Source organism: Lithobates pipiens, unplaced genomic scaffold, assembly GCF_037356315.1.
Source record: "Lithobates pipiens isolate NorthernLeopardFrog02 unplaced genomic scaffold, aLitPip1_a1.2 Scaffold_18, whole genome shotgun sequence".
Lineage (NCBI taxonomy): Eukaryota > Metazoa > Chordata > Amphibia > Anura > Ranidae > Lithobates > Lithobates pipiens.
This window is the reverse complement of record NW_027507758.1, coordinates 437,640,614-437,712,702: the sequence shown is the minus strand read 5'-3', so window position 1 is coordinate 437,712,702 and position 72,089 is coordinate 437,640,614. Positions and strand designations below refer to the sequence as shown.

At 44.9% G+C, this 72,089-nt stretch overlaps 1 protein-coding gene across 1 annotated transcript; it reads right to left on the bottom strand.

Annotated features, from left to right (window-relative positions):
• Window positions 1-14,081: 14,081 nt before the first annotated feature.
• SUCNR1 (succinate receptor 1) lies at window positions 14,082-49,583 on the bottom strand. Its single transcript, XM_077488130.1, has 2 exons — window positions 49,537-49,583; window positions 14,082-15,897 (listed from the first exon to the last, which is right to left on the bottom strand). The coding sequence occupies exons 1-2, from the start codon at window positions 49,537-49,539 to the stop codon at window positions 14,911-14,913; spliced, it is 990 nt and encodes a 329-aa protein (XP_077344256.1). The 5' UTR covers window positions 49,540-49,583; the 3' UTR covers window positions 14,082-14,910.
• Between the last annotated feature and the right edge of the window lie 22,506 nt (window positions 49,584-72,089).

Here is a 72,089-nt window from a genome sequence, read left to right as displayed (position 1 = left end):
ATTTCCAAGTCTAAAAAGCAAGTGATTGCCTGCCGTAGAGAATGTGTACCAATGCAAAAGAGAGTTTGAAAATATTGTACAGCAGGGAGAAGGTCCTCATGTAATGCAGTTTTGAGGGAGACATTGGACAAACACTTTTCTCTCTATCTATATTAGGGGTGGGCTGGATGTTCGAGTCAAACATAAGTTTAACTTGAACATCGGCTGTTCGCTAGCTCATAGAATAAATCAGCAAATGGGGCGCTCCTGGGAAGTTTGCCCACTCTGGAGATTGCAGTGCATTGACGGCTGCTGATTAGCCAAAGCATGCACATGATCTGTACACTTTGGCCAATCACAGTGCAGTGTGCTGTGAGAGCCATGAGTGGCCAAAGGCCGTATATAGTGAATGAATGGAGATTAGCCAGGTAGTTAGTGTAGTGTGCAGTCAGTCAGTGTAGTATACACATTATACAGTTCAGAGTATATAGTGTAGTTCGTGTAATATATATATTATACTGTTCACAGTATATAGTGCAGTTTGTGTAGTATATATAATACAGTTCAGAGTGCATAGTGCAGTCCGTATAGTATATATAATACAGTTCAGAGTATATAGAGCAGTCCGTATAGTATATATAATACAGTTCAAAGTATATAGCACAGTCCGTGTAGTATATATAATACAGTGGAGAATATATATTGCAGTCAGTATAGTATATATAATATAGTGCAGGGTATATAGTGCAGTGCAGTGTATATAACACAGTGTATTGAAGTGCTTAAGGGGAACCCTATGACAGAATAAAGAAAAAAATGGCGTGGGCTCCCCCCCCCCCCCCCCACCATATCAGGCCCTTTGGGTCTGGCATAGATTTTAAGGGAAATTCCATGCCAATTTTTTAAAAAATTGGCGTGGGATCCCCCCAAAATCCATACCAGACCCTTATCCAAGCAAGCAGCCTGCCAGGCCAGGAAAGGGGAGGAGGAGCGAGCGCCCCCCTCCCTCTCCTGAACCATACCAGGCTGCTTGCCCTCATCACGGGGAGGGTGCTTTCTCCCATGATGTCCATCCATGTTCAATCACACCACCTGACGGACCCGAAAAATTGAAAAATGAAAAACACTCCGCATCGATGGGAGGCCGCTCGATGACTGCTGTCTCTTGGCTTTGACAGCTGTTATATAGGCAAGGGCGGGGCCACCCAGTGACATAACCAAGTGACCTTGCCCCGTCATGTGACATCAGAGGGGCCGGGTTCATCCTGTTATGTCAGTGGGTGTCCCCGCCCTTGCCTATATAAGAGCTGCCAAAGCGAAAATACAGAAGTCCCTGGGAGGCCTCCAATGGATGCAGAGTTTTTTTATTGTTTCTATTTTTCGGATTCGTCGGGCAGCATAATTGACGATGGATGTACATCGCAGGACACTTTTTTGTTTTATTCTTTTTTAATAAAGGAATTGTCAAAAAAAACTGTCTCTTGTGGTTTTTGCATTTTGACATTTTTTGGTGAATGGGTAGTTATACAATGTACCCGATACCCATTCACATGGGGGGGCAGGATCAGGGGGGGCCCTTGTTAAAGGGGGCTTCCATATTCTGATAAGCCTCCTGCCCTCAGACCCCAAAAACCAATGTCCAGGGTTGACGGGAAGAGGCTCTTGTCTCAACCCCCCAAATCACCCCCCCCCCCATGTTGGGGGCATGTAGCCTGGTATGGTTCAGGAGGGGAGGCGCTCATCGGAAGTGCCTGGTATGGACTGGGGGGGAACCCCGGCACCATTTCTTTCCTTGATTTTTCATCTATATTGCCAGGAGCTGGAAATACATTACAGCCGCAAGCAAGTTTATATTAAATTTTTTTCCTTTAGAAATGTCATTATTGCTACGGCATATTCTACACATCGCACAGATGTGCCACTTTACAGGCAGACTAATGGAACCCCCCCAGGCATGATATTTAACCGGTTCCCGACCAGCGCACAATGATGTACGTCGACAGAATGGCACGGGCAGGCATATTGGCGTACATGTACGTCCAATATTCAATGCCGCCCTGCCATCGGGAGCGCGCCTCCGGCGGCGCGCTCCCGCACTGGTCGGGACCCCCGTGAGTCCGGGCATCCCCGCGATTGTCTCACGGGATGGCTGAATGGAGGAAATGCCGTGTAAACAGAATTTCTCCATTCTGCCTAGCAACTAGTGACGCTGATCTCTGCTCTATGTGATTGGAGCAGAGATCAGTGTTCACTAAATGAAAGCCCAACCCCCCCACAGTTAGTAACACACCCCTAGGAACACTTAACCCCTACACTGCCACCCACTGGTTAACCCCTTCACTCCCAGTGTCATTTACACAGGAATCACTGCATTTATATAGCAGTGATTACTGTATAAATGACAATGGTCCCAAAAATGTGTCAAAAATGTCCGATGGGTCCCCCACAACGTCGCAGTCACAATAAAAATCGCTGAACGCCGCCATTACTAGTAAAAAAAAAAATAATAAAAAATTATTAATAAAAATGCTATAAAACTATCCCTATTTTGTAAACGCTATAACTTTTGCGCAAACCAATCAAAAATCTCTTATTGCGATTTTTTTTACCAAAAATATGTAGAAGAATACGTATCGGCCTAAAATGAGGGAAAAAAATGTTTTTTTATATATTTTTGGGGGATATTTATTATAACAAAAAGTAAAAAATAATGCGTTTTTTTTCAAAATTGTCGCTCTATTTTTGTTTATAGCGCAAAAAATAAAAACCGCAGGGGTGATCAAATACCACCAAAAGAAAGCTCTATTTGTGGGAAAAAAAGGACGTCAATTTTGTTTGGGAGCCACGTCGCACGACCACGCAATTGTCAGTGAAAGCGACGCAGTGCCGAATCGCAAAAAGTGGTCTGGTCTTTGACCAGCAAAATGGTCCAGTCTGAAAGTGGTTAAAGGAATATTTCATTTTTATTGTTTCACTTGAAGCATTATTAAAATAAATCGCTGCTCCTGAAAAAAAAGATTGTTTTAAAAACTTTTTTTTTTCATTGATACATGTCCCCTAGGGCAGTAGACGGGTCCCCATACACTTTTTTTTGTTTAAAATTTTCATTGAAGTTTTCAATATAACAAGGAAAGTAGGTACAGCATCGAGCTGTTACAGGAATAACACAGTTAGAATGTATACAGTAAAATTTCAATACAATATAAGAAGTTCTTTAATCAATAAACTACACAACTAAGATGAAGTACCAAATCAAAAAAAGGGAACAAATAAAGAAGTCGACATGTATGGTAGGAAGACGTCTCCACTGTTGCTATTGGAGTAGGAAACGAGGTCTTGCATGTGTAGCTTGGTGAGGTTAAAGACACGTATACTTATATATGCTCTCCTGACATCCCAACCCCCCTGATAAGCTCTAACTGTGTCTGGATGGGGGAGCTATGGATCTTGACAGGTGTTGTCGGTAAAAGAGTAGTTTACCTGTACAATAGTTTGTTATATGTTACGCCAGTGGGACAAAATAGTTGGGTGGTTAGCTCCAGAGGGAGTATAACTGGGGAGGCATCTTTGCTACTAAATGACAATACAGTGAAGGGTATAGAATCTTGTAGAGACCCAATGTCAGCAGGACAATAAAGGACTACATCAGGCAGGGGTAGTATGTAAGGGTGGATAGGGGTAAGCAGGATCATATCTCCTTCAAGTGCATAGTAAAGGCATGTAGCGTTTTGTGGAATACCTTGGGCTGAGTAGAAGTGTGTTAGTGTAGAGAATTGTGGTAATCGGCTGATTCTTTAACCACTTGCCGCCCGCCCTATAGCAAATAGACGGCGGCAAAGTGGTTTCATAATCCTGACCGGACGTCATATGATGTGATCAGGATTATGAGCCGCTGCGCGCCCCCGGGGGCACGCATCGCGGCGATCGTTGTTGCGGGGTGTCAGTCTGACACCGGTAACTATGATCTCGGTAAAGAGTCTCCGACGGAGACTCTCTACCACGTGATCAGCCGTGTCCAATCACAGTGTAAATAGGAAAAGCCGGTGATCGGCTTTTCCTCACTCGCGTCTGTCAGACGCGAGTAGAGGAGAGCCGATCGGCTGCTCCTCTGACAGGGGGGGTCTGTGCTGATCGACTATCAGCACAGCCCCCCCGAGGATGCCCACACTGGACCACCAGGGACGCCACCAGACCACCAGGGATGCCAAGGACAAGGTATGCCACCCTAGACCACCAAGGATTCCAGTCAGTGCCACAATGGATGCCAATCAGTGCCCATAATGGATGCCAATCAGTGCCCACAATGGGCATCACTGATTGGCATGCATTATTGATTGGCACTGATTGGCATCCATTAGAACAATATATTATAATACAATGCCGCCTATCAGTTACCATCTGTGCCGCCTATCAGTGCCTACCCATGCCCACCTGTGCCGCCTACCCATGCCCACCTGTGCCACCTACCCATGCCCACCTGTGCCACCTACCCATGCCCACCTGTGCCGCCTACCCATGCCCACCTGTGCCGCCTAACCCATGCCCACCTGTGCCACCTATCCATGCCCATCCATGCCAATCCGTGCCAATTTGTGCCACCTATCAGTGCCCATCCGTGTCGCCCATCAGTGCCACCCATCAGTGCCGCCTATCAGTGCCACATATCGGTGTCCATCAATGCCACCTCATCAGTGCCACTTCATTGGTGCCACCTCATCGGTGCCCATCAGTGCCACCTTATCATTGCCCATCAGTGTAACCCCATCAGTGCCCATCAGTGAAGGAGAAAACTTACTTATTTGCAAAGTTTTGAAACTGAAACAAAAAAAAACATTTTTTTTTTCAAAATTTTCGGTATTTTTTTATTTGTTTAGCAAAAAATAAAAATCGCAGAGGTGATCAAATACCACCAAAAGAAAGCTCTATTTGTGGGAAAAAAATGATAAAAATTTCATTTGGGTACAGTGTAGCATAACCACGCAATTGTCATTCAAAGTGCGACAGCGCTGAAAGCTCAAAATTGGTCTGGGCAGGAAGGTGTTTAAGTGCCCGGTATTGAAGTGGTTAAAGTGTGACCAGCAGGCCCAGGTTTTCTGAAACTTTGTTGGGTTCTCTTTAGCCTGATGAATGAGGGCCTCCATTTCTGCTATTCTTTCTATGCGGCGAAACCAGTGAGAAGTAATTGGGGGGTTGGTCTGTCTCCAAAACACAGGTATGCATTGTTTGGCAGCGTTTATGAGGTGGAGGGTGAGGGATTTTTTGTAGGCTGAGCGGGGTATAGATGTGTGGTGGAGCATGTATTGGGCGGGTGGTAAAATCCAGTGTGTAAGTTATTTAGGCGGTGTACTTCCTTCCAGAAAGGTTGTATGGGTGGGCACTCCCACCATACGTGGAGTAGGGATCCTTGAGTAAAATTGCATCTCCAGCAGAGTGGGGAGATGCTGGGGTGGTATTTATGTATTCTGACCGGGGTCCTGTACCATGTAGAGTATAACTTGTATCTGTTTTCTTGTGCTGATACGTTGATGGCTCCTTTATGAATGTGTTCAAAGATCTGCTCCCATTCAACATTAGAAAGATCTAATGAGGGGTCTTTTTTACCAGCGCTGGCTAATTGCGTTAGACTTGGGGCTGCAGTCTAAGAACAAGAGTGAGTGAACTCATCATTATGGAAGAAGTGTTCTTCTCTAAGCCCCTGTACACACGGTCGGAGATTTCGACAACCAAATCCGTCGGATCTTGTCCGAAACTGTTTCATACACACGGTCGGACTAAGTTGACGAAAAATCCGATCATTCAGAACGTGATGACGTAATTTCGTTATGATGGGACTACGTTCAGGCTAGTAGCCAATAGCTTTGATGTAGGAATTTGATCTGAGAATGCGTGGCACTTGGTCCGATCACAATTCTCTACACATGAGCGGAGTATGTCCGATCGAACAAGTTGGTCGGAAAATATTTCCAACAAGTTGGAAAATTGGGTCCGACGGATATTCCGATGGAATCAGTCCGATGCATACCACACACAGTCGGATTATCCGACAACACGGTCCGATAGGACGCATTCCGACGAATTCTCCGACCGTGTGTACAAGGGCTAAGAGAGGGTAGCCATCATGGGATATCAGTTTTGAATTCCAAGAGGCCAGGAGGGAAGTCAGGATTTTGATCAATAGGTGTCAGGGGTCCAGGCATTTCCTATATGCGATGTGTATCTAGGTGCCGCCCCCCCCTTTTTCCTTCTGGCCGTGACTTTAGCAAGTGTATACATTGATGTGTTGCCGCCCCCACACCCAGGCATTTGGCTTGGGCGCCTGAGGGCGGAGGGGTTGGGTCTGGCAGTCCAAAGCTGTGGGCGGTACTGACTCCACCCGTACTTCCGGTTGCAGCTTGCGCTCCAGCGACTCCTGTGTACGCAGGAGCGGAATCTGACTACAGAAGGCGGCCGGAAGCTTACGCTCAGGCGACCTCGATGTGTGCATGAGCGGAAGCGTCCCATTCGGGGCGGCTGGAAATTGTGGGTGGAACGCATTTCCACCCGCACTTCCTGCTATATGAGGCTGGGTGAGCTCCAGCCACGAATCAAGTGGAGATGAGGGCGAGGTTTACACTAGGTAAGACTTCCCCTTCGTCATGCACCTGGGTTAACGTTGAGACAGCAGCAAGCTTCAGCAGTGTCAAACACTGCTGAAGCTTGCTGCTGTGTATGGTTAACCTGTTCAGACCACCTTTCATACGTTGGAGATACACTCGATTGCTGACTGTCAGAGTTTTTTAGTGCTGTGATGCTGCCATATACCGGTGATAGTGGAATCGTGATGAGATCATAATCTGTCTTGGCTAAATATCATTAAGGCTATTATTTAACCTGCATCTGGTAAGCGCATCAAAATTCTGGTGACGGGCACTCTTTTTGAAGTTTTGTTTGGACTCACCGCGGTGACTTGATAAGCACGGATATATTGGACTTTATTTTCCAGTCCCAGCTTTCTGCAAGCTGCTACATGTTATTTTTACACCTTTCACAATTTCTTGCAGTTGTATTTGTGTAATGTTAATGTAAAATATTTTTTTTTGGGCAACACATTCACTTTTTGTGTGTGCTATTAATTCCTTATTTACATTTCTTTGTGTTTTTTAATATTGAATTGGACCATTGGCGCAGCTTTCCAAATTTTCTAATATACACTAATGTGTGTTATTTTTACCAAAGATATGTAGCAGTATAAATTTTGGTCAAAATGTATGAAGAAAAATTACTAATTAGCAAAAATGTATGACAGAAACAAAGAAAAAGGCATTTTTTTCACAAAATGTTCGTTTTATTTTATTTATAGCACAAAAAATAAAAAACCCACCAGTGATTAACCACTTGCAGACCGGACCATTTTGCTGGTCAAAGACCAGACCACTTTTTGCGATTCGGCACTGCGTCGCTTTAACTGACAATTGCGCGGTCGTGCGACGTGGCTCCCTAACAAAATTGATGCCCTTTTTTTCCCATAAATAGAGCTTTCTTTTGGTGGTATTTGATCACCCCTTTTTTTTTTTTTTTTTGCGCTATAAACAAAAATAGAGCGACAATTTTGAAAAAAACACATAATTTTTTACTTTTTGTTATAATAAATATCCCCCAAAAATATATAAAAAAACATTTTTTTCCCTCAGTTTAGGCCGATACGTATTCTTCTACATATTTTTGGTAAAAAAAAATCGCAATAAGCGATTATTGATTGGTTTGTGCAAAAGTTATAGTGTTTACAAAATAGGGATAGTTTTATAGCATTTTTATTAATCATTTTTTATTATTATTTTTTTACTAGTAATGGAGGCGATCAGCGATTTTTATTATGACTGCGACATTGTGGGGGACCTATCGGACATTTTTGGGACCATTGTCATTTATACAGTAATCACTGCTATATAAATGCAGTGATTCCTGTGTAAATGACACTGGCAGTGAAGGGGTTAACCAGTGGGTGGCAGTGTAGGGGTTAAGTGTTCCTAGGGGTGTGTTACTAACTGTGGGGGGGTTGGGCTTTCATTTAGTGAACACTGATCTCTGCTCCAATCACATGGTGACTAGTTGCTAGGCAGAATGGAGAAATGCTGTTTACACGGCATTTCCTCCATTCGGCCGCTCCGTGAGATGATCGCGGGGATGCCCGCGGCAATCGAGTCCGCGGGTCCCGCGACCGGACTCACGGAGGTCCCGACCAGCGCGCCGGCGGTGGCGCGCTCCCGATGGCAGGGCGGCATTGAATATTGGACGTACCTGTACGCCAATATGCCTGCCTGTGCCATTCTGTCGACGTACATCGTCGTGCGCTGGTCGGGAAGTGGTTAAATACCACTAAAAGAAAGCTCTATTTGTGTGCAAAAAAGGACGCAAGTTTCATATGGGTACAGTGTTGCATGACTGAGTAATTGTCATTCAAACTGTGAGAGCGCTGAAAGCTGAAAATTGGTCTGGTCAGGAAGGGGGTGTAAGTGCACTGAGGTGGTTAATGACAGAAGAAAATATAGTCTCCATAGATAGAATACTATCTCTCTAAAGATTTTGATAGATCCTTGTGACTTGGCTTATGGCAATGAGTACTGTACTAAAAGGCTACTGACTGGCGCTCTTCCCCTGGCATCCCCCTCTTTTCCCTACCCTAACCTCTCCCTCTTTCCTTTTATTTCTCTCTTTATTTACCCTTACTCTAGCTCTCCGCTTGAAATCTTTTGTTTTATGCAGTTTAATCCCTTTCTACCATGACCTGATTGTAAAGGTTAATGATGTACTCTCCACAATACATATCTAAGAGATACTCCCTGATGTGGGATATTCCTCATTAGGTGTCTAGGACAATATGTAGAGGCTAGCAAAGATTTGAGACACTCGTTGTTTGATATTCTAAATAATATATCTATGGTTGTACAATGCCTTGTAATATCTTGTTTATTACATCTTCATCAGGGGATTTCAATGAAAATCTTCCTTCCCCAAATAGATCTATAAATATTGAAACAGAAAAGAAGATTTGCTACACAATGCTGATGTTATTTTACATTTTTGAATCTTATACATTCTGAGATCTCTGCACTTTATTTCCCAGGTTTGCTTTGCACATTTATTGTTCTCCTTACAAAGGGGTCCTAATTTTCAGGTTGGATTATCAATTTACCTTCAAGGAATTTTAAAGTACTGTATATTATTTATCAATATTGTAAGATAGTTATTAAATGAAAAGGAAGCGGTGTTCCTTTACATTACTATATATACATCTATATATACATCTCACATAAAAATATCACAAAGAATCTGAAGGAAGAAGACAAAATTAAAATTAAAAACAAAATATGAAAAATATATGAGTTATTATTATTGTTAATAATAAAAATTAAATAAACGGTAAGAGTATTACTTTTGGCATAAGGTAAAATCTTATGCCCAGAAAAGTGGAAATAGGGATTTCTTAACTCATCCTTCCTACCTTTGTTTTATATTCTAGATCCATCCTATTCTGAAAAAGATGCTCACCCTGTTTCAAATTATTATGCCAATGATATTTTTCTCATTTAGCTAAATAATTGATGTAAACAACAGTCAGCATAATTATCATGTTATCTACTATTAAAGTGGAAGTAAACCCATTGATTTAAACAGTTAAAAAAAAGGCATGCCGGGAATGCTAACTGCACATTGGCTGTGCTCTCAGCCAAACTATCAAACCATCCAATGGCTGGTGTCATAACGAATCACATGTGCAGCACCATAGCAGTTGAAGATTAAACAGAGGCAAAGATGGCAGCTTCCTTGGCTGAAAACGATAGGGGAGTTTACTTCCACTTTAAAAGTACAATTCAAATTTTGTTGAACAAATCTCCTAATGATAACAGTTTTTTTTTGTTTTGTTTTTAATAAAAAACTTACCATGCACTGTTCCAAATTATTACGCACAGTAAGTTTCAAAACACTTTATAGGTTGTAAATAACTGAAAATTGTCATTTGTTGTGTTTGTAGCATATTTACTGAAATCAAAAGCTATTTCAATCAAACTTTGAACAACATTTTAACTCTTTAAACATTTTAACAGGTTTCATTTTAACACCGGACCCCTTATTTGATAGCAGCTTCAAAAGTCTTGCATCCATTGAACTTGTGAGTTTTTGGACAGTTTCTGCTTGAATTTGTTTGCAAGATGTCAGAATAGCCTCTCAGAGCTGCTGTTTGGACGTAAGCTACCTCCACCCTCATAGATCTTTTGCTTGAAGGTGTCCAAAGTTTCCCAATAGGATTGAGGTCAGGGGAGGATGGAGGCCACACCATGACTTTCTCTCCTTTTATCTCCATATCAGCCGTTGATGCAGAGGTATTCTTTGCAGCATGAGATGGTGCATTGTCATGCATGAAGATGATTTTATTATGGAAAGCATAGTTCTTCCTTCTGTACCAGGGAAGGAAGTGGTCAGTCAGGAACTCCACAAACTTTGCAGAAGATATCTTTATACCTTCTGGGACCCTAAAGAGGCCGACCAGCTCTCTTCCCATGATTCCAGCCCAAAACATGACTCCACCACCGCCTTGCTGATATCGCAGCCATGTTGGAACAGGGTGGCCATCCACCAACCATCCAGTACTCCATCCATCTGGACCATCAGAGTTGTACAGCACTCATCAGTGAACAGGACTGTTTGAAAATTAGACTTCACTTATTTTCTGCCCAATGCAGCCATTTCTGCTTGTGAGCATTGGCTAGTGGTGGCCAAATGGAAGGTTTATGCACAGTTGCAAGACTCTGGAGGACTCTACACCTTGATGTCCGTGGGACTCCAGAGGCACCAGCAGCTTCAAATATCCGTTTGCTACTATGTAATGGGGTTTTAGCAGGTGCTCTCTTCATCCCATGCATGGATCTGGCAGAAATCTTCCTCAATGTGCCTTTATCTGCACGAAACCTGTCTGTGCTCTGAATCAGCCACAAATCTCTTAATAGTGCAATGATCATGCTTACGTTTTTGTGAAATATCTAATGTTTTCATACCTCGTCCAAGGCATTGAACTATTTCACTCTTTTCTGCAGCAGAGAGATTCTTTTTCTTCCCCATATTGCTTGAAAATGGTGTTCTGCTTAATAATGGGGAACACCCCCCTTTAGTAGTTTTTCCTTTAATTGGGCTCACTTGGCAATTATCACAGGTGTCTGAGATTGTGTCTCAGGGCTCTTTTGATCACTGAAAACAATGCCATCCATAAGTTAAACTGAAAAACAAAATATTTAATCTTTGTGACACTGAAATAAAATTTGCATAATAATTTGAAACAGGGTGTATCTATTCTCTCCACTTGTAATAATAAATGTTTTATTATTTTAGGATCATACCATTTCTCAGTAAATCATTCCAGCATACTAGTTACCTGCTTTTAAAATCTTCTGTTCACATTCAGTTGTGCTTTAATTTAACACGCTAGCTGTTACTTTTAATAGTAAATTCCCATTTCACCCGGGAAGGTGGCAACTTGATTGTAATATAAAACTGTTCATACCCACCAGCTTATGATAGGTAGTGTTAATGATTTGATCTTACAATATTATGATTGTTAAATCTAAAAAAAAAGAAAAAAAAAAAAAAAAAAGACTGATGAACTTCCTTATCTAGGAATCTTAAAACGAACACTATAAGTGTGATTCATTTAATAGATTACAGGGCACTTTCGCCCCCTTCCTTCCCAGCCCAATTTTCAGCTTTCATCGCTCTAGCGCTTTCAGTGACAATTGCGCGGTCATGCTACACTGTACTCAAATGAAATTATTATCATTTTGTTCGCACAAATAGAGCTTTATTTTGGTGGTATTTATTCACGACTCCGTTTTTTATTTTTTGCGATATAAGCGCAAATTTGGAAAAAAATATATATTTTCTTTTTTCTATTTTAAAAGAAATCCAATAAACTCAAATTTTGTCATAAATTTAAGCCAAAATTTATTCTGCTACATGTTTTTGGTAAAAAAAATTCCGTTAAGTGTATAATAATTGGTTTGTGTGATCACGGACATATGTACGCAAATGATCATGTACATATGTGTGCAGGTGATCACGTACATATGTGTGCAGATAATCATTGGGACATGTGATTTTAGTGGGACATATGTGGGGGACATGTTTTTATTATTAGGGACATGTGTTTTTATTATTTGGGGACATGTATGTTTTGGGGACATGTGTGTTTTGGGGACATGTGTGGGGACATTGTGTTTATACTGTGTGGTGTGTTGTGTGTTTACACTAGACTGGTGATCAGTGAGTAAAAAGCTGTAAAAAACAGCTCATACTCACTGATCATCAGCCAGCTGCAGCGATCTGCTCTCCTCTCCTCAGCGATGACTTCTGTGTGAGGAGAGGAGGAGCCGATTGCCTAGCAACCGGCTGTTTGTTTACATCACATGACGGCCGTGATTGGACATGGCCGTCATGTGATCAGGAGGGCCAATCACAGAGCCCTCCTGCCAAATCTGAGATATGCCGTGTCCGTGTGACACGAGCACATCGGGATTGCGCCGCTGTGCGGGCACGCGTGCGCGCGATCCCGCTCCTTCTGAAGGACGTTCCTGAACATCCTATCAGAAGTAGACGGCTCCCACCCGGCCGTATATATGCATTGGCTGGGTGGGAAGTGGTTAACCAACAAAAAATTTGTGAAAAAAATAAGAAGTTCCCGATCCATAACATATACTATATATATATATTCCATAGCAATGTCAAATACAAGGATAGGCAGAACAGAAACAGTTACTTTGTTAAAGTGGTTCTAAAGTAAAAAAAGGCATGGTTTGGGAGTGAGCCTGCATGAGTGCCCCCATAGCAAGTGACAATGGGCAAGGAGGTGGAGAAAGAAGTGCCAGTGAGGAACCCAAGAAGAGGAGGATCGGGGCTTCTCTGTGCAAAACCATTGCACAGAGCAGGTACGTTTGGCATGTTTCTTATTAAAAACAAAATATGGGTTTACAATCATTTTAAAGGGATTGTAAACCCTCATTTTTTTTTATTTTTTTTTTTTAAATAACAAACATGTCATACTTACCTCCACTGTGCAGTTAGTTTTGTACAGAGTGGCCCCAGTCTTCCTCTTCTGGGGTTCCCCGGCGGTGCAGGTAGCTACTTCCCACATCAAGTGCCTACAATGGAGAAGGCTCTCCTAAGGTGGACACCTGTGTGGGCACGCTCCAGAGTCCTGCCTCTGTGTCCGCCCACACAGAATGCAGGGATCGCCCTGCCTCCCCAACGCCCACGTCATTGGTTTTGATTGACAGCAGTGGGAGCCAATGGCTGTGCTGCTATCGATTTAATACAATCAAGATCCGAGACAAGGGGCAGAGAGGTAGAGCGTGTCTCCATCGTAGGAACGAATGGGCTTAGGTGAGTAAAACGGGGTGCTGGGGGGCTGGTCAGTGTCAGAAGTTTTAGAAGTGTCAGAGTAGGAAAAAAGGTGTCTAGGAAGATGAGCATTTTATTGGTCATATCATTTTAGTCTAGAGAAAATCAAAAGAAAACCCTCTAGTCAACTGTTGCCAATTTTTTCAGACAGGAGGAAAAAATTCTCCCTGACCCCCAGGGCAGACAAATCACTTCTCTGGATCAAAAATATTTCAAATTATACTTACATAATTATAACTGTCATTATTTGAAAACCGACTCTGTGATTGATTTGGCCATTATTACCTTCTGAACAAAAGTATTCCACAGCTTATCAAACCTACTATGAAAAACGTCTTCCTAAACTATTACTAAAATATTTTGCTTCCATACACAACTGATGATCTTTTGTCCTGTTTATACAATTTGTGATAAAAAGTGAAGATATTTGTTGCTGGCACACTAACATTCATTAAATAAATGACATTAAAAAAGTAAGAGAAACAAATAATGTTTTGTGGAATGCAGGGTGTCTGTATGTGATTAATCAATAAGAGTTTATATAATGAACATTAGAGTTCTGAAAACAAGTATGTATTCATGTGTTGGTGGCACAAAGTTTTGCTTTAGCACCCACGCTGATAATAGGGTAAGACGACCTTTAAATTGTTTGCAACCTTGAACCAGTTATTTACAAATTATACAGTAAAATCTATTTTATTTTTTTACTGACCTTGATTACAACGAGTAAGAAGCTTGACAGGATACATTACTAACTAGAATAAAAAAAAAACTTGCTTTGTTTCATACCTTAAAATAAAAAATTATTGGGAAAACAAAGTACAGATCAACCGATTCGTAAAAATTAAAAAAAAATGAGCAGAGGAGAAGGGATGATATCTGAAGTAACTATATATTAACTGTGGTTCATTTATAAAGCAGTGGAGCAAAACATTTTCACATTTTTTTTGTACCCCAAAATCCTTTGGGATAAAAAAATGTACAGTACAGGGAACACATGTAAAAAAGCCAAGACACAAAACTTTCCATAATTTTCTAAGGCTCAATCAACTTATAGAAATACATACAGTGGCATTATAATAATATTTATACACAAGGTAGAATTGAAAGCAAGATTCCATCATCAATCAAGCATAGATAATAATTTCCAATTAATAGAGTTGGTCCTTTGGCATAAAATAGTAGAAATCCTAATACACGCTTTAGTTCTCAAAAGGATGACTTCAAATGTCAGCCTTACAGCCATAACTGGAGTTTGTTGTTTTTTTCAGAATGTAACGTAGTTCTTTGCACATGCTGTTTAGGAATTGTCATGTTATGAATTAAGACTTCAAGTCTTTAATAGATGCTACGCCAGTCATATACTGAATATGTTTAGACATTATTTCCAATTTTAGGAATAAGAAAGCAGCTTATAACATAAATATTTAGCACATAGGAGTTCCGTGTTATGGAAAATACTGAAAATGACTTATAATACTATTGTATATAAACTATGTACACAACCTATTGCTCTGACTCTGTGCTGTAGTCTCTAGCCTCCTGATTACTAGAGCTGAATTTATAGGCACATTGACATTTTATTACCTGAAACATGTTCCGAATCCTTGCCAACAACATTTCCCTAAAATTGTCCCCCATGAGAAAGTAGAACACAGGATTTATTACACTATTTAGAAATGCAATGGGTCGTGTGATGATATAAATGGAATTGATGGTGATCATTGTCTCGTTACTCAGCTTCCATTCCTCCATACGTGAAGCGATCCTTACATTTCTCATGATGTGATATGGGGTGAAAAGGATAAGAAACACTATCACAGCCACACAAACTAAAGTAAGAGGTTTTTCAAGAGAGAAGGATGTCGTAAGTTGCTGATTCCTGTTTCTGAGAAAAGAAACCATTTTTATGTAGAACAAACACATGGTACAGAGAGGGATGAGGAAGCCAGTGACACTAAGACAAACACTGTAGATTAAACTGGATGAGGCCATCCCAGAACTCCCATAGCTGAGACACTGGCTGTTATCTTTCAGTTCTATGAATAATAGAATTGGAGAGATCTCTAACAAAACCACAATCCAAATTCCAACAGATATGGTGACTGCTATAGGTTTCTTCTGCATTATGTGGTCTTTAAAAGGGAACTTGATAAGAAGGTACCGGTCAATACTGATGAAGGTGAGGAAGAGGATGCTAGTGTACAGGTTGGCATGAAGCAAATACCGGTTGCTGTAGCACAAGAGATTATTAAAGACCCAGTGTCCACTGGAATAACTTTCAATCAGTAGAGGGAGCGTGCAGAGGAAGGTGAAGTCTGACAAACACAGATTAAAGAGGTAGATGCTTCCGCTGGTCCATTTCTTCATACAAAAGATATAGCCAAACATTACAACGCCATTCCCAAGAATGCCAAGCATAAACTCTAGTGAGTACACAGTCGATAGGTAGTATTTCTCAAGGAGACAGTCAACCGATGAACAGTTAGGCTTCTAAAAGTAAGTGACAATTATACAATTAATAAAATGTTAACCTTGTACTATTTGAACACACAGTTTGGAAATGTTTATCTTTTGTCAGAAATTTGTGAATGTCTCTGCATCATGCTTAAAGTGTTACTAAACTGAGTAATATGACAATAGTTAATCCCCCCCCCCCCCAGTGATCAAAGCTTATAAATCTTATTTTTACATTAAAATATTGCCAATATATACCTTTCTAGCTGATCTGTATATCACAGTCAGTGATAAACGTCACAGTTTCTCCAGTGCTGAGAGTTCAAGTAGGAGGAGATTTCCACTTCAGCCTGTATACACGCCCACACGTGTGATGCCAATATCATGTGACCTGGCTAGCTCTGAGAACAAGTAATTATTCTTTCAAGTATAAAAGTCACAACTGAGCATGTGCAGGTTGGCTATCCTGCCTGTGTTAGCTGATTTTCCCCAGATAGACAGTGCTGGAGGGAAGGATCTAGGCATACAGGATAAAACAACCTTTTTACACAATGCAGAGGATTAACCCCATATGTTCCACTGTCAGTATAACAAGCATGCTATGCTGCATACACAGACAGATTTTACTCTTGTGGGTTTAGTAATACGTTAAAAAACACTCACACGGTAACTACATACATTAACAGTTAGACTAGAGAATGTTGCGCAGGAAGGGGATTCCGTTTTCTATATTTGACCAATAACTGGTAAATGTGTGGCACAAAGAAGGTAGGTGGTAAATATAATGACTGGTATAATAATTTCTGCTAATTTTCTTTTACTTTTTTATTGTAGACATCATTATTTTTAAAGTAATCTTTTAGAGTGGACCTTTAAGCAAACAGCTAAATACTCCACATTTGGTACTGATACTGTATGTTTAATATATTACCTACTAAAATATTTTTTGTCAGCGATTCTTGGAATACAATCACCTATGCTAATTAAGACAATCAAAGTCACTACTTTTCCATTTACTTTTTATATGTTATAGCCAGAACTAAAAAAGTTTTATTTTTATACAGGTAGATATAAAATATTACATACTGTATTCATATTTTGCATTTTCTTAGGCTCAAGGGTAGCGTTTGGTACTTGTGTCTTCTTCATCTTCTACTGCAAACAGCCTGTTTACAGAGCTCGGTGGTTCAAGCTGAAATTTATACACTCAGTAACTCTCCCCCCTCTCACCTCCCTTCAAATGCTTCCATTTAGGATTCCCCCGAAAGACAACTTGCCTGAAAGGAGGTAACTACAGGCATACCCCATTTTTAAGTACGCAACAGGGTTTATTTACAAAAACTGGAAAGTGCAAAATCAAGCTCACTTCTGCATAGAAATCAATGAGCTTCTAACTTCAGCTTGTTAAATTTAAGCTTTGGTAATAAAACCTGGAAGTTTCTATGCAGAAGTGAGCCTGATTTTGCACTTTCCAGCTTTAGTAAATAAACCCCATTGTGTACTTAAAAGTGAGGTATGCCTGTACTGCTAAAAAACAGATATAAAACATCTGTTTAGAAATTCAGATAAAACTGAACCCACGCCATCCTAGTTCACCTTTTACAGCAGTATTTTAGTGAAGACAAATAAAAGACTGACACTCATGATCTCTTTTTCTGAAAATTCCAATTCACATGCTTTCATGTTGATCCACTGATTTAGACCAAGCATGTAGATAAAGAGTTCCAACTTTCTCTGCATATTATTCTAGGCAAGTCATTATCTCAGAGTAATCTACCATTTCTTTTTGGCTAAATACCAGCTGGATAATCACATTTTAATGCGCTGCACCTAAACTTCACATAAAACACACAGGTGTGAACAGGGCCTTACATTCTAGAATTTATTACACTTCATTTTAAACCTTTAAAGTGTTACTAAACCCAGGACCCGGCATTCAGTATATCTGATCTCCCACAGTACGCAGCACATGGAAATGCAATTATTTTAGTAAATATAAATTGCTAAATACCTTTTCTCATCAGCAGTACATAGCAGTCTTGTGACTTCTGTCAGTGTCTTGTTAAAGCTTGTAGGAGGAGTGTTCATTCTACTCTGAATGTTCTATGAGGCTACAGGACCCCTAACCCTCTGTCTGGATAGTGATAATCACATTCACCCTTCTGAGGAAAAAGAACACCTCTCTTGCAATACACACCAAACTGAGCATGTGCAGAGTGACTCCAAAAGCTCTGTCTTATCAGGAGATGGTTTGGAGACAGTGGAAGAGGGGAAGAATCAGAGAAGACAAGATAAAACAGTCTTTTTACACGTGTTCAGGATTGACCCCTTAGGCCCCACAGTGAGTATAATGCCCCATACACACTATCAGTTTTTTCTTCAGATTTACGAAAACCATGTAATATGAGGTCCAACCTTAGGAGTTTCAATTTGTATGCAATCAATCAGACTCTTCTACTACATGGTTTTGGTAAACCTGAAGGAAAAACTCAGCAGAAAAACTGATAGTGTGTATGGGGCATAACAAGCATGCTTTACTGCATATACAGACTATTTTTACTGTTGTGGGTTTAGTAGCACTTTAAATGTAACAAGTAATGTCTTTTGCTGCAAAATAAATATTGTAAAAAGAATGTTTGCTTAAAAAGACACTAAACTCTGGTTAAAAAAATGAATCTACAGTATTCAAGTATGCATTCTTATCCCAAAAAGTTTGCTTTCAATTGCACTATTCATTCCAACTCCAAACAAACAGAAGCAAAGGGGAAAAGGAAATGTTCAGGAGCTCACGGAAGACATTTATAAGGAGGGAGAAAAGCATAGTAAGAAAAAAATATATACAGTGGTGTGAAAAAGTGTTTGCCCCCTTCCTCATTTCCTGTTCCTTTGCATGTTTGTCACACTTAAGTGTTTCAGAACATCAAACCAATTTAAACAATAGTCAAGGACAACACAAGTAAACACAAAATGCAATTTGTAAATTAAGGTGTTTATTATTAAAGGTGAAAAAAAATCCAAACCATCATGGCCCTGTGTGAAAAAGTGATTGCCCCCTAAACCTAATAACTGGTTGGGCCACCCTTAGCAGCAACAACTGCAACCAAGCTTTTGCAATAACGTGCAATGAGGCTTTTACAGCGTCCTGGAGGAATTTTGGCCCACTCATCTTTGCAGAATTGTCCTAATTCAGTTATATTAGAGGATTTTCGAGCATGAACGGCCTTTTTAAGGTCATACCACAACATCTCAATAGGATTCAGGTCAGGACTTTGGCTAGGCCACTCCAAAGTCTTCATTTTGTTTTTCTTCAGCCATTCGGTGGTGGACTTGCTGGTGTGTTTAGGATCATTGTCCTGCTGCAGAACCCAAGTTCGTTTCAGCTTGAGTACACGAACAGATGGTCGGAAATTCTCTTTCAGGATCTCTTGGTAGACAGCAGAATTCATAGTTCCTTTTATCACGGCAAGTCTTCCAGGTCCTGAAGCAGCAAAACAGCCCCAGACCATCACACTACCACCACCATATTTTACTGTTGGTATAATGTTCTTTTTATGAAATGCAGTGTTCCTTCTACGCCAGATATACTTGGACACACACCTTCCAAAGAGTTCCACTTTTGTCTCATCGGTCCACAGAATGTTGTCCCAAAAGTCTTGGGGATCATCAAGATGTGTTGTGGAGAAATTGAGACGAGCTTTGATGTTCTTTTTGCTCAGCAGTGGTTTTCTCCTTGGAACTCTGCCATGCAGGCCATTTTTGCCCAGTCTTTTCCTGATGGTGGAGGCATGAACGCTGACCTTAACTGAGGCAAGTGAGGCCTGCAGTTCCTTGGACGTTGTTGTGGGGTCTTTTGTGACCTCTTGGATGAGTCGTCGCTGCGCTCTTGGGGTCATTTTGGGCGGCCGGCCACTCCTGGGAAGGTTCACCACTGTTCCATGTCTTCGCCATTTGTGGATAATGGCTCTCACTGTGGTTCGCTGGATTCCCAAAGCTTTGGAAATGGCTTTATAACCCTTTCCAGACTGATAGATCTCAATTACTTTCTTTCTCAATTGTTCCTGAATTTCTTTGGGTCTCGGCATGATGTGTAGCTTTTAAGGATCTTCTGGTGGACCTTACTGTGTCAAGCAGCTCCTATTTAAGTGATGCCTTGATTGTGAACAGGTGTGGCAATAATCAGGCCTGGGTGTGGCTATAGAAATTGAACTCAGGTGTGGACAACCACAGTTATAGTATGTTTTAACAAGGGGGGCAATCACTTTTTCACACAGGGCCATGATGGTTTGGATTTTTTTTCACCTTTAATAATAAACACCTTCATTTACAAATTGCATTTTGTGTTTACTTGTGTTGTCCTTGACTATTGTTTAAATTGGTTTGATGTTCCGAAACACTTAAGTGTGACAAACATGCAAAGGAACAGGAAATGAGGAAGGGGGCAAACACTTTTTCACACCACTGTACATATAATATATTACAGGGTCAGTTAGTGTCAACTTAAATAGATAGTCATGGCACTGCAGCCTTGTAAGATTTAGGCCTCATACACACGGACGTTATAAAGAATGGACTGTAAAGCTAGTAACAATGCCTGGAAAAAAATCAGCGTTAAAAACTCGATTTTATTAGCATTTTGCTTTGGCGTCAATGCGCGTTTAACGGCATTGTATGCATTAACGCTAAGGGGCTTTTAAAAAAAAAAAAAAAAAACCCTCTGCTATTTTTCATTTCCAAATTTCCCACAATGCCAAGGAAAATGAATAAACAACATGCAATATCATTTAATGGGGCCATGTTGGTTGTAGAGAGAGGAGAGAGAGTCTGTGTAAGTTTGTATTTGTATTGTATTTGTGGAGTTTTTGCTATTTTGTGTGTTTTCCTTGGATTTTTGCATTATGGATCCTGTTGTGCAAAAGATTGATGAAGCAGTCCTGCTTATTATCTTGCTTAGGATTCATAGAAGAAGACAGTTGGAGGAGGATAGAAGCAGTAGACAACATCGCTTCTGGACCATCCGCTGATATCCCAGCAGCTGTCAGTGGGTTTCTTCACCCAGATGTATGCAGAACTGCGCATACACCCGGAAAAGTATTACAACTTTACTAGGCTGTCTGTGACACTGTTTGATGAGCTCTTGGAGAGACTGGAGCCACGATTGACCAGGATGGATACTGTCATGTGTCGCTCTGTGTCACCGGAGGAACGGCTGTTAGTGACACTGAGGTAAGTGAAATAAGTATTCTTATGGGATAGGGTTAGGGGGCAAGGGTTATAGAATAGGAATAGTGGTAGGGTTTATGGGTTATGGGTTATGGGGTAGGGTTGGGGGGTAGGGTTTAAGGAATATTGAGTTGGGTTTAGGGGTAGGGTTTAGACAATAGAAGTTTGGGGTTAGGGGGTAAGGGATTAAGTAGGTTTTAGGGAATAGTGGGTTGAGGTTGGGGGGAGGTAGGACATTTTATTTGTATGCTGTTTTAATTAAATATTTAAAAAATTTTATGTTCGGTTCCTTGCCACTGGAAAAAGTTGTGTGTCCCTTCACCATTATTTCCTCCTTGTTGTCGCAACTGCCTGTAATTACATGCCCCTGCTAAACAAGGGCAGAAAATATGGGCCTTTAGCAGGTGGTGGTGGTGGCACAACACTGTAAAGCCTCACGGATACTTTTGATGAGTGCAGGAACAGACCCTGCTGTGAAATATTTGATCAAAATCTGTAATTACATGCCCCTGTTAAACAGGGGCAGAAAAATAGGGCCTTAGGCGATCAACAGAGGCTGTGGACAGGCGCACTCTGTGATCGGTTACAAAGCCTCCAGCAGCGCTGAATGTGCGCTCAGAAAGTACGCTGGATGCAGGACAGGCCAGTAGCTCAATTACATATTGAGCAAGCTCTGGCCAGTGGTCTATCCTCAAGACCCAGTAACCCAGTGGATGTTCTGGTGGAAAGGTCTCCAAGTCTGATCTTGCCCCTAGATATTCCTATACCATGTAATTCAGATGCTGTTAAGTTCTGCAACCTTACCCTTTGTCAGGGCTGGCTTAGCCCTTCTTCCTCTGGGCTGGGCACTCAGCTGTGGCTAATTGCCAGCTCTCTTCTCTTTCCACAGTTACCAGCCGTTCCCAATGATGCTTGTCTGGCCTGCCTATTTAAAGCCTTCCAGCTCACGCTTTCCTTTGCCTTTGCGTTGGTCACATCACAAGGAACCATCTCCTGCTGTTTGTTTCAAAACTGGCTTGCTGACATCCCTCCTGGCTTCTTATCCTGCTTGCAGTTGCTCTCCTTGGATCCCTGACTTCTGGACTGGCTGATTACCCGATCTGGTTTATGAACTTTGGACTGGCTGACTACCCGATCTGGCTACTGGACTCTGGCTATGCTTGACTACGCTTTTTTTCTATTTACCTTTTTATTTTTATTAATAAACAAGTGTGATTTGATTGTACTTCTGTCTCAGTCTGTTTCATGGTTCCTGACAGTACGTGAAGGCCATGAATTCAGAAGATACAGTCAATCCACATGTTGGTAATATTTTTTCCAGATTGCAAGATCACCGCATGGATCAGTATACCTTGGCGTTACAAACGCTCCTGAATCACACGGCTCACCTGGAATCCCCCACGGTGGCTGCTCCGGTACAACCTGAGTCGTAGGCCATTCCTGCTGCTGCGCCAGTCTCTGTGCAGGCACCCGCCTCGAGTATTACCTCTATAAGAGGTATGTCTGGTTCTGCTCCGCTTCCCCAGCGATTTGGGGGCAATCCAGTTCAATGCAGAGGGTTTCTCAATCAGGTTGAGATATATTTCGAAATGCTGCCTCAGGCGTTTCCCACGTACAGAAGCAAAGTAGGTTTCGTGATATCTTTGCTTTCTGAGAGAGCCTTGGCCTAGGCTAACCCTCTATGGGAGACGCAAAAACCTGTGGTCTTGAGTTACCCTCAGTTTGTGGCCTCCTTTAAAAGGGTTTTTGACGTTCCCGCACGCTCCGCTTCCGCTGCCAAGTGCCTCATGTCCATCAAACAGAGTACGAGAACTGTTGCCGACTACGCCATTGAATTCCGTACTCTGGCAGCAGAGGTTGCTTGGAACAATGAGGCCCTGGTGACTGCTTTTTCTCATGGTCTCTCAGATTCCATCAAGGATGAGATAGCAGCCCGAAGATATACCCACTGAGCTGGAGAGCTTGATCTAGTTTGCCATCCTCATTGACTCCAGACTCAGAGAAAGACTTTCTCTTAAGGAGAGCTTGCGGAAGCTTCCTGTATGTTTGCCTCCGAGCTTTGTAGTCCCACCCATGCCTCCTGGTACCGAGTTGGTCAGTGAAGATGAACCCATGCACCTGGGCTTTACGCATCTCTCTGCGGATGAGAGAGCCTTTAGGAGAAGGGAGAGATTTTGCCTTTATTGTGGCCAGGCAGGTCACTTTTTGAAGTCTTGTCCTACCCGTCCAGGGAACACCGGAACCTTGAGGTCCTGTCATGGACAGACCTTAGGTGGCGTTGTTTCGTCCCCAGTTATCCAGAAGGATAAGCCCCTTGTTTTGGTCACCCTTTCTTGGGCTGAGTCATCCATCGAGATGCAGGCTCTAATCGACTCTGGGGCTGCAGGCCTGTTCATTGATGCTGCATTTGTTTCGCAGCTCTCGATTCCGCTGCAGCTGCGTGACAATCCACTTGCCATTGAGGCTCTTGACGGGAGACCTTTACAGCCTGTCCATGTGACTCATGAGACGGTTCCGTTGTCCATGGTCGTAGGGGCTCTTCACCATGAGATAATCCAATTCCAAGTTATTTCCTCACCCAGATTTCTGCTGGTTATTGGTTATCCTTGGTTACAGAGGCACAACCCCTCTTTTGACTGGCTCCATGCTGAGGTTCTCTCCTGATCACCACAATGCAGTGAGACATGCTTCCTGAAGGTATCCAAGGTCCTGTGCACCGCTTCACTCCCCTCCCTGCCGGAGGAGCACCGTGATTTTGGCGATGTCTTTGATAAAGGTCAAGCTGGTAGTTTGCCTCCACACCGGCCTTATGATTGCGCAATTGACCTTCAACCTGGTGCCATACCTCCTCATGGCCGGGTTTACCCTTTGTCGGTCTTGGAGGATAAGGCCATGGAGGAGTATGTTGCTGACGCACTTTCTCAAGGTTTCATCCGCAAGTCCTCATCTCCTGCTGGTGCTGGTTTCTTCTTTGTGAAAAAGAAGAGCGGTGAACTGAGACCTTGTATAGATTATAGGGGTCTCAATCGTGTCACGATTAAGAATGCCTATCCAATTCCATTGATTACAGAGTTATTTGACCGCCTCAAGGGAGCAACGGTTTTCCCAAAGCTTGACCTGAGAGGTGCATACAATCTCCTGCGCATTAAGGAGGGCGACGAGTACATGCCCCTGTCCTCTGACGTACATGCCCCTGTCCTCCTCCGCGAGTTCCATAGATGGTTTCCCCTCAAGCCCGGTGGCCCTCTGAGGGAGAGGGGTCATTGGGGGGGTACTGTCAGGGCTGGCTTAGCCCTTCCTCCTCTGGGCTGGCCGTTCAGTTGTCGGCTAATTGCCAGCTCTTCTCTCTTTCCACAGTTACCAGCTGTTCCCGATGATGCTCGTCTGATCTGCATATTTAAAGCCTTCCAGCTCACTATTTCCTTTGCCTTCGCGTTGATCACATCACAAGGAACCATCTTCTGCTGTTTGTTTCAAGACTGGCTTGCTGACATCCCTCCTGGCTTCTTATCCTGCTTGGAGTTGCTCTCCTTGGATCCTTGCATCCCTGACTTCTGACTACCCGAACTGGCTACTGGACTCTGGCTATGCTTGACTACGCTTTTTTCTATTTACCTTTTTATTTTTATTAATAAACAAGTGTGATTTGATTGTACTTATGTCTCAGTCTGTTTCATGGTTCCTGAAACCCTTGTAACCTGGATCAAGAAGAGTTGCCAGCCAGTAATGATCTCTCTCCTTGATACCACGAATCCTAGGGTCCTTTTGCAGGCTTTGCAGGATTAGGGAGGCCATGCAGCGTAGGTTTGCAGAGGCATTCAATCCTGAGTCCTCTGGGTCACTAAGGATCACATAATCCTCAACCACTTCTTCCCAGCCACGTACAACTCCATGGGTTTCTGCGGACTGAAAACGATCCCTTGAAGACTGCTGCTGATGCGTGTTATCCTCCACCTCCATGTTGACACAATCCTCCTCCTCTTCTTCTTCCTGTGAGATCAGCCTGCCTGCAGGAATACTAGTATCTAGATAAAAGGGGCCTTGAAAGGTGAGTAAGTCCTCTTCCTCCTGCTGTTCTGCCTCAAGTGCCCAGTCCATTATTCCACGAAGCGTGTGCTCCAACAGGAAGACAAGAAGGACAGTATCACTGATGCATGCACTGTCACTTCTCACCATCCTCGTGGCCTCCTAAAATGGTGACAGGACAGTGCATGCATCCTTGATCAGTAGACACTGGCGTGGCGAAAAAAAGCCAAGCTCCCCTGACCATGTCCTGGTGCCATACTCATACAGGTACTCGTTGATGGCCCTCTGCTGCATGTGCAGCTGCTACAGCATTGCCAAAGTTTAGTTCCACCTGGTGGGCATGCCACAAGTGAGGCGGTTCTTGGGCAGGCTGCATTCTCTTTGAATGTCAGTCACCCGAGCACTGGCATTACATGACTGGCGGAAATGACCACAGACTTTCCTGGGCTGCCTCAGGACATCCTGTAAGCCCGGGTACCTGCTCAAGAACCGCTGCACCACCAAATTCAGGACATGAGCCAAATAGCGAACATGGGTCAAGTGTCCCATTCGGAGGGCGGAGAGGAGGTTGGTGCCATTGTCGCATACAACCATTCCTGGCTGAAGCTGGCATGGCATCAACCACCTCTGAACTTGCCCCTGCAGACCTGACAGAATCTCTGCCCTAGAGTGACTCCTGTCCCCTAAGCAGACCAACCATCAAGCACTGCATGGCATCTTTTTGCCTGAGTGCTTGCGTAGCCCCTTGAACGCCTATGGAGTACCGCTGGTTCAGAGGAGAAATCTGCACAGGAAGAGGCCATAGAGGAAGAAGAAGAGGAAGGGGTGGAGGAAAGAGTTGTGGCAGAATCATCACTAGCATTTTGGAGGCGTGGTGGTGGAACAAGCTCCAACAATACTGAACCCTGTCCTGCATCCTTCCCAGCTGCCAGCAGAGTTACCCAGTGCACCGTGAAAGACGGGTAACATACCTGTCCATGTCTGCTGGACCATGAGTCTGCAGTAATATGCACCTTACTGCTGACTGCCCTGTTCAACAAGGCCAAGACATTGCCTTCCACATGCTGGTGGAGAGCCGGAATGGCCTTCCGTGAAAAGAAATGTAATTTGGGAAACTGTCACTGAGGTACGTACTTTCCACAAATTCATGAAAGGGGGCAGAGTCTACCAACGGAAAAGGCAGCAGTTGCAGTGCCAGCAAATTGGCAAAGCTAGCATTCAGATGCTGAGCATGTGGATGGCTGCAACCAAATTTCTTTTGACGGTTTAGCAATTGGGATAGGGAAATTTGCCTGATAAAATCAGATGGAGGTGTACTGATAGCAGATTGGCTGCACGTACTTGGGACACCTATTGCTATACCTTAATTCCTCTCAGTGCAGGTTTCTGAGAGGACTGGAGGTATAGTGGGATTGGAGAACCCAGCTGATGAGGAGTAAGGAGAGGTCCACCTTGTTCTTTGATGTGGGTCTTTTAAGTGCTGTTGCCAATGGACTGCATGGGAGGTCGTCATATGTCTGGTCAAGCATGTGGTGCCCAAGCTGCTGCTGTTTTGGCCACGCTTGATACGCTTCAGACATATGTTGCAAACAGCAATGGTGCGATCTGTTGCACACGTGTCAAAAAAGCCCACACCAAAGAACTTTTCAAAATATATGGGGAGTCAGCAGTTCCCTGCACCTGCTTAGCTCTGCGATGTGATGCAATAGGGTGCCCTTAAGCTGCCCCCTGGACATCCTACCTCATCCTACCTCATTGTGCCTCCTCCTCCTCTCTTCTATCAGGCACCAAAGTTGAGTCCGTGACCTCATCATCCCCTCCCTCCTTGTCACTGGAGCAATCGTGGCAGTATGCTGCAGCTGGGGGAACATGACTGCCAGTTTCTTGACCTTCTTGGGCACCCCTTCTCTCTAGGCTGACGTTACTCCCTTCCTCAACCTGGGTACCATCATCGGAGCCTTCAAATCCCTGCGCATCCTCCTGCAGCATGTACCCATCACTGTGGTTGAATAGTTCGGGGGACTCCTCGGTGTATCATAGTGGGGCTAGGGAAGGACTGACTGTTGACATGGAGCCGATGGAATAGGCAGCTGCATTGGCAGGCAAACTACTCTGAGCCTGGGTGACAGAGGATGAGGAGGATGAGGATGGCTTTGTTATCCATTCCACCAACTCTTCTGCATGTTGTGGCTCAATAACACGACCAGCTGCAGGAAAAAGGGACAACCGTGCCCCACGGCCATGTGCTGAGGATGCACCGTGTCCACGACCAGCACTGTCGACTACAGACCCAGAGCCTGCTTTCCCTCTTTTAGTGGCCTGTGATCATCTGCCTCTCCTTCATGGCCTTCCGGACATGCTGTAAATTTTGTTTATCAGAAATACACTACACTGTATTGTGTACTGTGTACACCACCAGAAAAGTAGTAGCAACTGCACTAGGGTTGCACAGTACCATGTACACCAACAGAAGTGTGATAACAACTATGAGTGTACTGTATTGACCACCAGAAAAGTATGAGCAACTGCACTATGGGCACACAGCACTGTATACTGTGTACACTGCCTGAAGTATATTAGAAACATTACACCAGGAATAGCCTGCAGTCAGACATAGCTAAACTGGATACAGTGGATATATATATTTATATATATATATATATATATATATATATATATATATATATATATATATATATATATATATATATATATATATATATATATATATATATATATACACACACACACAAGAGTTGTGTATATATATATATATATATATATATATATATATATATATATATATATATATATATACATATTAAATACACTGCAGCCAACTGAATCACCTGCCTGCCATAAGTATATTAGAAACAGTACACCAGGAACGGACTGCTGTCAGATCTAGCCAAACTGGATACAGTGTGTGTGTGTATATACATATATATATATATATGAGACTGTCTGTATATATATATATATATATATATATATTAAATACACTGCAGCTACAGTAACTGAATAATCTGCCCCTGCCTGCTCAATCTAAATGGCACTCTCCACGCCAATGACACACTACTACACAAGGCCGACGTGCAGGTGGCCTTACGTAGAGTGGGGCATGGAATTAGTCCCCCTGAGCCATGATTGGCAAAAGAGGATGCTGTGATTGGCCAAAACGTGAAGGTCATGGTGCATGCTCTGGCCAATCATCATTCACCAATGCACTGTGCTCCCGCAGTGCATTATAGGCCATTACGTGCCACTCGAAAATGGAACATAATGTTCCATTTTCGACGAACAGGTGAGCAGTCAATGTTCGAGTCGACCTGAACAGAAAGCTCATCCCGATTGCTGAACCCAAAGGGCATATAATTGAACTTTAAGAAATTGCATCTGTGCCCAAGATGGTTGTAGAGAAAAAGAAATAAAAAATTCAAAAAGAAAACAATGTGGGGGTTCCCCCCCATCGGGTCTGGTATGGATTTTAAGGGGAACCTCCACACCATTTTTTTTTTAATGGTGTGAGGTCTCCTCCAAAATCAATACCAGGCCCTTAGGTCTGGCATTGGTTTTCAGAGGAACCCCACACTAAAAAATAAATAAAAAAGGCCCCAAAATCCATACTAGACCCTTATCCGAGCATGCAGCTCCTGATCCATACCAGGCCACATGCCCTCACCATTGGGGGTGCTTTGGGGTAGGGGGTTCCCCCCTCAAAGCACCTTGTCCCCAGATCCATCCCCCCAGTCCATGTGAATTAATATGGGGTATATCGTACCCCATACTGATTCACCAAAAATGTATCATAAATAAAAAAGAACACAAATACAAGTAAATCCAGTGTCAATCACAAAGCTGCTGCCAACCCGAAAAAAAAGAGCTCTGCCCCCAATACTGGTTCCCACCTTCTGACTCCACTTCATAGCTGCCACTAAATACATGCCCCCTTGTGACATCATAGACCACAACATGCTGCTTTTTATTGCAGAGCACTGTACAGAATTGAATGGCACTGTACAGCAGAGTAGCATATCGACTCAAATGAAGTGTACCTTTGTATTAACGTATTATTTTCATTATTAATAGTAGTAGTATACTATAATATAAGTAGTAGCAGTGGTAGTAGTATGAGTAGTAGTATTGGTAGTAGTATCAATGATGGCTTCAATCATAAATGCACAAAGACAGGATAAGAAAAAAATAGAGTCCTGTCTAACACGTTTACATGCACGTTGTTTTTAGGTTCTTTGGGTTCTGGAGTTAAGCCATTCAAAATGTATTGATGTTACAGGAAACTTGCGCAACTGTGAATGATCTATGGTTTTATGAATAATGCCTTTTATTACTCACATTCTTCAGAATTATTACCTAAGACTTTGTTGCACTAAACAAATAAAAGACTTAGGGTTTGCTATATAATAGCTGTATAAGAATAATAGCTGCTATTCAACAGCTCTAATGCCGCGTACACACGAGCAGACTGTATGACGTACTTAGTCTGGCGTACTTTCCGCCAGACTGTCCGTTGGACTTTCCGAACGGGCTACTTGCCCACACACGGCACTTTTTGAGCGGACTAATACGGCGTACTAAGTCCGCCGTACTATCCGCCCTACTTTTGAAATGAACGGACTCGCCCACACACGCGGAGGAAAGTCCGCTCATTTCGAGCACGTCTCCAGGTAGGCGGGGCCCGCGAAGGAGACGTCGCTTGCCCCACCGCCTGGTATGGACTTAAAGGGGAACCCCAACGCTGAAAAAAAATCGGCGTGGGGGTCCCCCCAAGTCCACAACAGACCCTTGTCCGAGCACGCTACCCGGCCGGCCAGGAAAGGGGGGCGAGCGAGCGCCCCCCCCCCCTCCTGAGCCGTACCAGGCCGCGTGCCCTCAACATTGGGGGTGCCTTGGGGAAGGGGGGGCCGCGCGGCCCCCCCACCCCAAAGCACCTTGTCCCCATGTTGATGAGGACAAGGGCCTCTTCCCGACAACCCTGGCCGTTGGTTGTCGGGGTCTGCGGGCGGGGGGCTTATAGGAATCCGGGAGCCCCCTTTAATAAGGGGGCCCCCGGATACTGGCCCCCCACCCTATGTGAATGAGTATGGGGTACAATGTACCCCTACCCATTCACCTGTAAAATAAAAGTACAAAAAAAACACAACACACGAGATAAAATACTTTATTGCACAGCTCCGGGGGTCTTCCGTCTTCGGGGGTCTTCTCGCCGGACTCCTCCGCTATCTTCTTGTAGCTCTTTTGCTAGCGGAGGAGTCTGGCTTTCTTCCTCGCCGCCGGCCTCTTCTCCCGACTTCGGGGGTCTTGTCCCCCTCTTCGGTTCTTCTGCCGGGCCACCGCGCCTTCTTCTAGCTCTTTTACAGGCGGTGGCCCGGTCTTCTGTCGCCGCCGCCGCCTTCCGTTCTTCTTCTTCTTCTCCTTCTTCTCCAGGAGATGTTGACTCGACGGTCTCTCCGGCCACAATGCCAGGGCCGTGCTGCGCGGCCACTTATATAGGGACAAGGGGCGGTGTAACATGGCTTTATGTCACATGGGTTGGTGTCACATGGTGATCCCGCCCCCTTACGATGTCATAGTCCCCATGTGACATCAACCCATGTGACCAACCCCCATGTGACATAAAGCCATGTGACACCGCCCCTTGTCCCTATATAAGTGGCCGCGCAGCACGGCCCTGGCATTGTGGCCGGAGAGAGCGTTGAGTCAACATCTCCTGGAGAAGAAGGAGAAGAAGAAGAACGGAAGGCGGCGGCGACAGAAAACCGGGCCACCGCCTATAAAAGAGCTAGAAGAAGGCGCGGTGGCCCGGCAGAAGAACCGAAGAGGGGGACAAGACCCCCAAAGTCGGGAGAAGAGGCCGGCGGCGAGGAAGAAAGCCGGACTCCTCCGCTAGCAAAAGAGCTACAAGAAGATAGCGGAGGAGTCCGGCGAGAAGACCCCCGAAGACGGAAGACCCCCGGAGCTGTGCAATAAAGTATTTTATCTCGTGTGTTGTGGTTTTTTTTTGTACTTTTATTTTACAGGTGAATGGGTAGGGGTACATTGTACCCCATACTTATTCACATAGGGTGGGGGGCCGGTATCCGGGGGCCCCCTTATTAAAGGGGGCTCCCGGATTTCGATAAGCCCCCCGCCCGCAGACCCCGACAACCAACGGCCAGGGTTGTCGGGAAGAGGCCCTTGTCCTCATCAACATGGGAACAAGGTGCTTTGGGGTGGGGGGGCCACGCGGCCCCCCCTTCCCCAAGGCACCCCCCCATGTTGAGGGCACGCGGCCTGGTACGGCTCAGGAGGGGGGGCGCTCGCTCGCCCCCCTTTCCTGGCCGGCCGGGTAGCGTGCTCAGACAAGGGTCTGTTGTGGACTTGGGGGGGAACCCCCACGCCGATTTTTTTCGGCGTTGGGGTTCCCCTTTAAGTCCATACCAGGCGGTGGGGCCAGCGACGTCTCCTTCGCAGGCCCCACCTACCTGGATAGCCGCTCGAAATGAGCGGACTTTTCTCCGGGCGGGAAAAGTCCGCTCATTTCAAAAGTACGGCGGACTGGCATACACACGGCCGGATTGTCCGCCGAAATGCGAGTACGGCGGACAGAATTTCGAAAAATCAGAAATTCTTAGTACGCTGGACTGCACGCTGAAAAAGTCAGCTGAAGCCCATACACGAGCGGACTGTCTGCTGAAATGTGTTTCGACGGACTAAGTAGGCCATACAGTCCGCCCGTGTGTACGCAGCATAAGAAGTACTGTGCACCTTAAAGTGGCTGTAACACTTCAATGATTTTTTCTTATAATTAATAGATTTTTACTTACCTGCTCTGTGCAATGGAATTGCACAGAGCGGCCCGAACCTCCCCTTTCTCGGGTCCCGCCGGCACTCCTGTTTCCTCCCCTCTGCCCAGTGTCTCCATAGAAAACTACTCTCTATGGGGCACTCATGCAGGCTCACTCCTAAACCTTGCTATCTGCGTCTATCGACACAGACAGTGGGAAGTGGCCTCATGGCTCCCCCTGCCTCAGCAAAGCCAGAGAGATCATAAAGTGAGGGGAGAGAAGAGCCGCAGACGTGCACAGAGCTGGAGTGAATGAGGGCTCAGGTAAGCAGGGCAGTCATCAGAAGTTTTTGGGCCCCTTACACAGCTTTTGCCCCCCCCCCCCAGCCTGACCACCAACATTCCCGGGGCATGCCTCTGGGCCATCCCCCCCGAATCCACACACCGGCCACTTTCCACCACCTGTATGCAAGCAGCCTCCCCTCAATCCTGTATATATGTCAACCCCCCTCACACCTGTATATATGTCAGCCTCCCCTCAGACCTGTATACATGTCAGCCCCCTCACAACTCTATATATTTTATAGCCCAGGATATAAACAAAAAAGTCAGTGCTACTACCCATACATCACATAGAAAGCAGAGCTCCCAGGTGCTCGATCCACAGTCGTTGGCTGAGTAGAGAAATGAGGAAAAAGATGATCCGCACTCCGGTGATTTCTCTTAAAAGTAATGGTGGTTATGACTAAGGCCTTTTGGGCTAAAACGCATCAACCTTTCTCATTTGCGTTTGGTCACTGTGGCTTGTTAATACTACATTTTTTAAGAGAAATCACCGGAGTGTGGATTATCTTTTCCTCTTATATGTAAGCCCCCCCCCCCTCACTCCTGTATATATGTCAGCCCCTCTCACACCTTTATATATGTCAGCCCCCCTCTCTCACACCTGTATATATGTCACCCCTAGTGGCTATATGCCACCGTCTTTACAGGACTAAACAACAATTCATTATAATACCATCAAGCTATTTAGTGGTACATTATCTCAGGGTCTTCAAGGGTACAGCCAATTTCATTGAATACCCCCGTTTATACCCCAGATGGGGGTCTTTTTGAGCAGTAATGTCTGCTGATTATACCAATGATTGGTGATACTGACTGGAACTCGTGAGATAACCATCAGTCTTTTTGCACTGTATTAGGGAACTCTATAGTGGATATTTGATGTACATATTAGATGAATGTGATGTAGCTGTTTTTATATTAGACAAGGTTGCCTTTATTTTTTAAATGAGCCAGGGTGTTGGAGATGGGTATCTAGTGTGTGTAACCTGTACAATACATTTTCTCTGTGCAATACATTTATACCTTTTTCAAGCAGCTTGGTCTGCCCATAGCTCCTTTTAGAGGATTTTCTTACCTCTGCTTTTTTCTTATGTTTAAGATTAGGGATGAGCTCGGTGTTCGACTCAAACACATGTTCGACTCTAACACAGGCCGTTCACCTGTTCGGTGAATTCAGAATGTTGTGGACCATTTGCATCATATTCGTGTGGCACGAACGGCCCACAATGCACTACGCCATCGCAGTGCATTGCTGGCTCATGATGACCCCGCATGCTTGACCAATCACAGCGCCGGCAGCGAGGAGAGACATAATTGGGCAATTATAGCTCAGGGGGGTTTATTACATGTCCCACACTATATAAGGCCGCCAACACGGCGGCCTTGTGTAGTGTGTTGCGGCAGTAAGGGAAAGAGCACAATAGGCAGGGACAGTGTCTTTATTGCTTGGGAACCTAGCACTTGTTCAGTGGGTGTTGTGTGCCTCCTGCACAGTATACACCTAAAGCTACCCTTTATTACTGGTGTTCGGTTTCTGTAATGCAGGCATCTGCAGCAGTTAAACTGGGTGTTGTGTGCCTCCTGCACAGTATACACCTGAAGCTACCCTTTATTACTGGTGTTCTGTTTATATAATATAGGCATCTGCAGAAGTTAGAGTGGGTGGTGTGTGCCTCCTGCACAGTATACACCTGAGGCTACCCTTTATTACTGGTGTAATGTTTCTGTAATACAGGCATCTGCAGAAGTTAGAGTGGGTGTTGTGTGCCTCCTGAACAGTATACACTTGAAGATACTCCTTATTGCTGGTGTTCTGTTTCTGTAATACAAGCATCTGCAGCAGTTAAACTGGGTGTTGTGTGCCTCCTGCACAGTATACACCTGAAGCTACCCTTTATTACTGGTGTTCTGTTTCTGTAATACAGGCATCTGCAGAGGTTTAGAGTGGGTGTTGTGTGCCTCTTGCAGAGTATATACCTGAAGATACCCCTTATTGCTGGTGTTCTGTTTCTGTAATACAGGCATCTGCAGCAGTTAAACTGGGTGTTGTGTGCCTCCTGCACAGTATACACCTGAAGCTACCCTTTATTACTGGTGTTTTGTTTCTGTAATATAGGCATCTGCAGAAGTTAGAGTGGGTGTTGTGTGCCTCCTGCACAGTAAACACCTGAAGCTACCCTTTATTACTGGTGTTCTGTTTGTGTACTACAGGCATCTGCAGAAGTTAGAATGGGTGTTGTGTGCCTCCTGCACAGTATACACCTGAAGCTACCCTTTATTACTGGTGTCCAGTTTCTGTAATACAGGTATCTGCAGACGTTAGAGTGGGTGGTCTGCGCCTCCTGCACAGTATACACCTGAAGCTACCCTTTATTACTGGTGTTCTGTTTCTGTAATACAGGCATCTGCAGAAGTTAGAGTGGGTGTTGTGTGTCTCCTGCACAGTTTACACCTGAAGATACCCCTTATTGCTGGTGTTCTGTTTCTGTAATACAGGCATCTGCATCAGTTAAAGTGGGTGTTGTGTGCCTCCTGCACAGCATACACCTGAAGCTATCCCTTATTGCTGATGTTGTTCTGTTTCTGTAACACAGGCAGGCAGCTGCAGTAATTACAGTCGGTGTACTGTGTCATCTGCTCAGTGTACACCTAAAGCTACCCCAATTGCTGGTTTTCCCATCTCCCTGCAGGCCATTACTATGTCTGGAAGGCCAACAAGGAGAGGCAGACAGTCACGAGCCAATAAAATAGGGCAAGCAGGCTCTGTGTGTAGAGACAACAGTGTTGGTCGTGGATGCGGTGCATGGTCATCAGCAAGTGGCCATGGGACACGCTTGTCCTTATTTTCGGCAGCTGGACATATGCATCATGCCTGGAGACTTTTAGAGTGGGTGACCAAGCCCTCCTCATCCTCTCTCACCCAGGCTCAGGGTACTAGCAAAGCAGCTGCCAATGCGTCCTCTTCCCTCGTCTCAATGTCCCCAGTCACTCCTTCCCTAGACCCACCATGTCCTCCTGAGGAGTCCCCCGAACTGCTTGAGCACAGTGTTGGGTACATGCACCAGGAGGATGCCCAGCATTTTTAAGGCTCTGAAGATGATACCCAGCTAGAGGAAGGCAGTATTGTGAGAGCAGAGTGAGGGGATGCTCAAGAAGGAGAGCAATCTGGCAGTCGTGTTCCATCAGCTGCAGCATACTGCCAGGTTTGGTCCAGTGATGAAGAGGGAGGGGATGATGAGGTCACTAACTCCATGTGGGTGCCTGATAGGAGAGAGAAGGAGGAGGAGGAACATCTCCAATGAGGCAGGATGCCCTACGAGGGCCAGCTTAATGGCTGCACACCGACTGGATCACACCGCAAAGCTCTGCCTGTGCAGGGCGCTGCCTCTTCTTGTTATTCCAAAAGTTCTTTGGTGTGGGCCCTTTTTGAGACGAGTGCATCAGATCGCACCACTGCTATCTGCAACATATGTCTCAAGCGTATCTTGCGTGGCCAAAATATCAGCCACTTGGGCATCACATGCTTGACCAGACATATGTTGACCTGCCATGGAGCTCGTTGGCAAGTGTACCTTAAAGACCCACACCAAAGAACAAAGCGGACCTCTTCTTGCTACTCATCAGCTGGGATATCCAACCCCACTAGACCTTCAGTCCTCTCTGAAACCTGCACTGAGAGGAATGAAGGTGTAGAATTAGGTGTGTCACAGCCAAGTGCTTGCGGGCACTTTGCCAGCAGTGCACCAACGTCCAATTGTAGCAGGCCAATTTCCCTGCCCAAGCTGCTGGACCGTCGAAAGAAGTTCACTCCCAGCCATCCACATGCCCAGCGGTTGAATGCTAGCTTTGCTAAATTGCTAGCACTTCAACTGTTGTCTTTTCAGTTGGTAGACTTGGCCCCCTTCCGTGAGTTTGTGCAATGTGCGGTTCCTCAGTGGCAGGTTCCCAAACGCCACTTTTTCTCACGGAAGACGATTCCGGCTCTCTACCGGCATGTGGAAGGCAATGTCCATGCCTCGCTGGACAGGGCGGTCAGTGGTAAGGTGTATATTACTGCTGAATCATGGTCCAGCAGGCATGGACAGGGACGTTATCTATCTTTTACAGCCCATTGGGTCACTCTCCTGGCAGCTGGGAAGGTTGCAGGACAAGGTGCAGTAGTGTTGTAGGTTGTTCTGCCACCATGCCTCCAAAATGCTACTCCTGGTTTCTCCTCCACTCCCTCTTCTTCTTCTTCCTCCATGGCCCCTTCCAGTACTTTGTCCTTGGAACCAGCGGTGCTCCGTAGGCGTTCAAGGGGGTACGCAAGTACGCAGGCAAAAAGATGCCATGCTGTGCTTGCGCTGGTTTGTTTGGGGGACAGGAGCCACACTGAGGCATATATTTTGTCAGCTCTGCAGGGGCAGGCCAAGAGGTGGTTGATGCCACGCCAGCTTAAGCCATGAATGGTGGTTTGCGACAATGGCACCAACCTCCTCTCCGCCCTCCGACAGGGATAGCTGACCCATGTGCCCTGTCTGGCTCACGTCCTTAACCTGGTGGTACAACGGTTCTTGGGCAGGTACCCGGGCTTACTTATAATGCCAGTGCTCGGCTGGATGAGCTCCAAAAGGAGTTGAACCTGCCCAAGAACTGCCTTATATGGGACATGCCCACCAGGTGGAACTCAACGTTGGCCATGCTGCAGTGGATGCACGCGCAGCAGAGGGCCATCAATGAGTAACTGTGCGACTACGGCACCAGGACAGAGTCAGGGGAGCTCGGTTTTTTTTCACCACGCCAGTGGAGCATGATCAGGGATGCATGCACTGTCCTGTCACCATTTGAGGAGGCCACGAGGATGGTGAGCAGTGACAGTGCATGCATCAGTGACACTACTTCTTGTCCACCTGTTGGAGCATATGCTGCATGGAATAATGGACAGGGCACTTGAGGCAGAACAGAGGCAGGAAGAGAAGGACTTCCTTGCCTCTCAAGGCCCCCTTTATCCAGATAGTGTTCTTGCTGTCCCACCCATCACACAGGAAGAGGACGAGAAGGAGGAGGATTGTTTCAGCATGGAGGTGGAGCCTGGCACTCAGATTCAGCAGCAGCAGTCTTTTAGGGATGATTTACAGACCCAAGAAACCTGTGGACTTGTACGTGGCTGAGAGGAGGTGGCTGCAGATCATGTTGTCCTTAGTGACCCAGAGGACTCCAGGCCGAATGCCTCAGCTAACCTACGCTGCATGGCCTCCCTGATCCTGCAAAGCCTGTGGAAGGATCCTCGTATTCTTCGGATCAAGGAGAGGGACTATTACTGGCTGGCCACTCTCCTTGATCCACGGTACAAAGGTAAGGTTGCGGACCTTATCTTGCTGTCGCAGAGGGAGCAGAGGACGAGACATCTCCGGGAGGCCTTGCAGAAAGGTTTGTGCAATGCGTTCCCAGAGACTGGGAGGTTACAAACTCCTGGTCCTGGACAAGGTGTTGCTGAGGCTTCGGTCAGTCACAGAAGGAGCAGTGAAGAATAATGGCCCCTGACTGATGCGTTCAGAGAATTTTTTAGTCCGCAGCCCCAAGGTATGATCGGTTCCAGCAACCATTGCCAGCGTCTGATTTACATGGTGCAGGAATACCTAGGGGCAAGGTCAGACTTGGACACCTTTCCCACCGAAAATCCTCTGGCTTACTGGGTCTTGAGGATGGATCACTGGCCAGAGCTTGCACAGTATGCAATTGAGCTACTGGCCTGTCCTGCATCCAGCGCTCTTTCAGAACGCACCTTCAGTGTTGCTGGAGGCTTTGTAACCAATCACAGGGTGCGCCTGTCCACCGACTTGGTTGATCGACTGACCTTCATAAAGATGAATCAGTCTTGGATCACCACCAAGCACCTGAAGCTGATGTAAACAAATATTTTTTTTTTAAATGTCACATCCCTTCAAGACTGCCTATACTGATGCTGAGTGACTGTCCTGTTATGTTGACTGACTATCCTCTTCCTCCTCAATGATCCTGCTGATAGCTTGGAAGAACATTTTTGGTTCTGGGTTAGCCACCAGTGGCTAAGGCCCAACTTTTCAGCCCCTGTTTAACAGGGGCATGTAAATACAATTCTTGATATAATATTGCACAGCAGGGCCCGTTCCTGCACCCACCGAGAGTAACTGTGAGGACTTATAGTGTTGTGGCACCAGCACCACCACCACAACCACCAAAGGCCCAATTTTTCTACCACTGTTCAACAATGGCATATAATTACAATTCTTGATATAATCGTTCACAGCAGGGCGCTCCAGCGCCCACCAAGAGTCACTTTGAACTCTTACAGTGTTGTGGCAACACCTTGACCTTAGGCCCACATTTCTGCAGAGCACATAGGGCAGGCCCCTACTTTCAAACATCCAACTTACAAATGTCTCCTACTTGCAAACGGAAGGAGACAACAGGAAGGGAGATGAAAAAAGACAGACGACAAAAAAAATTATACAGGAGTGATAAGCCTTCCCTATGTTTTCCAAAAAGCTTAAAAATAGATTTTTTGACTGGAGCTACACTTGTACCAGTTCAAAATTACAAGCATATTCTACTTAACACAACAAACCTACACAGTCCCTGTTTTGTTTGCACCTACTGTATACTAGACATGTGCAGAGTAAAATATTTCGTTTTGGAAATTCGTTTTCGTCTGAAAACTTAATTTATTTAGTTACTCCCGAAATTCGTTTTTATTTATTTCGTTTTTCGTTCAAAAATTGCATTCGTCTGAAAATCCACATGAATTACGGTCGAATCTGTCTTTGAAGGCTTATGGTGTCTGTCGAATGTATAAAGAAGATTCGACGGAGCTAGTATATAGCATACTTTAAAACCCTATTAAAGTCTATGGGACTCCAACATTCAAAATCTAAAGTGCTAATTTTAAAGACTAATTTGCAAGTTACTGTCCTAAAAAGTGTTTGGGGACCCGGGTCCTGCCCCAGGGAACATGTATCAATGCAAAAAAAAGTTTTAAAAACGGACGTTTTTTCAGGAGCAGTGATTTTAATAATGATTAAAGTGAAACAATAAAAGTGTAATATTCCTTTAAATCTCGTAGGGGGGGGGGGGGGGGGTTGTCTATAGTATGCCTGTGAAGGGGTGCATGTTTCTGGTGCTTAGAACTGTCCCTGCACAAAGTGTCATTTATGCAGGAAAAAAAGTCCTTTAAAATCACTCGCAGCTATTATGAATTGTCGGCTCCCGTAATACAGAGAACACTCATTGAAAGTCATTGATAAAAAAATAAATAAATACATTTTAAAAAAAGCGTGGGGGTCCCCCAAATTCAATTAACAGGCCCTTCAGGTCTGGTATGGATATTAAGGGGAACCCTGCCTCCAATTTAAGAAAAAAATTGATGTGGGGTTCCCCCTAAATATCCATAACCAGACCCTTCAGGTCTGGTATGGATATTAAGGGGAACCCCGCGTCAAATTAAAAAAAAAATTGACGTGGGGTCCCCCTAAAAATCCATACCAGACCCTTTATCCAAGCACGCAACCTGGCAGGCCGCAGGAAAAGAGGGGGGACGAGAGAGCGGCCCCCCCTCCCTCCTGAACCGTACCAGGCCACATGCCCTCAACATTGGGAGGATGCTTTGGGGGTCTGTGACCCCTCAAAGCACCTTGTCCCCATGTTGATGAGGACAAGGGCCTCATCCCCACAACCGTGGCCGGTGGTTGTGGAGGTCTGCGGGCGGGGGGCTTATCAGAATCTGGAAGCCCCCTTTAACAAGGGGACCCCCAGATCCCGGCCCCCCTGTTTGAAATGGTAAGGGGGTACAAAAGTACCCCTACCATTTCACAAAGAAAGTGTAAAAAATAGTTAAATAAGACAAACACACTTTTGAAAAATATCTTTATTAAAAATAAAAAAAATAAAAAAAAGATTCCAGCGGTGGTAATCCACTCTTGCTATCCAGCGACGGACGGTCATCTCTCCAGCGATGGCTCATCTCATCCAGCGCAGCGAATACATCCTTCTTCTGTCTCCGCAGAGGAGACACTGCAAGGATTCCGGCGGCCTGACGTTTCTTATATACGGAGGGCGGGGCCATCCGTCACCTGACCCCGCCCCCCTCTGACGCAAGGGGAAACCCGGGGTTCCCTGTGACGTATGGGTGACCCCGCCCCCCTCTGATGTAACGGAAACCTGCCTGTGTTACATCAGATGGGTGCGGGGGTCACCCATACGTCACAGGGAACCCCGGGTTTCCCCTTGCGTCAGAGGGGGGTGGGGTCAGGTGACGGGTGGCCCCGCCCTCCGTATATAAGAAACGTCAGGCCGCCGGAATCCTTGCAGTGTCTCCACAGTGGAGACAGAAGAAGGATGTATTCACTGCGCTGGATGAGATGAGACATCGCTGGAGAGATGACCGTCCGTTGCTGGATAGCAAGAGCTGGAATCTTTTTTTTATTTTTTTTTATTTTTAATAAAGATATTTTTCAAAAGTGTGTTTGTCTTATTTAACTATTTTTTACACTTTCTTTGTGAAATGGTAGGGGTACTTTTGTACCCCCTTACCATTTCAAACAGGGGGGGCCGGGATCTGGGGGTCCCCTTGTTAAAGGGGGCTTCCAGATTCTGATAAGCCCCCCGCCCGCAGACCTCCACAACCACCGGCCACGGTTGTGGGGATGAGGCCCTTGTCCTCATCAACATGGGGACAAGGTGCTTTGAGGGGTCACAGACCCCCAAAGCATCCTCCCAATGTTGAGGGCATGTGGCCTGGTACGGTTCAGGAGGGAGGGGGGGCGCTCTCTCGTCCCCCCCTCTTTTCCTGCGGCCTGCCAGGTTGCGTGCTCGGATAAAGGGTCTGGTATGGATTTTTAGGGGGACCCCCACGTCAATTTTTTCTTTAATTTGACGCGGGGTTCCCCTTAATATCCATACCAGACCTGAAGGGTCTGGTTATGGATATTTAGGGGGAACCCCGCGTCAATTTCTTAAATTTGAGGCAGGGTTCCCCTTAATATCCATACCAGACCTGAAGGGCCTGTTAATTGAATTTGGGGGACCCCCACGCTTTTTTTAAAATGTATTTATTTATTTTTTTATCAATGACTTTCAATGAGTGTTCTCTGTATTACGGAGCCGACAATTCATAATAGCTGCGAGTGATTTTAAAGGACTTTTTTTCCTGCATAAATGACACTTTGTGCAGGGACAGTTCTAAGCACCAGAAACATGAGCCCCTTCACAGGCATACTATAGACAACCCCCCCTACGAAATTTAAAGGAATATTACACTTTTATTGTTTCACTTTAATCATTATTAAAATCACTGCTCCCGAAAAAACGGCCGTTTTTAAAACTTTTTTTTGCATTGATCCATGTCCCCTGGGGCAGGACCCGGGTCCCCAAACACTTTTTAGGACAGTAACTTGCAGAATCTTTTCTCTCTGTCAAATCTTTTTTCTCTGTCGAATATTTTCTCTATATAATCTTAGACTAATAGAGGTTAGGCACATTCGACCACAGGTTCTATAGACAGATTGTTATTGTCAGAGTCATGTCGAATCTCCTATTCTATATCGAACTGTTGTAACAATGAAAACAAAAATAAAGCATTTATTTATGTCGGATCTTTCGTTTTTCGGATTTTGTGCTTTCGTTATCGTTTGTCAAAACGAAAACGAAAATAGCTGAAATTCGGACGAAAATGCATTCGGACGAAAACGAATGCACATGTCTACTGTATACTGCTGTTATGAGTATATAGGGCCTGGGGGCCCCATGCCTTTACTTTTTTGAATTTGGGTACTTAATATCCGTACAAGACCCAAAGGGCTGGTAATGGGCAGGGGAGGCTACCCATGCCATTTTTCACAATGATTTTCTACTGTATTGCCGGAACCAGACATTAAATTAAAACCGCAAGCAGTTTTAAATTACTTTTTTCCGTTAAATGTAATTTTGTGCAGGGACTGTTAAACTCTAAACACGGGAAACACGTGCCACAGGCATACTATATATTTTTTTCTTTTTAATCGTCATTAAAATCAGTGTTCCCGAAAAAAGTCAGTTTTTAAGAAAAATTTAGGCATTGATCCATGTCCCCTGGTGCAGGAGTCGGGTCCCCAAACCCTTTTTAGGACCATATCTTGCATATTAGCCTTTAAAATGAGCACTTTTGATTTTGAACGTTCGAGTCCCATAGACTTTAATGGGGTTCTAACGTTTGTGCGAATTTCCAGTTTGTTCGAAGCTTCTGGTGTGAACCAAACCCGGGGGGTGTTCGGCTCATCCCTATTTAAGATATAGCTTATGGAAACCACACTTATGCCCTGTACACACGACAGGATTTTCTGACAACAATATTCTGGATTTATTTCTGACAGATGTTGGCTCAAACTTGTCTTGCATACACACGGTCATGCAAATGATGTTGGAAATTCCGAACGTCAAGAATGCAGTGATATACAACATGTACAATGAGCCGAGAAAAATTAAGTTCAATAGCTTCTCTTCTGCTTGATTCCGCGCATGCGTGGAATTTTGTGCTTCGGAATTGTGTACACAAGATCGGAATTTCCGACAACGCAAATACGTGTAAATACGGGGCAAAAGACGGTGGGCTCTGCTCTGTTTTTGCACTGCTGGCTGGACCACTCAAGCACAGAGGAGCTTGGTGGAGGCACAGAGGGTCACTGTATGTGTAGGTATCCCCTTGTTAAGGATACCAGCCAGTTCTGGCTCCTTAACAATCACCTGCTGGTGTCCTTAAACAATCAGTTGTCGGTTGCTAAGGAGCCAACACCTGACGGCGTCCTTATCAACCAGCTTTTCACTGCTATTCACCGCTTATGGGCTGCTTGTGCTCTGCTAATGCATTTTAGAAGCGCTGCCGTGTGAAAATAGATATGCTGCAGTGTGAAAGGGCCCTTTGTATTTCATTTGTGACAGGATCACTTTAAATAGGTAAACATATGTATCATAGTGATGAGATGAACTGTTAAACAATAAAAACAAAAACAAAAACAAACAAAAAATGCAGCCACCACATCTAAGAACTGGTAAGATTAAAAATAATAAAATTCTGTTTTGGGGTTTAGATATTCTTTAAAAACATTAGGGATATGTGAAATAACTTTTCTGACTACATTATATTCAGCATAGGGCACAGTTCTAAAATGTATGTGCTATATGTTAGGTGTTAAAGTCTAACTCCAGGCAAAAACTCCCTTCAGTTGTGTGTGCCTTAAACAATTCCCGATATGGTGTTTCTTTACTTTCCTGAAATTTAGATTACTTAAGTAATTTTGTTTCACTTTACTTACTGCAATTTCCTGCATATGAGAAATCATGCTGACAATGAAAGTGCCAGTGTGAGCCAATCTAACTCTACAAAATGATGCAACGCTCTCATCTAAACTTGTTCTTAGGAACTGAAAGCTAAAATAGGAGATGTTTAGCCAAGCTTGCAGGAAAGAAAAATGCTAGGAAAACCTCATTAGTGGTCTTATGCTCATTCAAAGTCAATTGGACAGGCTGGAGGTGACCCAGGAAGATACAAAGCTGCCAACTATGAACAGTGATGTGACCCTCTATCTGTACAGGAGGGTAGGAAGGCATGAGAAGGCATTCTATCGCCGCGTACACACGATCGACAGTACGACGGACAATTTGATCATGTGTGGGCTCCAGCGGACTTTTTCATCGTAAAAGTCCGGAGGACTTAGAAAGTAGTTTTGACTCAAAATTTGTCTGCCGGACTTGGCTTTCAGCGGACAATCCATTCATCAGTGTGCTAGTCCGACGGACTATGAATGACGCATGCTCTGAAGCAAGTATGAGAAGGAAGCTATTGGCTACTGGCTATTGAACTTCCTTTTTCTAGTCCCGTTGTACATGCTGTATGTCATCGCGTTACAAATCGCCGGACTTTTGGAGTGTCCGTGTGTGGCCAAGTCCGTTCGTTATAAAGTCCGGCGGATTGTTTGCCGGACCAAGTCCGCTGGACAATTCGATCGTGTGTACGCGGCATTAGACACACCAGGGTGGCATATTCTATATAATGCAGATGGTCTGCCACACTTTTACATTAGATTTAGGGAGTTAGAGTTTTGACCCACAGTGGTGGTTATCTAATAAAGTGGAGTTGGCTAGTCCACATGGCAGGATCCTACTTATATTTCCTCACATTAGTTTATTTATTATTCCTCTCCCTTCTCTGTGACCATATTTTGACTTTGGGCCATCTAATACAATTGGCAACAGTCATGGATCCTGAAGAATTGATTTAATTACCCAGTTAAGGACCAGCCACCGCAGTTGTACTCAGGGCTGGACTGGGACAAAAATTTAGCCCTGGACTTCATCCAGACCAAAACACTATATATATATATATATATATATATATATATATATATATATATATATATATATATATATATATATATATATATATATATATATAGTTGGGAGGGGGGGACATTACTTTGACAGGCTGCCACTCAAACCGGCCCACTGAGCCATCGGCCCACCGGAAAACTCCCGGTAGTCCTGATGGCCAGTACATGCCTGGTTGTACTGCGGCAGGTTGGCTCACCTGGGCAAATTGCTGTCATGTATGTCGGCCACTTTAAGACTACTAGGGGATGCATGCAAGCCCGTGGTGCAATTCCGGAGCCATTGAACCTGGTGGTGGCCACAAAGTCCACAGGCCACCCGCGATCGCTCCTGAGAGAGACAGAACAGGGATCTGTCAAACTAAATAGACAGATCCCCATTCTGTGAGGGGAGGATAGACAGATCTGCTGTTCCTAGTGATTAAGAACAGCAATCTCTCTCCTCCCCCAGTAACTACACTGCCCCCCACAGTTATAAACACCTCCCTAGGGAACGCTTAACCCCTCGATCGCCCCCTAGTGTTAACCCCTTCCCTGGCAGTGACATTTATACAGTAATCAGTGGCTATTTTTACTACTGACCGCTGTAAAAATGTCAGTGGCCCCAAAAAAGTGTCAAAAGTGTCCGATCTGTCTGCCGCAATATCGCAGTCCCACTCAAAATCGTTGATCACTGCTATTACTAGTAAAAAAAAATTATAATAAAAATGCCATAAATCTATCCCCTGTTTTGGAGACACTATAACTTTTATGCAAACCAATCAATATCATTTTATTGTGATTTTTTTTATTTTTTTTACTAAAAATATGTAGAAGAATACAGGTCAGCATAAACTGATGAAGAAATTATTTTTTTTACATTTTTTGGGGGGGATATTTATTATAGCAAAAAGTAAAAAGTATTGTTTTTTTTTCAAAATTGCCAGTCTTTAAAAAAAAAAAAAAATGCAGAGGTGATCAATTACAACCAAAAGAAAGCTCTATTTGTGGGAAAAAAAGGATGTCAATTTTGTTTGTGTACAACATTGCACGACCGCACAATTGTCAGTTAAAGTGACGCAGTGGCACATCCCAAAAAATGGCCTGGTCATTAAGGGGGCAAATCCTTCCGGTCCTTAAGTGGTAAATGTGTTAATTATAGATGCCATTCTAAGGACAGGTGTCTATATTTATTCTATTTACACTTTCACACACTATTTGGGATACAGCTGCTTATACCAAATAATGTTTATATTCAATTTAAACCAAAATTTACAGATGGCCATATGTTAATCTATTGCATAGAATGGTTTTAAGTCTGTGCAATAAAGACATTGTTGGAGGGACCAGGGAGACTGAGCTGTTGAGAGAAAGACTTGAATAACCTCTATGCTTCTGCTATAAACTTTGAGGATGAATTGATCCACAGTACCTTCATCTACAGAGGTTAGTGAGGGCTTGTTTTAAAGCAAATTTTGTGTTTTTTGAAGTGTTATGAAACCCTTTTTATAAAAAATTTATGTTTTTTTGAATGTATATCCTAATCACTTGTGTTGTTGTTGCTCCCTTTATATTTCTAGCATCTCTTTGCAGGACGAAACTGTATCCCATTAAAGTATGCTCAGGAGGTGGCTCCATGGTCTTCTGGGGCTCCCTGGAGACACCCTGATGTGAGCTTCTGGTCAGTATGGCAACACAGAAGAAACCAACAGAAGCTAAATGCTAACAGGCATGCATATGCAAAGGAGTCAGCCACAAGGAATCATGGGACCTGATGCCTTTGCATGGTATGAGCAGTGCTTGCTCCCTGAACAAAAGTTTGAGGAAGCATTGCTGGGAGACATGGAGCTGTATGAATGAAAAGGTGATTCTTCGGGGACCAAATAGGAATTAGCAAGAATTCCTAGTATTGTGTTGCTAAAGGGGAAATGCTTTTCTTCACTTAGAACATAATACAAATACTACCTTAAGTAGTTTTTTATGAGCCATTTTTTTCAATCTGAGAATCTGTTAGGTTAAGTTCAGACATGTCCGGCTGCAGTTTGCAGTCTGGTGTCCGGTGCAGTTTTGTTCACCATTTTTTTACTTGAATTCGCACCTAAACTGAACCCAAAATTGCAAAGGACCCTTTTCAGAAATGGGTCACGGCTGCCCTAGACATAGGTGAACTGGCATCATTGAAAGCCGGTCTGATTTGCATGTTATGCGAATCGGATGCAGTTAAAAATGCATCCAATTCGCATATATGTAAACCGAGCCTTAGAAAGACTTTCGCCATCACAGTGATGGTGAAAAAGCTGTATTGTTGCCTTTCCTTACTCTTTTAAAAAATGAATTTTTATTTCTGTCTGTGTTGCTGTTGCAGATTTTCCCTCAGTTATGGCTAAGGATGAGCTTCAGGCACGTTCGTAACATCAGGTGCCCATGCCCGCCAGGAAGCTGACACTCCGCAGCACTAATCACAGGTAGTGAGACATTTCCCGATATGGGCAGCCATGGATCGGGAAATGTCTCACTGCCTGTGATTAGCGCTACGGAGTGTCAGCTTCCTGGCGGACGTGGACAGTTACAAACATGCCTGAGCTCATCCTTAGTTACGGCCAATAGAACAGAGCCCTAGATAGCAGTAAAAACCTGACAGGGGTTTGTATTCTTCCCCACTATATCCAAGACTATAAAAACAGTTTATTGAACCTTGTAAATACCTAAATGTTTATAGACTGACCATAGAATCACTTTAAGCAATTTCACATTTTTGAATCCACACACATTAATATTTTAATATTGAAATCATAATATTAATATGAAATCACTAGTTACATGCAGATTAGCCACATTATTTCAGTAAAGATGCACATGCAGTTGTGGTCATGATCATATAAGGGCTGGACAAAAACTAGGGAATCCTCCCTAATGTGTTATTGTATTCTGACAGCGTGTACTCCCCTGCTGTCATAATACACTGATCAGTCTGCAGCTGACTTGCTGCTTCTCTGTTCGAACAAAATTTTAACCACAACCCCAAATGTGACCACGAATGGAAATAGCCATACATGGATTGAAATTCAGTGCAGTCCCTGCTGATCTGGCTAAGTTTCGATCCATCTATAGCCAGCTTTGTGCTCATCACATGTTACAATCTAATTGGACAAGCTCCTTTAGATCAACCAACGATTATATAGTGCAAGGACCTGAATGATCGGATACAGCTTGATTGGATAGTTTAAATATGTCCTCATATTACAACACAGATTTGGTAGGTGTGAGTTTCATTGTTTGGAGATTGTATGGTAAGAGTCTAAAAAACAAAGAAGAGAGTAGCGCCATCTAAGTGCAGCGTAATAAAAACATTTTAATATAGGACAGATGATTTTAAACTCACAAGATTGTAGAGATTACAGTGCATGTTAACTGTCCTATAATAAAATGTTTTTAACAAGCAGATTGCGCTGCTCTCTTCTTTGTTTTTTACTGTCTACAGAGCCCCTTCCAGCTTGTTATGAGCCAGCAGCCATCCAGAGTAAGCTCATCTGTGACTACACACCTCTCGCTGCATTTGAACACTCATGCATGGACTCCCCACTATAGAGAGTAGATTAATTGACAATTTCTCTCTATTTGAGCTGACAGAGCACACATGAACATATGTATACAATATTTCTGTGCTTGAAAATATGGTAAGAGTCTAACATATTTGGTGACCTTAAAGCCGTGTACACACAAGCAGACTTTTCATCAGACTAGGTCTTCCCGACGGACTTTCGGTGGAGTTCCGATGGACTTTTAAAAAAATGAACGGACTTGGCCACACACAATCACACCAAAATCCAACGGATTCTAACATGATGATGTACGACCGGAATAGAATAAGGAAGTTCATAGCCAACAGCCAATAGCTGCCCTAGCATCGTTTTTTGTCCATCAGACTAGCAGAATTTCTCTATAGGAACTGGGTCCGGCGGAGTTCCGGCCGAAAAACTTAAAACATGTTTTATTTCTAAAGTCCGTAAGATTTTTGGACAGCAAAGGTCCACCGTCGCCCACACACGATTGAATTGTCTGACGGATTCGTTCCGTCGGACCTTTGCTGTCGAAAAGTCAGATCGTGTGTACGCGGCATTAGACATTGCAGTGATCATCTAAATAATTTATTTTTTATTCCCCACAATAAATCTCACTGATAAAACATGCTGTCAAAACCTTTTGTGTGCCAATATGCATTCTCTGTGTTCCAGCCATATTTGCACCGGTTGTGTTAATTCAGACAAAAGGTAAAGCTCTAATCCAAGTGCACATTCTATAACTGCTAAAAAATTAGCAGAAAATAAATAAATAAATCATTTACTTTAGAAAATGGAATCAGCCCATTTTCAATTATAATTTATGATAGCCTTTATTTAATTGAATTCCTTTCAACTCTACCCTGCCTACCCAATATTGTAATTATCCTAATCAATGTTAGTAAACTTTAAATAACGCTCTGAACACAAAGTAAGCCTTTAATTCGTTGAACGCAGCCTTCATTTACTGAAATTGCCTGAATATTACATTGGAAGATTATTGATTACATTCAAGCAAAATGTCATATTCTAGGAAACCAACTAAACTCAAATTCACAAAGGTCGTGCATGAATATTGTATGTACCACCAGGCTAAATGCTGCGTTTAGATTTGTTCATTATTTTCCCTTAAAATCCTACTTAATACTAAAAAGTGGGAAACAAGTAGTTATAATAAATGGATATAATAAGGAAATGTATTGCAGCCACCTGTAACTTAGAAAAGATCTTCTAATTAACATCTTTTAAATAAACCTGTTGCTTGTGTTATGTCAATTTCCAAAAATATATAATTACCTGCTTTTTTTGTGACGTGTTGGTTATTGTGTGAACTCCGTTTAGCTATTGAGCTTGTTATAAAGTGTAATGTGAAAAGTGCAAAACTTACCATAGTAGCAGAAGATCTGGGTCCTCGCAATCCACCAGCAGCCTGTGGCACTGGGTGCATCACTGTGCCTCCTCTATATTTATCAGGCAGCAGCTGTAAGAGTCTCATTTGCATATCTTGAGTTACACTAGTTAATAATTCAAACACAAGTAACAAGCCTGTGCGGCTAAACTAACATTGTGGTTAGCAACCGCCAGGAAGGAATATAGTTTGGAACATTTATACCCATAAACAACCAGTCATATTTATGAAGATTTATTTTTGAAATTACAGCAAACACAGTAGTAAGAACAGATTACATTAGCATTCCTATTAAGATTTCTTGCTTGCCAGTATTTTTTTTTCTGTCATTAGTGTCTTCAAACAAAGCAATTCTGTATTTGCTAAATGAAGACATTTTATTATATTGTAAAAACACAAAGCTATTACCAGGTGGCAATACTTTCCCAAAAGTAAATATCACATAAATGAGTCATTGTTTTCTTTTATTTTTTTTTATTTTTTTTTCCCTGCACTGTTGATCTGAATATCATCAAAGCATACACTGCTCAGTTATACCTTTATGCCCACCCACCTAATATTAAGTAGGTCCCCAATTTTGCGGCCAAAAAAGTATTTTTTGTCTCCAAAACTGCCCAAACCTGTTGAGGCATGGACTCCACTTAGATCTCTTAAGGCATGCTGTGTTATCTTAGCCCTTGTACACACGGTCGGACATACCGACAACAAAATCCGTTGGATTTTTTCCAACGGATTTTGTCCGAAACTGGTGTTGCATACACACGGTCGGACAAAGTTGTCAGAAAATCCGATCGTTCGGAACGTGATGACGTTCGTTCATTGCAATGGGACTACGTTGCGGCTAGTAGCCAATAGCTTTGGTCTCGTAATTTGATCTGAGCATGCGTGGTACTTTGTCCGATCGGAATTCTCTACAAACAATCGGACAAAGTCCGATTGGATCATATTGTCGGAAAATTTTATATCCAGCTCTCAAACTTTGTTGGTCGGACATTCCGATGGAAAAAGTCCGATGTAGCCCACACAGGGTCGGATTATCCGACAACATGGTCCGATCGGACCTTTTCGCTCTGAATTTCTGACCATGTGTACAGGGGTTTACACCAAACCGTCAGTAGTAGATCCTTTAATCCCGTAAATTGTGAGATGGGAACTCCATTTATCAAACTTGTTTTTCCAGCACATCTCACTTGATTGGATTGATATCTGAAGAATTTGGAGGCCAGGTCAAATTCTCAAATTTGTTGTTCTGTTCCCCAAATCAATCTTGAAACAATTTTGTAGTGTGGCAAGGTGCAAACTGGCACATATACAATACCATTTCCATGAAGGAGTGTACTTGGTCACCAACAATGTTTAGGTAAGTGGTACGAGTCCAAAAGCATTACACTGTCTCTGCCGGCTTTCTTTCTTCCCATAGGGAATCCTTTTTCCCCCAGGTAAGCAATGCACCCGACCATCCACATGATGTAAATCAGGGGTGTCCAACCAGTAGCCCGGGGGCCATATGTGGCCCGCGGAGCCCTCTTATGTGGCCCGTGACCTCCTGCTCTGTGATGGAATAGAATAATGTTATTAATAGTAAGTTTATTACTAACATCACAGTGTATATATGGGCATATCTGTTCTGCAGTGGTTACTGGCCTGCTTTCAAACTGATCTGCAGATGCAGAGCAGTGCACCTGGGGGTTACCTGCACTGATCAATAAGCCCCTTTCCCACGGTCAGTCTGACCCAATTGGACCCTCCATTCACCTCTAAGGAGTAGAAGATGTAAATGGATTTGTGTCACCAAGTTACCAAGCCGCTTAGGTGGCCCTCGCTCTTCAAAAGGCACCCCTGATGTTAATGAAAACATGATTTGTCAGACCAGGCTATCTTCTTCCATTGCTCTGTTTTCCAGTTCTGATACTCACGTGCTAATTTAAGTGCTTTTAGCTGTGGACATGGGTCAGCATAAGCACCCTGACTGGACTGCTGCTATGCAGCCCCATACACAATGAACAGTAATGCCCATTTTTTCTGCTTTCAACTTCATGGACATGTTTACAGTACTTCCTGTCTAAAATATCCTGCTGACTTTCAGATGCTATTGTAAAAGATAATCAATGCTATTCACGTAATCTGTGTGTGGTCATAAAGTTATGGCCGACTGATGTTTATTATCATACAATCACAGTTGTATGGTTTGTGCATGATTTAACATAAAGCTGTATAGATATAAGAGGGTCTGTGCATTTCTGCCAGCTAAAAATTATATATAACACCAGCACTTACATAATGAAATTGTGAATATCAGTGAATAAATGCCCTAACGAAGTGTACAACAACCAAACCAAACAGCACTTGCACTTACATCTATACAAAAAATAACCAATGTCCAAGTGAGTCCCAAATCCGAACTTATTGAACACTAAATATAAGTTCTGATTTGTTACTCACTTGGACATTTGTTATTTTTATTTATTGTATTATGTGCAACCAAACAACGTAATGTTCAATTAGCAAAGCTAAATACTAAAAATAAAATACTCATACAAAAAAAAATTAATATATAATGTCCACACTGTTTAAATGTGCAGTTCAAAAAAGCATTGGGACAGAAACTAAAAGAAATACAATACACAAACAATAAAAAAAAGTTTAATAATAAATACCCTTCCACCGAATGATGACACCACTTGTGACTCCAGTGTGATACACTCTCTCTATGACTAACCGGATAGACATGCCTGTCATCAATAGGTAGTACACACTCATAGAGTTTTACTCCAGTAGTCATAGGTCACCACTAGGGATGAGCCGAACACCCCCCGGTTCGGTTCGCACCAGAACTTTCGAACGGACCCCGCGTTCGTTACGAACATTAGAACCCCATTGAAGTCTATGGGACTCGAACGTTCGAAATGGAAAGTGCTAATTTTAACGGCTAATATGCAAGATACTGTCCTAAAAAGGGTTTGGGGACCTGGCTCCTGCCCCAGGGGACATGGGTCAATGCCTAAAATGTTTTTAAAAATGGCCGTTTTGGCGGGAGCACTGATTTTACTGACGATTAAAGTGAAAAAAAAGTGAAATATTCCTTTAAATATGGTGCTTGGGGGGTGTCTGTAGTATGCCTGTGAAGTGCCACGTGTTTCCCGTGTTTAGAACAGTCCCTGCACAAAATGACATTAAACGGAAATAACACCATTTAAAACTGCTTGCGGTTTTAATGTTATATCTGGTTCCTGCAATATGGTTGAAAATCATTCAGAAAAATGGCATGGGTAGCCCTCCCTGCCCATTACCAGCCTATTTGGGTCTTGTACGCATATTAAGGGGAACCCTGTACCCATATTAAAAAAAGGAAATGCGTATGGCCCCCAGGCCCTATATACTCAGAACAGCAGTATACAGGCGGTGCAAACAAGACAGGGACTGTGTAGGTTTGTTGTGTTAAGTTGAATCTGTTTGTAATTTTCAACTGGTACATTTTTAAAGTGTAGCTCCAGTCAAAAAAACTATTTTTAAGCTTTTTGGAAAACATAGGGAAGGGTTATCACCCCTGTATAATTTGTTTTGTCGTCCATCTTTTTTCATCTCACTTGCTGCTGTCTCCTTGCGTTTGCAAGTAGGAGATGTTTGTAAGTTGGATGTTTGAAAGTAGGGGCCTGCCCTATATGCTCTGCAGAAATGGCGGAACAAGGTGTTGGTTTTGCCACAACATTGTAAGCCCTCAAAGTGACTCTTGGTGGGCGCTGGAGCGCCCTGCTGTGAACGATTATATCAAGAATTGTAATTACATGCCATTGTTGAACAGTGGTAGAAAAATTGACCTTTGGTGGTTGTGGTGCTGGTGCCACAACACTATAAGTCCTCACCGTTACTCTGGGTGGGCACAGGAAGGGGCCCTCCTGTGAAATATTATATCAAGAATTGTAATTACATGTCCCTGTTAAACAGGGGCAGAAAAATTTGGCCTTAGGCACTGCTGCTGGTGCCACCACACTGCAACCTCTGCCATATACTCTAGTTTTATTGCAGGAATTAGCCCTGCTGCAAAGCATTGCATCAAAAATTGTACTTAAACGCCCCTGTTAAACAGGGGCAGAAAAATTGGGCCTTAGGCACTGGTGCTGGTGCCACCACACTGCAACCTCTGCCATATACTCTAGTTTTATTGCAGGAATTAGCCCTGCTGCAAAGCATTGCATCAAAAATTGTACTTAAACGCCCCTGTTAAACAGGGGCAGAAAAATTGGGCCTTAGGCACTGGTGCTGGTGCCACCACACTGCAACCTCTGCCATATACTCTAGTTTTATTGCAGGAATTAGCCCTGCTGCAAAGCATTGCATCAAAAATTATAATTAAACGCCCCTGTTAAATAGGGGCAGAAAAATTGGGCCTTAGGCACTGGTGCTGGTGCCACCACACTGCAACCTCTGCCATATACTTTAGTTTTATTGCAGGAATTAGCCCTGCTGCAAAGCATTGCATCAAAAATTGTACTTAAACGCCCCTGTTAAACAGGGGCAGAAAAATTGGGCTGATGGCATCAACCAGAACCAGAAATGTTTTTCCAACATATCAGCGGAGGAGGAAGAGGATAGACAATCAACATAACAGGACAGTCACTCAGCATCAGCATAGGCAGTCTTGAAGGGATGTGGTATTTCAAAAAAAATTATTCGGTTACATCAGCTTCAGGTGCTTGGTAGCTGTGGGTGATCCAAGACTGATTCATCTTGATGAAGGTCAGTCGATCAACTGATTCGGTGGACAGGCGCACCCTGTGATCGGTAACAAAGCCACCAGCAGCACTGAAGGTGCATTCCGAAAGAACGCTGGATGCAGGACAGGCCAGTAGCTCAATTGCATACTGTGCAAGCTCTGGCCAGTGATCCATCCTCAAGAACCAGTAAGCCAGAGGATTTTCGGTGGGAAAGGTGTCCAAGTCTGACCTTGCCCCTAGGTATTCCTGCACCATGTAAATCAGACGCTGGCGATGGGTGCTGGAACCAATCATACCTTGGGGCTGCGGACTAAAAAATTGTCTGAAAGCATCAGTCAGACGGCCACCTTCTCCACCGCTCCTTCTGACCGATGCCTCAGCAACACGTTGTCCAGGACCAGGAGTTTGTAACCTCCCAGTCTCTGGGAACGCGTTGCACAGAGCTTTCTGCAAGGCCTCCCGGAGATGTCTCATCCTCTGCTCCCTCTGCGATGGCAAGATAAGGTCGGCAAACTTACCCTTGTACCGTGGATCAAGGAGAGTGGCCAGCCAGTAATGGTCCCTCTCCTTGATCCGAAGAATACGAGGATCCTTCCGCAGGCTTTGCAGGATCAGGGAGGCCATGCAGCGTAGGTTAGCTGAGGCATTCGGTCCGGAGTCCTCTGGGTCACTAAGGACAACATGATCCGCAGCTACCTCCTCCCAGCCACGTACAAGTCCACGTGTTTCTTGGGACTGTAAATCATCCCTATAAGACTGCTGCTGCTGCTGCTGATGCTGAGTGCCAGCCTCCACCTCCATGCTGACACAATCATCCTCCTCCTCCTCTTCCTCCTCCTCATCCTCTTCCTGTGTGATGGGTGGCACAGCAGGAACACTGTCTGGATAAAGGGGGCCTTGAGAGGCAAGGAAGTCCTCCTCTTCCTGCCTCTGTTCTGCCTCAAGTGCCCTGTCCATTATTCCACGCAGCGTATGCTCCAAGAGGTGGACAAGAGGTAGTGTCACTGATGCATGCACTGTCACTGCTCACCATCCTTGTGGCCTCCTCAAACGGTGACAGGACAGTGCATGCATCCCTGATCATGCCCCACTGGCGTGGTGAGAAAAAACCAAGCTCCCCTGACCCTGTCCTGGTGCCGTAGTCGCACAGGTACTCATTGATGGCCCTCTGCTGCGTGTGCAGCTGCTGCAGCATGGCCAATGTTGAGTTCCATCTGGTGGGCATGTCACATATAAGGCGGTTCTTGGGCAGGTTCAACTCCTTTTGGAGCTCAGCCAGCCGAGCACAGGCATTAAATGATCGGCGGAAATGCACACAGACTTTCCTGGCCTGCTTCAGGACATCCTGTAAGCCGGGGTACCTGCCCAAGAACCGCTGCACCACCAGGTTAAGGACGTGAGCTACACAGGGCACATGGGTCAGTTGTCCCTGTCGGAGGGCGGAGAGGAGGTTGGTGCCATTGTCGCAAACCACCATTCCTGGCTTAAGCTGGTGTGGCGTCAACCACCTCTCGGCCTGCCCCTGCAGAGCTGACAAAACATCCGCCCCAGTGTGGCTCCTGTCCCCCAAACAAACCAGCGCAAGCACGGAATGGCATCGTTTTGCCTGCGTACTTGCGTAGCCCCTGCAACGCCTACGGAGCACCGCTGGTTCTGAGGACAGAGCACTGGAAGAGGCCATGGAGGAAGAAGAAGAGGAGGGGGTGGAGGAGAGAGGTGTGTCACAACCAATAGTAGCATTTTGGAGGCGTGGTGGCGGAACAACCTCCAACACTACTGCACCTTGTCCTGCATCCTTCCCAGCAGCCAGAAGAGTGACCCAATGGGCCGTGAAAGACAGGTAATGTCCCTGTCCATGCCTGCTGGACCATGAGTCAGCGGTAATATGCACCTTACCGCTGACCGCCCTGTCCAGCAAGGCAAGGACATTGCCTTCCACATGCCGGTAGAGAGCCGGAATCGCCTTCCGTGAGAAAAAGTGGCGTTTGGGGACCTGCCACTGAGGAACCGCACATTCTACAAACTCACGGAAGGGGGCCGAGTCTACCAACTGAAAAGGCAGCAGTTGAAGTGCTAGCAATTTAGCCAAGCTAGCATTCAACCGCTGGGCATGTGGATGGCTGGGAGTAAACTTCTTCCGCCGGTCCAGCAGCTGGGGCAGGGACATTTGCCTGCTATAATCGGACGTGGGTGTACCGCTAGCAGAGTTCCCGGAAGCACTTGGCTGTGACACACCTAATTCTACACCTTCATTCCTCTCAGAGCAGGTTTCAGAGAGGACTGAAGGTCTAGTGGGGTTGGAGATGCCAGCTGATGAGGAGCAAGGAGAGGTCCGCTTTGTTCTTTGGTGTGGGTCTTTGAGGTACGCTTGCCAACGAGCTGCATGGCAGGTCAACATATGTCTGGTCAAGCATGTGGTGCCCAAGCGGCTGATGTTTTGGCCACGTGAGATACGCTTGAGACATATGTTGCAAATAGCAGCGGTGCGATCTGATGCACTCGTCTCAAAAAAGGCCCACACCAAAGAACTTTTAGAATAACGCGCAGAGGCAGCGCTCTGCACAGGCGGAGCTCTGCGGTGTGATTCAGTCGGTGTGCTGCCCCTAAGCTGGCCCCCGGAGGGCATCCTGCCTCGTTGGACATATGCCTCCTCCTCCTCCTCCTCCTCCTCCTCCCTCCTTCCAGGCACCCACGTGGAGTCAGTGCCCTCATCATCCCCTCCCTCTTCATCGCTGTAGAAAACCTGGCAGTATGCTGCAGCTTGTGGAACATGACTGCCAGATTGCTGTCCTTCTTGAGCATCCCCTCTCTCTGCGCTCACGCTACTGCCTTCCTCTAGCTGAGTGTCATCATCAGAGCCCACCAAACACTGGGCATCCTCCTGGAGCATGTACCCAACACTGTGCTCAAAGAGTTCAGGAGACTCCTCAGGAGGACGTGGTGGGTCTAGGGAAGGAGTCACTGATGATGACATTGAGAGGAGGGAAGACGATGCGTTGGCAGCTGCTTTGCTAGTACCCTGAGACTGGGTGAGAGAGGATGAGGAGGATGAAGAGGGCTTGGTCATCCACTCTACCAAGTCGTTGGCATGTTGCGGTTCAACATGTCCAGCTGCCGAAAAGAAGGACAAGCATGTCCCATGGCCACGTGCTGATGACAATGCACCGCGTCCATGACCAGCACTGTTGTCTCTAGACACAGAGCCTGCTTGCCCTCTTTTATCGGCTCGCGCCTGTCTGCCTCTCCTTGCTGGCCTTCCAGACATGGTAATGGCCTGAAGGGAGTTGGGTAAAACAGCAGTTGGGTAGTTTATATTGTGCTGGAGGCACACACAACTTCCAATAACTCCTGCAGATGGCAATTGGGCTCAAATAGAGAACAGCTATGTAGGTGGATTATAGCGGTATGTACTGGGTACAGAGCACGCAGACAGCACGCACTATCTCCTAACACTACTGACTGCAAGCTCTATTATTAACGATAGATCACTAGCTATATAGGTTAGGTGAATATCGCGGTGTATACTGCGGTCAGGGCACGCAGACAATAACCAGAAAACAGCAGAGATAAAGGGGTATATACAGATGTATACTGTGCTGTGCTGGAGGCACACACAACTTCCAATAACTCCTGCAGATGGCAATTGGGCTCAAATAGAGAACAGCTATGTAGGTGGATTATAGCGGTATGTACTGGGTACAGAGCACGCAGACAGCACGCACTATCTCCTAACACTACTGACTGCAAGCTCTATTATTAAAGATATATAAATATAGTGAAGTGAATAGTGAATATAGTGGTGTATACTGCGGTCAGGGCACAGACAGTAACCACTACACAACAGCAAGATAGGAAATCAGCCAAAAACGATCGGTGTGTACTGTGTTGAAGGTACACAGAACACCCACTGCTTCAGATGCTAACACACTACACGAGGCCGCCTCAATGGCGGCCTTATATAGTGTGGGGCGTGCACTACACAGCCTCAGCTATGATTGGCCACAGGCATCCTGCCTGTGGCCAATCATGGCTCTCCTCGCTGCTGGCGCTGCGATTGGCCAAGCATGCGGGGTCACAGTGCATGCTTGGCCAATCATGAGCCAGCAATGCACTGCGCCATCGCAGTGCATTGTGGGCCGTGCGCGCCACATGAATTTTGACGCGAACGGACCAAGAGTTCGGATTTCGTCGAACGGACGAACAGCCAATGTTCGAGTCGAACGTACGTTTGACTCGAACACGAAGCTCATCCCTAGTCACCACTCCACATTAGCAGTACAATGCTGACAAGCTGCTCATAGATGATGGTCAGATTTTTAACTGAAATCTGTAATTCATGAAGCTAGTTTATAATCTTCACATCCTTAATCTCTGAACTGGTGCTTCAGAAGTTCAAAGGCTTGAATATTTCCCTGTGAATACTTGGACAGGACTTCTGTCACTTTTCCCCCAAAGCTGACCATTTTCTTTGGTGAAGGAATAAAAAACCCATGAGATTCAGTCATTATATCCTTGCCAAAATTCAAACATGCCAACAAATATAGCTTTTATCCAAAGAAGAGAAAACAAATCCACAGCTCAACACAATGTGCCCGACTCCAAAATGCAATGAGAGTTATAGTAGAACTCTCACTGCATTGTAGAATTGGGCACATTGTATTGAGCTGTGAATCAGTTTTTTTGCAAAACCCAAGTCATCCGACAATGCAGATCCATGTCAATCATGATGCCCCACACCTGCTGACACACTGAAAGAAAAAAACCTGATGACTCTAACACAATGATGGCCACTCACCAATTGACAAAACCTTAAGCTGCCATTGTCAATTTAAGAAAGGGGCAGGAATAGTGGTGATATTTGCCCAAATACAGCAATAGGCATAAGCTAACCCACGGCTTTAGAATCTTAACAGTCTGGAATCTCTGGCTGCCTTTTTTCTGCCCAGATCCTTTGATTTTTCAAACTAAGTTTGTCTAGTTGGGTGGTGTTGGCAGAGCCACCCATAGCTCAAATTGCATCCAGTTTACAGAAATCAGACAAACTAGAGGTTACATGGCCATAAACATTAATGACTCATGACTTTATGTCAGTAACATACAACACGTGGACACTGCATGCAGACATCACAATTCAGATTCCAGTGGAATTTGCCCTTTCTACCATACTCGCTATTTGCCTGTTCACTGCTGTTTGCATATAGACGTATACAGAAGACCTACATCAAGATAATAAAGGTGGTCTTGTATACGTTTAGCAAATGTCCGCTTCGTTTTTTCAATATAGAAAGCTCCGCATGTACATGTTGCCATATACACCACTCCTATAGTTTGACAGTCCCCATATGACTTTGATATTAAATAGCCACCTCTGGGCAATGGGCACATGTTACCACTCCCTAATTCAGGGACATTAATTGCAGCTTCTACATTGGTAAGTTCCAGATTCCCCCACTGCTCCTTCCAGGGGGCTGGAGGTGAATAATGACTGTGGACCAGACTGTCCCTCATAGACCGTGATCTCCTAAACACTATCTCTGGCTGGGTCTTGACATATTTTGAAATTATAGTGTCCTCTGCAAGGAAATGCCAGTTGCAGGCCATCAATTCACAGAATTGATACTGTTGAGCACTAAAAGAAGTAATAAATAACCTCTTACTTCTATTTTTAGATTTATAAATTTGATGTTCTCTTTGGTTTCATTTTGCTCTCTGATAGGCCCGCTAGTGTTAGATGCAGATCTGAAACATTAGTGGCTTTGTCATGGTGGAGGGTGGAGTTGATTGGATGGTTGATAGTGGATCATTGTGTGTTGTAGAGGCTTTGATATATATGTGTGGGAGGAACAAGGCAGCCATCAGAAATTGTGGGGCCCCTTACACAGCTTTAGGACTGGGACCCCCAGGCCTGAGCACCAACATTCCCCAGGGTCCACCCATTGGCCACCACCGAATCCGCTCTGAATGGAAAGGAATACAATTTACATCCTACCAATACTTAGATGTGGTGGCTGCATTTGTTTTCTTTTTTTAAGCTTTTTATTTTTTTCTGTTTTCCCTGGTGATCTGTTCAGTAACAAACCTCTTGTATTAGAGTGCCCCCACTCTAGATGAAGGAGCAACAGGGACACCTTTAGACAGCAGTCTGAGGGGCAGGGAGGTGGGGGGGGGGGTTGTTAGATGTACTAGCAGATTCAGGTTACACTAAACAAATTGAATCCATACTCCAGCTCACACATTATAATCAGGTACAGCAAACATTTTTTTTTCCTTTTGGGATAAAGGTTTTAAATAAATGAATGGAAACTGATCAGTGTAAGCACCTCTGGCAGTATTAAATGGTTTGTCTCAACCCTCTAACTGCTACATCTGCAAGACAGCTCGCTCTATTGAAAAACAACAGACTTACTAGCAGGATCACCAGGTGACAATAAAAGAAATAAAACCTAAAAAAGAAAACGAATGGGGCCACGACATCTAGTAATTGGAAATCTGCAATAAAATAAATGTTTGCTTTGGGATTAATACCACTTTAAGTGGATAAAGTTAATAAAGTAATTCTGTTATACCATTATAAACTACATTTATAAGAAAAGTATCTCACAAAAGTGAGTACACCCCTCAGATTTTTGTAAATATTTTTCTCTATCTTTTCATGTGACAACACTGAAGAAATTACACTTTTCTACAATGTAAAGTAGTGAGTGTACAGCTTGTATAACAGTGTAAATTTGCTGTCCTCTCAAAATAACTCAACACACAGCCATTAATGTCTTAGCCCTTGTACACATGGTCAGACATTCCAACAATAAAATCCGTAGGCTTTTTTTCAGACGGATTTTGTCCGAAACTGGTGTTGCATACACAAGGTCGGACAAAGTTGTTGGAAAATCTGATCGTTCGGAACGTGATGACGTTCATTCATTGTGACGGGACTACGTTGAGGCTAGTAGCCAATAACTTTGGTCTTGTAATTTGATCTGAGCATGCGTGGCACTTTGTCCGATTGGAATTCTCTACAAACGATCAGACAAAGTCCGATCGGATCTTGTTGTCAGAAAATTTTATATCCAGCTCTCAAACTTTGTTGGTCGGACATTCCGACGGAAAAAGTCCGATGTAGCCCACACGCGGTCGGATTTTCCAACAACATGGTCCGATCGGACCTTTCCCATCGGAATTTCCGACCGTGTGTACAGGGGCTAAAACAAAAGACCCTAAGTGAAAATGTCTAAATTGGTACCAAAATGTCAATATTTTGTGTGGCCACCATTATTTTTCTGCACTGCCTTAACCCTCTTAGACTTGGAATCCACCAGAGCTTCACAGGTTGCCACTGGACACTTCCACTCCTCCATGATGACATCACGGAGCTGGTGGATGTTAGAGACCTTGCGTTCCTCCACCTTCCGTTTGAGGATGCCCCACAGATGCTCAATAGTGTTTAGGTCTGGAGACATGCTTGGCCAGTCCATCACCTTTATCCTCAGTTTCTTTAGCACGGCATTGGTCATCTTGGAGGTGTGTTTGGGGGCCATTATATTGGAATACTGCCATGCGGTCCAGTCTCTGAAGGGAGGGGATCATGCTCTGCTTCGGTATGTCACAGTACATGTTGGCATTCATGGTTCCCTCAATGAACTGTAGCTCCCCAGTGCTGGCAGCACCCATGCAGCCCCAGACCATGACACTCCCACCACCATGCTTAACTGTAGGCAAGACAAACTTGTCTTTGTACTCCTCACCTGGTTGCTGCCACACATGCTTGACACCATCTGAACCAAATAAGTTTATCTTGGTCTCATCAGACCACAGGACATGGTTCCAGTAATCCATGTCTTTAGTCTGCTTGTCTTCGGCAAACTGTTTGTGGGATTTCTTGTTCATCATCTTTAGAAGAGGCTTCCTTCTGGGATGACAGCCATGCAGCCCAATTTGATGCAGTGTGTGGCGTATGGTCTGAGCACTGACAGGCTGATCCCCCAACCCTTCAACCTCTGCAGCAATGCTGGCAGCACTCATATGTCTATTTACCAAAGACAACCTCTGGATATGATGCTGTGCACGTGCACTCAACTTCTTTGGTCGACCATGGCGAGGCTTGTTCTGAGTGGAACCTGTCCTGTTAAACTGCTATATGTTCTTGGCCATCGTGCTGCAGCTCAGTTTCAGGGTCCTGGCAATCTTCTTATAGCCTAGGTAATCTTTATGTAGAGCAACAATTCTTTTTTTCAGATCCCCAGAGAATTCTTTGCCATGAGGTGCCATGTTGAACTTCCAGTGACCAGTATGAGAGAGTTAGAGCGATGACACCAAATTTAACACAGCTACTCCCCATTCACACCTGAGACCTTGTAACACTTATGAGTCACATGACACCGAGGAGGGAAAATTTGTCCCAATTTAGACATTTTCACTTAGGGGTGTACTCACTTTTGTTGCCAGCAATTTAGACATTATTGGCTGTGTGTTGAGTTATTTTGAGGGAACAGCAAATTTACACTAGCTGTACACTGACTACATTGTAGCAAAGTGTAATTTCTTCAGTGTTGTCACATGAAAAGATATAATAAACTATTTACAAAAATGTAAGGGGTGTATTTACCTTTGTGAGATACTGTAGATGATGGGAAGGAAGAAGTTCAATAAACAGACTGGGGTAAAGCTATTCCCAGCACTAGCAGGGAGAGAGAGAGGGGAGGCCGGGAGAGAGAGAAAGAGAGAGGGGGCAGGGAGAGAGAGAGGGGGAGGCAGAGGGAAGAAGGGCAAGGAGAAAGAGAGAAGGGAGACAGGGAGAAAGAGAAAGAAAGGGGGGCAGGGAGAGAGAGGGGGAGGCAGAGGGAAGGATGGCAGGGAGAGAGAGGGGGAGGCAGAGGGGAGGATGGCAGGGAGAGAGAGGGGGAGGCAGAGGGAAGGATGGCAGGGAGAGAGAGAGGGAGGCAGAGGGAAGAAGGGCAGGGAGAAAGAGAGGCAGAGGGAGAGAGGGGGGCAGGGAGAGAGGACAGGGAGAGGTGGGAAAAGGAGAGAGGGGGAAGGGAATAAGGAGGGGGAGAGAGAGAGGGGGGAGAGAGAGAAGCAAGAGAAAAGGAGAGGAGAGAGGGGGAGAGAGAGAAGGGGTGAGAGAGAGGAGGGGGAGAGAGAGGAGGGGGGAGAGAGGGAGAAGAGGGAAATGAGGGGGAAGGAGAGGAGGAGGGGAGAGAGGGAGAGGGGGGAAAGAAGGGGGCAGGGAGAGGAGGGGGGGAGAGAGAGGAGGGGGGAGAGAGAGAGGATGTGAGGGGAGAGAGAGGGTAAAGAAAGGAGGGGGATAAAGAGAGAGGAGGGGGAGAGAGGGAGAGGAGAGGTAGGGAGGGAGAAAGAGTCTGGTCAATAAGAGTGCTCACTCACTTGAATGGTCCCGGGTGGCTCTCAGTCAGTGGCTTCTCTCAATGTGGCCGTTGGCTTGTTTAATCTTCCCGCCCTCACATCCCCTTCACAGACGCAGCAGCACACAGGCAGGGAGAGAGGGCAGAAGAGTTGTGTATGTAAAGCTCCGGCATGCTGGAGGGGACGGAGCAACGTGGGGATCCCCTCCTTACAGGACAGCCGCATCTCCTGAGCCACCTGTCACTACACATTGAGACCCGGGTTGGTCGGGAGGATGGAGTGACCATCAGAGGAAGAGGAGGAGAAGAGCAGGTGTATGGACCTCCGCCTACCCCTGCATGCTATGCCACTGGTTGGAGTCAGGAGCCAGTGCAGCGGGTGGCACCAGCGGGAGTCGGGACTAGTGTAGGGGGTGGAAAAGAACAAAGGGGAGGTGCTAACTTGGGGCCCATGCCTTCCAAGGGACCAGGTCCCTCAGGATGCCAGAGCCCCTTACACCAGTATGGGCTATGCCCCCCTCATGGAGGCCCTGGTGAGGAAGAGGGGTGAATTCAATATGAATGTACTATGTATTGTGTGTGTGGTACAGTGTGGGGGTTTGTACTTATGGGTTTCATGATATTCATCATGGTTATGTCGTATGATTGATGTGGATGTGGTTGTGGTGGGTCCATTTGACCCATCGATGTTTTGTTATGCATGAATGTGTGCTTGATTAGATTGAGTGTAAGTTGGTTGAATGTTTGTTGGTTGTACATGTGGTGATGTGGGAGCCCGTGTCACTGCGTCCAGGTCCCCTTGGACATTGGCTGGAGGTGGTTATTGTGTGTGCATGTATGTGCCTATATGGTTGTCCCTTGGGTCTTGGCTGTCTATGTGACACTGGAGTGAATATGCCTTGGTTATGTGTTGGCGCAGACTGTTGAGGTGAATGGATGATTACATGATCTTTGTATTTGAATATATTATTCAGGTTTATACTAGGTGACGCCTGCCTCTTTGCCTTGGTTACGATCCAATGTCCGCCAGACTAGGCCAGTAGGTCTGACACTGTTAACTCTTCTCTTCCTTGAGATGTTGACTCAATGCTCTCTCTGGCCGCAATGACAGGGACGCATTGTGCTTGGATAAGGGTTTAATATGGACTTTTTTCGGCCTAGGGCTTTCCCCTTTAAGTCCATACCAGGTGACGTGGCTAGCGAGGTGTCAATCTCGCAGATGAAGGCGGCGACATTGACTTCCTTCTCTAGTCCCATCTACCTGGAGTCACATTCAAAATGAACGGACTTTTCTCTGTGTGTGGGCAAGTCTTTTCAAAAGTCCGGCGGACTAGCGCACAGATGGCCGGATTGTCCGCCGGACTGCCGAGTCCGGCGGACAATTTTGAGTCAAAACTTCTTTCTTATGCCACGTACACACGACCGTGCTTTTTGACAGCAAAGGTCCAACGGAACGAGTTCGTCAGACAATTCGATCTTGTGTGGGCTTCATCGGACCTTTGCTTGCCAAAAATCTGGTGGACTTTAGAAATAGAACATGTTTTAAATTTTTCCACCGGAACTCCGCCGGACCCAGTTCCTACCGAGAAATCCGCTCGTGTGTATGCTAGTCCGACGGACAAAAACCGGGCGAGGGCAGCTATTGGCTACGAACTTCTTATTTTAGTCCGATCGTACGTCATCACGTTCGAATCCGTCGGACTTTGGTGTGATTGTGTGTGGCCAAGTCGGTTCATTTGGAAAGTCCATCAGATCTCAGTCAGAACTCCGCCGAAAGTCCGTCGGACCTAATCCCCTTGAAAAGTCCGGTCGTGTGTACGCGGCATAAGCCTGCCAGACTTTTGGGAACAAAAAGTCCGCCGGAGCCCACACACAGGCGGATTGTCCGCCAGACCAAGTCCGCCGGATAGTCTGATCGTGTGTACGGGGCATGAGAATACATTAAAAATATAACAACATAACACCAACGGTTTAAAAAAGAAGCAATAACATGGCCACTTCCTCATGGACGTCTCAGCTAAAGGCCAAAACTTTGTCACATACTTTGTGCTAATGTATTTTTATATTTGTGGTTTGTATGTGCCAGTCTTGTTGACGTACCTATAAAAATCTTGAGAAGAGGAAATATTAATCAGAAGTTTTTTTTATTCTGAGCTGAGTGTCAGCTTAATCACATCAAAGCGTGCATGCTTTTATATTCAATCTGATCAGGGATAGATATAATAATATCAGACTTTTGTTCTGAATCCAAAACAGTATTTGATCACCTCTGTGGTTTTTATTTTTTGCGCTATAAACAAGTTGAAAAAAAAAAATAACATTTTTTACTTTCAGCTATGAAAACTATCCAATAAAAAAATTGAAAAAAATAAATTTCTTCATAAATGTATGCCAATATGTACTCTGCTACATATTTTTGTTAAAAAAAAATCCCAAAAAGCGTATATTGATTGGTTTATGCAAAAGTTAGAGTCTACAAAACTATGGGATATTTTTTACTAGTAATGGCCGTGATCAGTGACTCATAGAGGGGGCTACAATATTGCAGTGGATATTCTGACACTTTTTCGGAACCAGTGATACTAATACAGTGAAAATATGCACTGTCACTGTACTAATGATACTGGCTGGGAAGGAGTTAACATCAGGGGCGATAAAAGGGTTAACTGTGTGCCTAGCCAATGTTTTACTATACTTTGTAAGGTGCTTTTTACTAGGGGAAGAGATGGAATTTATTCCCTGCTTTGCAGGGACACAAACTCCACCCCTTCCCTTCTGTCAGAACAATGATCTGCCTTGTTTACAGATCACAGTTCTGTCTCTCTACCTGATGATCAGCAGGGTCCAGAGGTCATTAAGTACCCTGCACCCATCGATCGGCTTCCGCAGTGTGTAATCACAGCTGAAGCGAGCAGCGCACATGCACCCCCCTCTACCCGGAAGTGTTGAATCGTGTAAATATACAGTGGTGTGAAAAAGTGTTTGCCCCTTCCTCATTTCCTGTTCCTTTGCATGTTTGTCACACTTAAGTGTTTCGAAACATCAAACCAATTTAAACAATAGTCAAGGACAACACAAGTAAACACAAAATGCAATTTGTAAATGAAGGTGTTGATTATTAAAGGTGAAAAAAAATCCAAACCATCATGGCCCTGTGTGAAAAAGTGATTGCCCCCTAAACCTAATAACTGGTTGGGCCACCCTTAGCAGCAACAACTGCAACCAAGCGTTTGCGATAACGTGCAATGAGGCTTTTACAGCGTCCTGGAGGATTTTTGGCCCACTCATCTTTGCAGAATTGTCCTAATTCAGTTACATTAGAGAGTTTTCGAGCATGAACGGCCTTTTTAAGGTCATACCACAACATCTCAATAGGATTCAGGTCAGGACTTTGGCTAGGCCACTCCAAAGTCTTCATTTTGTTTTTCTTCAGCCATTCGGTGGTGGATTGCTGGTGTGTTTAGGATCATTGTCCTGCTGCAGAACCCAAGTTCGTTTCAGCTTGAGTACACGAACAGATGGTCGGACATTCTCCTTCAGGATCTCTTGGTAGAGAGCAGAATTCATAGTTCCTTTTATCACAGCAAGTCTTCCAGGTCCTGAAGCAGCAAAACAGCCCCAGACCATCACACTACCACCACCATATTTTACTGTTGGTATAATGTTCTTTTTATGAAATGCAGTGTTCCTTCTACGCCAGATATACTTGGACACACACCTTCCAAAGAGTTCCACTTTTGTCTCATCGGTCCACAGAATGTTGTCCCAAAAGTCTTGGGGATCATCAAGATGTGTTGTGGAGAAATTGAGACGAGCTTTGATGTTCTTTTTGCTCAGCAGTGGTTTTCTCCTTGGAACTTTGCCATGCAGGCCATTTTTGCCCAGTCTTTTCCTGATGGTGGAGGCATGAACGCTGACCTTAACTGAGACAAGTGAGGCCTGCAGTTCCTTGGACGTTGTTGTGGGGTCTTTTGTGACCTCTTGGATGAGTCGTCGCTGCGCTCTTGGGGTAATTTTGGGCAGCCGGCCACTCCTGGGAAGGTTCACCACTGTTCCATGTCTTCGCCATTTGTGGATAATGGCTCTCACTGGGGTTCGCTGGATTCCCAAAGCTTTGGAAATGGCTTTATAACCCTTTCCAGACTGATAGATCTCAATTACTTTCTTTCTCAATTGTTCCTGAATTTCTTTGGGTCTCAGCATGATGTGTAGCTTTTAAGGATCTTCTGGTGGACCTTACTGTGTCAAGCAGCTCCTATTTAAGTGATGCCTTGATTGTGAACAGGTGTGGCAATAATCAGGCCTGGGTGTGGCTAGAGAAATTGAACTCAGGTGTGGACAACCACAGTTATAGTATGTTTTAACAAGGGGGGCAATCACTTTTTCACACAGGGCCATGATGGTTTGGATTTTTTTTCACCTTTAATAATAAACACTTTCATTTACAAATTGCATTTTGTGTTTACTTGTGTTGTCCTTGACTATTGTTTAACCACTTGAGATCCGCGCTATAGTAAAAAGACGTGTATAGCGCGGATCTCAATTTCCGGGACTACGTCTATTGACGTAGTCCCCTTTAAGAGTTCCCCGCGCGCTCCCGGGAGCGCGCAACGGGGAAAATCTGTGTTGGCCGTGTCCGCTGGACACAGCCAATCACAGATCGCTGTAAACGGCCAATCACAGCGGCCGTTTACAGCGCGATCGCCTCCTCCAATGGGTGATGATCTCAAATGTAAACAAATGAGATCATCACCCATTGCCGAACGTGTCTCCTCACACAGCGATAGCGTGTGAGGAGACCGAAGGTGTTTGTGAGTTAAAAAAGTGACAGTAAAGTGATAAAAAACCCACCTGTGCCCAGATCTACCCTGCCAGTGCCCAGATCTACCCTGCCAGTGCCCTGCCAGTGCCCAGATCTACCCTGCCAGTGCCCACCTGTGCCCACCTGTGCCCACCTGTGCCCACCTGTGCACCGCCAGTGCCCACCTGTGCACCGCCAGTACTCCATCTGTGCACCACCAGTGCCCGCCAGTGCCCCGCCAGTGCCCGCCAGTGCCCACCAGTGCCCGCCAGTGCCCGTCAGTGCCAGCCAGTGCCAATCGGTGCCCATCTGTACCAATCGGTGCCCATCTGTGCCTCAGCAGTGCCCATCTGTGCCGCCTAAGCAGTGCCCATCTGTGCCGCCTCAGCAGTGCCCATCTGTGCCGCCTAAGCAGTGCCCATCTGTGCCGCCTAAGCAGTGCCCATCTGTGCCCATCTGCTGCCTTATCAGTGCACATCCGTGCAATAAATCAGTGCACATCTGTGCCGACCTATCAGTGCCCATCTGCCGACTCAGCAGTGCCCATCTGTGCCGATTCAGCAGTGCCCATCTCCGCCGCCTCAGCAGTGCCCATCTGCCGCCTCAGCAGTGCCCATCTGCCGCCTCAGCAGTGCCCATCTGCCACCTCAGCAGTGCACATCCGTGCAATAAATCAGTGCACATCCGTGCAATAAATCAGTGCACATCTGTGCCGACCCATCAGTGCCCATCTGCCGCCTCAGCAGTGCCCATCTGTGCTGCCTCAGCAGTGCCCATCTGTGCCGCCTCAGCAGTGCCCATCTGTGCCGCCTCAGCAGTGCCCATCTGCCGCCTCAGCAGTGCCCATCTGCCGCCTCATCAGTGCACATCCGTGCAACAAATCTGCACATCTGTGCAATAAATCAGTGCACATCTGTGCCGACCCATCAGTGTCCATTTGTGCCACCTCAAAAGCGCCCATCTGTGCCACCTCAAAAACGCCCATCTGTGCCACCTCATCAGTACCCATCAGTGCTACAATGGCTAAACGCGTCTTTTCTGCTGAGGAGGCGTACCAAATTATTTCCGCGGCCGACGAGAGCAACGGGGAGCTCTCCTCTTCCGATTCCTTTTCGGATTCGGATTCTGAAGCCGACGTAACTTATGAGCCAGTCCTCAGCAGTGAAACACTGACTGATGAATCCGAGGAGGAAGATATCCGGCCCATCAAGCGAAGGCGTTCTAGTGAGGCAGTGCCGTCCACCAGCACCGCAGTGCCGTCCACCAGCACCGCAATGCCGTCCACCAGCACCGCAGTGCCCCAGCAAGAAAGGCCAAGTACCAGTGGGGTGTCATCTCAGCCCCAAAGGGTTAGGAGCCATGCTGGCCTTCCCTATGCCCTTCAGAACCCCTTGTGGCTTCCTCCTAATTCAGGAGAGGCCAATGTTCCCCCTTTCACCGCCCAGCCAGGAGTCCAGGTGGACACGGAGAATTTTAGCCCCATCGATTTTTTTAATTTAATTTTTACGGAGGACATGTTGGCGTCAATTGTGGCCCAGTGCAACCTGTATGCACAACAATTTATTTTTCAAAATCCGACCTCCTATTATGCCCGTCCCTACGAATGGAGAGACCTAACGGTGGAGGAGTTCAAGCTTTTTTTAGGCCTCACATTTAATATGGGACTCAACAAAAAAAACCAATTACGTACCTACTGGTCAACCCACCCCCTCCACCACTCACCGCTCTTCTCCGCGGTAATGTCCAGAACCAGGTATCAGATGATCCTGAGGTTCTTACATTTCAGTGACAATTCCCAATGCCTTCCACGAAATGATCCAAATTATGACCGCCTTTACAAAATTCGACCAATACTAAATTATTTTTCTGAAATATTCCCCAAATTGTTTACCCCGGACCAACACATATGTGTGGATGAGTCCCTTATTAAATTTAGTGGCAGGCTTAGGATGAAGCAATTTATGCCCAGCAAAAGGGCCCGCTATGGGGTGAAGGTCTACAAATTATGTGACCGAGCCACAGGGTACACATATTCCTTCAAGGTGTACGAAGGGAAGGACACCCAGCTACAGCCCCCTAATTGTCCGGATTATTTGGGATCCAGCGGAAAAATTGTTTGGGACCTCATATACCCCCTACTGGATAAAGGCTACCACCTCTATGTAGACAACTTCTACACATCTCTGCCCCTGTTCCACAACCTTCACCGGAAGAAGACGCCAGCATGTGGCACTGTAAAAAAGAACCGGAAGGGCTTTCCTCAAAGTCTGGTGAACAAGAAGCTGCGGAAAGGAGAAACCGCAAGTCTAAGAAACAAGGAGGTTCTGGCAGTGAAGTGGAGGGACAGAAGAGATGTGTACATGTTATCTTCTATCCACAACGATACCTTCGTAGAAATCCCCAGAAGGAATGGCCCCGTAAAGAAACCCAAATGTATTTCAGAGTATAATTTGTTCATGGGAGGAGTCGACTTCAACGACCAAATGATGGAACCATATCTGGTCTCAAGACGGACATATCATTGGTACAAAAAAGTAGTAATTTATTTTTTTCAATTGGCCATTTACAATTCATATGTAATTTACAGCAACGCCACCCAAAACCCCAAACGTTTCTTTGGCTACCAGGAGGAAGTTTTCACAGCCCTTTTATTCCCAAACGGCCCACCAGAAAATATCCGATCAGACGTTGTAAGTCGACTCTCCGAGCGCCACTTTCCGGATAAAATTCCCCCCACACCAGCAGGCAAAAGACGCCAAAAAAGATGTAAGGCGTGTACCAAAGCAGGAGTCAGAAAAGACACATCTTATTATTGTGCACAATGTCCTTCCCAACCAGGCCTCTGTATAGGCGACTGTTTTCGGCGTTACCATACTTCAATACATTTTTAGTGAAGTATGGTAAACATAATCCTCAGTTCCTGCCTTCATACACCTTCACACCCCTTATGCCACTGCCTGCTCTGTAACGGACCCTGGCTTGTTATTTGACCACTCTTATGCCTGCCGATTCTGTACATACCGCTGCCTGATCTGGAACTGACCCTGGACTGTTATTCGACCACGCTTCTGCCTAACGATTCTGTACATACCTCTGCCTCATCTGGAACTGACCCTGGACTGTTATTCGACCATGCTTCTGTCTAACGATTCTGTATATATCTCTGCCTGATCTGGAACTGACCTTGGACTGTTTGACCACGATATTTGCCTGCCTCTTGGACTGATCTTGTATTCTGCAACTGGACTAGTGGGATTCAACACGGGGTCTCACATATGTGAGGGGCTCCAGTATAGTTTTTCTGGAAGAAGAAAACAATTTTCTTTGTTTTCTTATTCCTAGATTAGGGTCTGGAGACTCGGAGGCTTCAAAGAGATTTGGGAGGGAGAAGCCTCTACCCCTATCCCCATTCTGTCCTGAACGAGGCTCTACTTTTGTCTGCTGCCTGTAGGACTTACTGCCATCATGCCGCACTGACCACACCACAAGGACCTGCCTACTACCAGGACCAATATTTTTGGCACTGCTGACATCTCTGCACTAACCCTGGACTGTAATATGGACAGTATCCCTGCCTGCTGCCTGAAAAACTGTGTTCGCTGTTGCTGACCAAGTCCCTGCCTGCTGCCTGGACCAGTGATATCCTCCTGTGGACAA